At 34.5% G+C, this 71,910-nt stretch overlaps 5 protein-coding genes across 9 annotated transcripts; 1 reads left to right on the top strand and 4 right to left on the bottom strand.

Annotated features, from left to right (window-relative positions):
• The first annotated feature begins 13,848 nt into the window (after positions 1–13,848).
• On the top strand, positions 13,849–16,414 carry LOC112772131 (putative pentatricopeptide repeat-containing protein At3g23330). 2 transcript variants are annotated; one of them, XM_025817012.3, is made up of 2 exons: positions 13,849–14,232; positions 14,724–16,414. In XM_025817012.3, exon 2 carries the CDS (start codon positions 14,747–14,749, stop codon positions 16,262–16,264), a length of 1,518 nt encoding a protein of 505 aa, XP_025672797.1. In that variant the 5' UTR covers positions 13,849–14,232; positions 14,724–14,746; the 3' UTR covers positions 16,265–16,414. The 2 variants fall into 2 exon arrangements, with proteins under 2 accessions (XP_025672797.1, XP_029151086.1); XM_029295253.2 differs by having other exon boundaries at positions 13,911–14,232; positions 14,755–16,414.
• Positions 16,415–16,723: 309 nt separating this feature from the next.
• On the bottom strand, positions 16,724–20,859 carry LOC112772132 (transcription factor bHLH130). Its single transcript, XM_025817013.3, has 7 exons — positions 20,719–20,859; positions 19,574–20,136; positions 18,150–18,469; positions 17,681–17,851; positions 17,417–17,482; positions 17,238–17,306; positions 16,724–17,094 (listed from the first exon to the last, which is right to left on the bottom strand). The coding sequence occupies exons 2-7, from the start codon at positions 20,109–20,111 to the stop codon at positions 17,035–17,037; spliced, it is 1,224 nt and encodes a 407-aa protein (XP_025672798.1). The 5' UTR covers positions 20,112–20,136; positions 20,719–20,859; the 3' UTR covers positions 16,724–17,034.
• A 10,654-nt stretch (positions 20,860–31,513) lies between these two features.
• Positions 31,514–35,194, bottom strand: LOC140181468 (uncharacterized). The gene is made up of 2 exons (XM_072225067.1): positions 33,175–35,194; positions 31,514–32,235 (listed from the first exon to the last, which is right to left on the bottom strand). Exons 1-2 carry the CDS (start codon positions 35,192–35,194, stop codon positions 31,514–31,516), a joined length of 2,742 nt encoding a protein of 913 aa, XP_072081168.1.
• A 10,979-nt stretch (positions 35,195–46,173) lies between these two features.
• LOC112772966 (SURP and G-patch domain-containing protein 1-like protein) lies at positions 46,174–52,016 on the bottom strand. 4 transcript variants are annotated; one of them, XM_072224248.1, is made up of 9 exons: positions 51,751–52,016; positions 49,961–51,055; positions 48,806–48,932; positions 48,608–48,714; positions 48,266–48,436; positions 47,873–48,007; positions 47,578–47,757; positions 46,950–47,128; positions 46,174–46,851 (listed from the first exon to the last, which is right to left on the bottom strand). In XM_072224248.1, exons 2-9 carry the CDS (start codon positions 50,343–50,345, stop codon positions 46,825–46,827), a joined length of 1,311 nt encoding a protein of 436 aa, XP_072080349.1. In that variant the 5' UTR covers positions 50,346–51,055; positions 51,751–52,016; the 3' UTR covers positions 46,174–46,824. The 4 variants fall into 4 exon arrangements, with proteins under 4 accessions (XP_072080349.1, XP_072080350.1, XP_025673781.1 ...); XM_072224249.1 differs by having other exon boundaries at positions 48,266–48,424; XM_025817996.3 differs by having other exon boundaries at positions 49,961–50,378; positions 51,751–51,996.
• A 352-nt stretch (positions 52,017–52,368) lies between these two features.
• Positions 52,369–54,117, bottom strand: LOC140181467 (uncharacterized). Its single transcript, XM_072225066.1, has 4 exons — positions 53,766–54,117; positions 53,593–53,675; positions 52,999–53,439; positions 52,369–52,794 (listed from the first exon to the last, which is right to left on the bottom strand). The coding sequence occupies exons 1-4, from the start codon at positions 54,115–54,117 to the stop codon at positions 52,369–52,371; spliced, it is 1,302 nt and encodes a 433-aa protein (XP_072081167.1).
• Between the last annotated feature and the right edge of the window lie 17,793 nt (positions 54,118–71,910).

Raw genomic sequence — 71,910 nt, 5'->3', positions numbered from 1 at the left:
AGAAAACTAACTGTAAATAGAACCAACCTGGAAAAAAGCAGAAAGCTTCAGAGGAGTCGAGGAAGGAAGATGAAATCCTGAATCACCCTCACACAAGCAAAAGCACCAGGCAATGTCGCAGGAAGAAACGCGAAATTAAAAACTCCAGGCGAAAACAGAAAATGAGAAAGAAAAGGGAAGTTACGGTAACAAGAGAAGAAAAACCATCTTTTCTGTGTGTAAAGATTCAAATTAGAAAGCCAAGGGAAACGGGGCATTAAAAACTAATTAATAAGGGTATTAAAAACCTTCGCCCGTTCCCAAGAACAAAGCGCTAATACAAAAGCGCGCGCTTTTAGAAGAAAATGTTCCGCATTCAAAAACGAAAACTCTACAAGGAAGAAGTCGACCGGTGCCCGAGTTCGGCTTCATCAGAGCAGGATCGAAGTCCTAAATACAAGACTCGATCTCCCAAAAAAGACCAAACTCGAGCAGGGGCACTGTTCATACCCTGGGTCGAGTTGTCCGACCCGGGATGATTGGCGTCAAAGCGACCGACCTCCTCAGGTCAGACTATCCGACCTCTTTTTAAAGAGAGCTCGGCCAAACCGACAGAAAAGCCCAGCAAGGGGCCCAAATAGAGGAACACGACCCAAATCTAAAGGTAGTCCAAGCCTATAGAGATAAGGGCGGTTCCCCTAAAGATAAGCTGACCTCACTCAAAGATAAGATAAGATAAGATAACTAACTTATCTTATCTAAAAAGGTCACTCTACACCATTATAAATACACTGGAGCACCCAGGTATAACTCATACTCTGATTCTACTAAAAACCTGTTTAATACCCATGCTAACTTAGGCATCGGAGTCTCTTGCAGGTACTGTTCCGAGGGTTACCTAAAACTGTAGGTCAATCTCGGATGAGATCTTCTGACTGGTCGGAGATGACGTGTCCGGCTGGCTTGATAGCGGCCGGAGCTATTTTGTCCGACTTGTTGTCCTGGCTGCACTTCTGATCCTTGGTCACCGGAGGGTGGGGGTACCTGCAAGGGACTCCGATGCTTAAGTTAGCACGGGTATTAAGCAGGTTTATTGTAGAATCAGAGTATGAGTTATACCTGGGTGCTCCAGTGTATTTATAATAGTGTGGGTTGACCTTTTTTGATAAGATAAGTTAGTTATCTTATCTTATCTTATCTTATTTTGAGTGAAGTCAGCTTATTTGGGCTTTATCTTATTAAGCCTTTATCTCTATAGGCTTGGATTGCCTTTGGATTTGGGTCGTGTTCCTCTATTTGGGCCCTTTTACTGGGCTTTCCTGTCGATTCGGCCGACCTCTTTGAGAAGAGGTCGGGTAGCCTAATCTGAAGAGGTCGGTCGCTTTGTCGCCAATCATCCCAGGTCGGATAGCTCGACCCAGGGTATGAACAGTGCCCCTGCTTGAGCTCGGTCTTCTGCTTTGAGGTCGAGTTTTTCGAACTTTTTATAGCGAAGCCGAACTCGAGCACTTTTGTCGATTCCTTTCTTTGTAGAGCTTTTTTGAATGTAGAACGTTTTTCCTCTAAAAACGTGCGCTTTTGTGTTAGCGCTTTGTTCTAGGGAACGTGCGATGGTTTAATACCTTCATTAATTGGTATTAATTTCCCCGTTTCTCCTGGCCTTATTTTGAATTTTGCTTCCTCAAAAAAACGGCTTCTCTTCTTCCTTTTTCTTTGCAACTCCTTCGTTTTCTCTGTCTCTGTCTTTTCTTGCGTTGCGGTGCCTTCCAGTGTTCCAACGATTCCTTCCTTTCTACTTCTTCCGGAACTTCTCATTTCTCCAGGTTAGTTCCATTTTGCAATTACTTTCTCTTTTGTTGCTTTGGCTCTGGTTTTGTGGTGAAGTTTTGATTTTGCTTGGAGAAAGTTTGGGTCTTTCTGTTTTTGTTGTGCCTAATTGCTGTTTCTGGGAGTTTCTTCGTCTTTCGTATAAAATTTTTCGCCTTTCCTGTTGCTTGATGCTTTTAGGGCTTTTGCATGTTATCACCGTTTCTGCTTGTGCTTTCGATGATGGTTTTTGTTTAATTCTGGAGAAAAGGCTGTGTCTTTGATGATTCTCTGCTTGGCATGTTTGGTGTTGTCGAAGCTTTTTGTAAAAAGATAGTGGCTTTGATGACTTTTTGTACTTTTTTGTGTTTTGTCTTTCTCCTGTGAAAATTCTTGCTGTTTGAAATCTTCTTTTTGTTTGGAGGATGCCGAGACGTAAGATGTAGATTTTTCCTGAAACCTTGCTTTGCCACTGCCTCCAAAGGATGCCCCGGGACTTTGGTTTGAGTCTTGGGGTTTTCCTTTTCTGTTTGTTCATCTGTATCATATTAGTCGAGTTGCTTTGCCTCTCCTCCGAGATGTTTTTTAGTAATCCAATCTTCTTTTCTTTTTGTAGGATTAGTTGGCCTCATGTCTTCTCGCAATAACGTTGTAGAGGTGTCTTCCAAAGTTCCCGAGGGGATGTCCGATTGGCTGGACTCCCTTGTCCTAATGTGTGTCTCTGTCATGGATGCTGAATTTTGTGTAGAGTTGAGGAAACGTCATAGGATCTGTGGTAACAGTGCTCGGGAGAGGGATTATGAGCTTGTAGCTCCTAAATCTGATGAGAGGGCTTGTTTTCCTACTTTCGTCGAGGGGGAGCGTCCATTCTTCTATGCCTATGAATATTTCTTCAGCCAGTTGGACGTTACTTTTCCTTTTACTGCTTTCGAGACCGACTTGTTGTGGTCGTGTAACATTGCTCCATCCCATCTTCATCCGAATTCCTGGGATTTTATCAAGATATTTCAACTGCTTTGCCAAGAATTAGGCATAACACCTTCTCAAACTCTTTTCCTCTATCTTTTTGTCTCGGCCAAGCCCGGAGGTTCTTCCAAAAAGAAAGCTTCCTGGGTTTCTTTCAGATCGGCCCAGGGTCATAAAATTTTTGCCATGTATGATGAGTCTTTTAAAGATTTTAAGAATTATTTCTTCCGAGTCCGTGCTGTCGAGGGGGTCCACCCCTTTTTTCTTGATGAGAATGACGAGCCTGCTTTTCCTCTAGAGTGGCAAAAGAATGTGAGAGTGCCACGTTATACATGGGAGATGCTTAATGAGGTTGAGCGGACTTTTGTAGTTGTTCTTGAAGATTTGTGGGGGGAACCACCCCATCTGAATACAAAAAGATTCTTGAGTGATCCATCTTTGGTTCGAACTGCTTTGGGTACTGTCTGACTTGTTTTTATGCTTGTTTCTGAGCTTTTCTTCTTCTATGTTGTAACTCGTCATTTATGGTTGATTCTGTATTTTCAGAGATGTCGAAAAACAATGATTCCATGAAGGCCTACAAGAAGGCGAAGAAGGCTGATGCTGCTCAAAACATCTCGGCCAAGGCGGCCGGAGAAGGATCTTCAAGTTCCAGTGAAGCCGCCCGTGCCAAGTTCTCCTGGGCCAAGGAAGGTGATTCCCACTCCTCGAGTTCGTCTGACTGATCTTCCACAGACTTTTGCCATTACTTCTGGTGCTCCTCCCAATAAGAAACAGAAAACAATTGAGGCCTTTAACCTTGACACCCCTGATTTTAATGCAATCGAATTCGTAGATCAGCAAATCGGTCCCTACGGTACCCTCCCCATGGATGATGTGTCAATCCTTCGCCATCTGGATTTTATGACCTGAAACAGTGTTAAAATGGCATATATGGGGGCTGCCATGTACCGAACTGCTCAGAATCTTCCTCTCCATGCCACCAAGGAATTTATGGAGGAGGCTAAACAGGAGTTCGACCAGATGAAGGGCCTGAAGGAAGAGCTTGAGGTAAAGGTAGCCAAGTTGGAGAAGGATCTGAAGAACGAAAAGGTGAGTTCCCTTGCTCTGGCGGCTTTTGTGCGGTTGGCCGAGGACACGACATTGAGGCATAAGGACAGTTATGTGACATCTTATCGGGAAGTGGTGCGCCTGAGGGAGGAGTTGGAGAATGCCCGAGCTGATTACTCCGAGCTCCAAGGTCATCTTGTTGGCAGCGTAACTGCTGCCTATGAGAGCTTGAGGGAGCAGGTTCGGATTATTGCTCTCGAGGCCGGTCTTACTCTTTTCAGCTTGGATAATGTTGTGAGGGATGGTAAGATTGTCCCTGATGACCAGAATGATGATGATGTTGAACCTCCCCCTGTGTCTTCTGCCAAAGTGTCGACCTCTTCAGTTCCTCCAGTTGTGTCTGATCCGGATTGCCAGATTCTGAACCAGGATGATGGAACCGTGGATGCTGTGCCTATTCAGACTCGCCTTCCTTCTCCTCAGACTGATGCTGCCGAGAAGTCTTCTAATCTTAGCTGAATTTTCTTTGGATATTTGCGTAGTTGGCCCGGCTTGTGGGCTTTAAAACTCTTTATTTTGTATAGTTGAATATTTTGCTGACGGCTGGTACTCCTTTTGGTTGCTTGTTTAGCAACTTTTAATTTTTTGAAAAAACAACAAGTAGCTTTCAAGCTTTTGGACTCAACCCTGAAGCTTGTTTATAATACTGTATTTTATATCATGCTTGTTTGCACTTGTCTTGGCACTTTTCTGGGTTTTGAGGATGCTGAAACCTTGCTGCTCGGCCTCTTTTAATTGCTTTTGTGCTTATTGCTCGTAGCTTGGATCCTTTGATGTTGTGGATGTGTGTATCCTACTTGTATTTCAGTTTTCTGGCTCTTACCAGCAACCCATAACCGATTTCTTTTCGTTGGTCCTTTTTCCAGTTATTTTTGTAGTCCTCTTTTTTGGACCTTTTTTAGGTCTCTTTCAGGGACTACTCTATAACTTGTTGGTTGTAGGAGACCGTCTTATTCATGTCGTCCTCTTCTAAGTTATTTTTGTAATCTTCTTTCTTGGACCTTTGTCAGGTCTCTTTCAGGGATTATTTTTATAACTTGTTTGTAGGAGGTCGACTTCTTCATGTCGTCCTCTTCTAAGTTATTTTTGTAATCCTCTTTCTTGGACCTTTGTCATGTCTCTTTCAGGAATTACTTTTATAACTTGTTTGTAGGAGGTCGACTTCTTCATGTCGTCCTCTTCTAAGTTATTTTTGTAATCCTCTTTCTTGGACCTTTGTCAGGTCTCTTTCAGGGATTACTTTTATAACTTGTTTGTAGGAGGTCGACTTCTTCATGTCGTCCTCTTCTAAGTTATTTTTGTAATCCTCTTTCTTGGACCTTTGTCGGTCTCTTTCAGGGATTACTTTTATAACTTGTTTTTGTAGGAGACTGACTTCGTTAGGTCGATCTCTTCTAAGTTATAGCAATTCCTCTTTTATAGGGTTGGCCATACCTCTTTCTAGGGATTTGCTGATAACTTGGGTTGACTTGGTTCGACTTCTCTATGTCGGCCAGTCTTTAAGTTATTATTTAGCAATCCATAAGACCTCGTCAGGTTCTTTTTTTGGATCACTTTCGATAACTTCTTGCATTATTCTGTGCTCATCTTTGCCGATTTGTAGAGGGTGGTTTCTGTCTTTCTTTGGTCAACCTTTAGATGAATCGCGTTTTCATCTTTATTGGTCTTCCATCGTGATCGTGCAGTGAATCTGTTTTTCACTTTCTGCCGATCTGTTGCTTTATAATCGGACAATGAATGCTTCAGATTAATGCGTCTTGAGAATTTGTAGAATATCTAAAATTATATTTTATTCAAAAGCAAGTGCAAATATATACATGCGGGAGTTTTTCATCCCTTTAAGTCGGATAATTTCTGGATCTCAACTTGGTGCCTCATTAAAAAACCTTTTCAGGAAAAAGAGTGCATCCGAGATCTGTTACCTTCTCTAGCTATAATACCTTCTTAGGTTACAGGCGTGCCATGATCTGGGAAGCTCTCGTCCATCGAGTTCAGAGAGTCTGTAATAGCCTTTTCCAAGTACTTCTATGACTCGGTAGGGTCTTTTCCAGTTTGCTGCCAGCTTTCCTTCTCCGGGTCGAGTTGTCCCAATATTGTTTCAGATTAGGATGAGATCATTCTCAGTGAAACCTCTTGGCACTACCCTTTGATTATATCTTGAAGCCATTCGTCGCTTTAGCGCTTCTTCCCTGATCTGGGCAGTTTCTTGGATTTCCGGAAGTAGGTCGAGCTCTTCTTTTTGAAGTTGAGAGTTGGCTTCTTCATTGTAGTGGACTACTCTAGGCGACCCTTCCTTGACCTCTACTGGGATCATTGCCTCCACTCCATATGCTAGTCGAAATGGTGATTCGTTTGTGGTGGAATGTGGCGTTGTTCGATATGCCCATAGGACTTGTGGAAGTTCTTCGGCCCAAGCTCCCTTTGCATCTTGCAGTCTCCGTTTCAACCCAGCCAATATGACTTTGTTGGCAGCTTCGGCCTGTCCATTGGCTTGAGGATGTTCGACGGAGGTGAACTGGTGCTTTATGTTCAAGTCGGCTACTAATCTCCTGAAGCCTGCATCTGTGAATTGAGTGCCATTGTCTGTGGTGATGGAGTATGGAACCCTGAACCTCGTGACAATGTTCCTATATAGGAATTTTCGGCTTCTTTGAGCGATGGCGTTGGCTAGGGGCTCTGCCTCAATCCACTTTGTAAAATAGTCTACTCCTACTATGAGGAATTTGACTTGTCCTGATCCCTGGGGAAAGGGTCCGAAAAGATCAAGTCCCCATTTTGCAAATGGCCAAGGTGAGGTTACGCTGATGAGCTCTTCTGGCGGGGCGATGTGAAAGTTGGCATGTTTCTGGCATGGTGGGCATGTTCTTACAAACTCTGTAGCTTCTTTTTGTAGAGTTGGCCAGTAAAATCCCGCCCGAAGTACCTTTTTGGTGAGAGCTTGTGCCCCGAGATGATTGCCACAAATGCCACTGTATACTTCCTCTAAAACTTCCCTTGTGTTGGAGATCGGCACACATTTTAGTAGTGGTATTGAAATCCCTCTTTTATATAGGGTGTTGTTTATGATGGTGTAGTACTGAGCCTCCCGTTTTAACCTCGTTGCCTCCTTCTCATTTGTGGGGAGTGTTTCTGTTTTGAGGTAATTAATTATGGGGGTCATCCATCCTTGATCCTAACTTGTTATGGCTAGGACTTTTTCCTCTTCCGAGATTGATGGATTCTGCAGTATTTCCTGGATGAGGCTGCTATTGTTGCCCCCTGATTTGGTACTGGCTAGTTTTGAGAGTGCATCAGCTCGGACATTTTGTTCGCGGGGTATGTGGCAGATCTTATATTCTCCGAGTTGTCTGAGCTGTTCCTTGGTTTTATCCAAATACTTTTTCATGGCGGGATCTTTGGCTTGGTAGCTCCCTGTTATTTGTGAGGTGACTATTTGTGAATCGCTAAAGATGTTGAGTTTTTGAGCTCCCACCTCCTTAGCCAGCTTCAAACCAGCTAGTAACGCTTCATATTCTGCTTGGTTGTTTGAGGCCGGGAACCCAAATTTGAGGGAAAGCTCAACTTGGATTCCATGGTTGCTTTCTATTATCACACCTGTGCCGCTTCCAGTTTTATTTGAAGACCCATCCACGTAGAGATTCTATTCTGTGGGGGTTTCCAGGGTATCTGTGAATTCTGCAATGAAGTCGGCCAAGTATTGTGATTTAATGGCTGTTCGAGCTTCATATTGGAGGTCGAACTCGGATAACTCGACTGCCCATTGTAAAATTCTACCTGCTAGATCTGTTTTCTGCAATATCCCCTTTATGGGCTGGTCGGTCCGAACCCTAATGGTGTGGGCCTGGAAGTACGGACGAAGTCGTCGAGATGTTAGTATGAGAGTGTAGGCAAACTTTTCTATTTTTTGGTAATTCAGCTCGGATCCCTGCAGCGCTTTACTGATGAAATATACAGGTTGTTTCCCTTTGTCGTCCTCTCGAACCAGTGCTGAGGCTACTGCCTGACTTCCTACTGCAAGGTATAATACGAGTGGTTCTTCCTCTTGTGGTCGAGTTAGGATAGGTGGTCGTCCCAGAAAATTTTTGAAATCCTGGAAGGCTCGCTCGCATTCCATTGTCCATTCAAACTTCTTTCCTTTCCTTAAAGTGGCATAGAAAGGGAGAGATCTTATAGCTGATCATGCTAAGAATCTGGATAAGGCTGCCAATCTCCTGCTGAGTTGTTGTACCTCTCTGACACAAGTTGGGCTCTTCATATTGAGTATGGCCTGGCATTTGTCTGGATTTGCTTCAATTCCTCTTTGTGTGCGCATGAAGCCTAAGAATTTGCCCGTTTCTACTGCAAAGGTGCATTTTGTGGGATTGAGTCGCATGTTATGCTTCCTTATAGTGTCGAACACTTGGGCCAGGTCGGACAATAATGTCTCTTCGCTTTGTGTCTTTATTAACATGTCGTCCACGTAGACTTCCATGATTTTTCTGATATGATCTGAAAAGACTTTATTCATTAGCCTTTGATAAGTAGCTCCCACATTCTTGAGACCGAAAGGCATCACAATGTAGCAGTAATTTGCTTTTGGCGTCAAAAACGAGGTCTTTTCTTGATCTGGTGGATACATGGGGATTTGGTTGTATCCGGAATATGCATCCATAAACGAGAGGTATCTATATCCGGAGGAAGCATCTACCAGAGCGTCGATACTTGGGAGTGGGTAAGGATCTTTTGGGCAGGCTTTGTTGAGGTCGGTGTAGTCGGTGCACATTTGCCACTTCCCATTTGATTTTTTCACCAAGACGACGTTAGCTAGCCATAGTGGGTACTTGACTTCTCTTATGAATCCTGTCTCCAGTAGTGCTTGTACCTGTTCTTCCACAGCTTGGGATCGTTCTGGCCCAAGTTTTCTTCGTCTCTGCTGTACCGGCCGAGATCCTGGATAAACCGCCAACTTGTGACACATTAGCTTGGGATCTATGCCTGGCATATCTGCGGCTTTCCATGCGAAGAGATCGACATTATCTCGTAAGAACTGTACTAGTATTTCTTTTGTGTTTCCTTTCAGGATCGTGCCAATATTAGTTGTTTTGTCTGAGGTATCTCCGATCTGAACTTTCTCTACTTCACCTTCAGGCTGTGGACGGAGTTCTTCTCGCCTCTGAATTCCACCAAGCTCAATTGTATGGAACTCTTCTCCTCTGCCTCTGAGGTTTAGACTTTCGTTATAACAGCGGCGTGCCATCCTTTGATCTACTTTTATCGTAGCTATCCCTTCTGTAGTTGGGAATTTCATGCATAGATGTGGAGTTGAGACTATTGCGCCGAGTTGATTTAGTGTTGTCCGACCTATTAAGGCATTGTAGGCTGAACTCACGTCGACCACGATGTAGTCTATCTTGAGTGTTCTGAATTGGTTCCCTTTTCTGAAGGTTGTATATAGTGACACGTATCCCAGTGGTTGTACTGGGGTATCGCCCAGTCCGAACAGGCTGTTCGGGTATGCTCTAAGCTCCTTTTCTTCTAAGCCGATCTTGTTGAAGGCAGTTTTGAATAAGATGTCGGCGGAGCTCCCTTGGTCTATTAATATGCAGTGGAGATTGGCGTTCGCCAGTACGATGGTGATGACCATGGGATCGTCGTGTCCTGTGATGACACCTGATGCGTCTTCTTTGGTGAATGTGATTGCAGGGATGTCGGGTGCTTCCTCCTTCCCTTCGACATGATAAAATTCTTTGAGATACCTTTTGCGGGATGACTTGGAGATTCCTCCTCCTGCAAATCCTCCGCGTATCATGTGGACATGTCTTTCTGGCGTACGAGGTGATCGCTCAGCTCGTCCGACATCTTCATCTCTTCGTCTTTTTCTTTGCTCATCATCTCGGGTGGCCAGGTACCGATTTAGTTTTCCTTCTCTTACTAATTTTTCTATGATGTTTTTTAAATCGAAACATTCGTTGGTGGAATGTCCTCGGACCCGATGATATTCACAGTATTCGTTCCGATTTTCTCCTCCTCTTTTGCCTTTGAGTGGTCGAGCTGGGGGTATCTTCTCTGTGTTACAGACTTCTTTGTAAATATCCACCAGGGACACCCGAAGAGGGGTGTAATTATGATACTTTTTTATTTTTTCCCCCGATAGATCTTCCTTCTTCTTGGATTCTTTATCTTTATCTCGGTAGGTGAAACCGGATTTCGAGGCCTCCCCAAGTCGGGAATTTTCTTCCATGTTGATGTACTTCTCTGCCCGCTCTTGCACCTCGTCCAGAAATGTGGGGTATTTCTTTGATATAGATTGGCTGAAAGGTCCCTCTCATAAGCCGTTGATGAGGCCCATGACGGCGGCCTCTGTTGGCAAGCTTTGTATATCCAGGCATGTTTTGTTGAATCTTTCCATGTAGTTGTGAAGACTTTCCCGATCTCCTTGCCTGATTCCTAGTAGACTGGGGGCATGCTTGGCTTTGTCTTTTTGGATGGAGAATCTGGCCAAGAACTTTTTGGCTAGGTCGTCAAAGCTTGAGATGGACTTAGGAGGCAAGTTGTCGAACCATCTAATTGCTGTCTTCGTGAGAGTCGTTGGAAAAGCTTTGCAGCGAACGGCGTCTGAGGCGTCGGTGAGGTACATTCTACTTCTGAAGTTGCTGAGATGATGGTTGGGATCTGTAGTGCCATCGTACAAGGTCATATCCGGGACTTTGAAGTCTTTAGGGATTTTAGTCTTCATGATTTCCCTAGTGAATGGATCTTGATCCTTGCAAGAGTTGTCCTCAGGGGTGGTCCGGGTAGCCTTTGCTTTGAGATCGGTTTCAAGTTGTAGGAGTTTATCTTCCAATTCTCGACGTCGTCTTACTTCTCTTTGTAGATCCTTGCCGACTTCTTGCTGGTACTAGCTTTCTTTTTCGAGTTGCTTTAGGCGATCTTGAAGTGCTTTTATTACTCCCGGATGTGATGAGTTTTTGTCTCCGTTAGATTCCGGAGTGTCTTTTGGTGTGGCACCCGTGTTTTTATGCGGCGTTCTGTCCTCTAAATCTGAGTTGTGGTCGTTATCCTGTTCGTCCGCCATGGTAATGAGATGACTTCCAGGTTCCCCGGCAACGGCGCCAATGTTCCGAGGGTTACCTGAAACTGTAGGTCGATCTCGGATGAGATCTTCTGACTGGTCAGAGATGACGAGTCCGGCTGGCTTGATAGCGGCCGGAGCTGTTGTGTCCGACTTGTTGTCCTGGCTGCACTTCTGATCCTTGGTCACCGGAGGGTGGAGGGTACCTGCAAGGGACTCCGATGCTTAAGTTAGCACGGGTATTAAGCAGGTTTATTGTAGAATCAGAGTATGAGTTATACCTGGGTGCTCCAGTGTATTTATAATAGTGTGGGATAAGTTAGTTATCTTATCTTATCTTATCTTATTTTGAGTGAAGTCAACTTATCTTCAAGGGAACCGCCTTTATCTCTATAGGCTTGGATTGCCTTTGGATTTGGGTCGTGTTCCTCTATTTGGGTCTTTTTACTGGGCTTTCCTGTTGATTCGGCCGACCTCTTTGAGAAGAGGTCGGGTAGCCTGACCTGAAGAGGTCGGTCGCTTTGTCGCCAATCATCCCAGGTCGGATAGCTTGACCCAGGGTATGAACAGGTACCCCCACCCTCCGGTGACGAAGGATCAGCAGTGCAGGTAGTCCCACAAGTCGGACACGACAGCTCCGACCGCCACCCACCAGCCGGACATGTCATCTCCGACTAGTACAGAAGATCTCGTCCGAAATCGACCTACAATTTTAAGTAACCCTCGGAACACTTACCAAACAGGAATTTATTTAAACACGTCTTTATGGATATTTTTTTGGTCTAACAGTTGAAAAATTCACTGTTGAATGTGTTGACAAAAGTGGTGCTGTTTTTTATTCCACGAAGTTAAGGTAACTATTGTTTTTGTTTGCTTTATATTTTGAGATGAGATGAAAACTTATGGTTGTGAGATTTGATTCCATATGTCTTGATTTAGTCTCATTCTAAGTAGAATTCTATTTAATCATTTTCCAAGGCACTTGAATTTATTTAGTATGATTTTGTTGTGACTTAAAACATTAGGCTCAAGTATGGCAAGTTTCCTATCGTTGACTTGGGAACTGTCAAGAAAATCAAGCATGGTTATGTTTGGTGGCTCTGGAAAATATGTCTCTGCATTATAATTATGTTTTAGAGTGTATATTTATAATTTATTTATTATTTTTATTTTATTATAAAACGGTTTTTTCGGTTGAACTACGGTTGGACCAGTAAACCAGTAGTTAGAGCGGTTCGATAACCGGTCCAGTTTTCAGAACCATGTTTACAGCTTCATTCCGAACCTCCATTTGACTTTGTCAACCTCTTTCTCCCCTCTTTTGACCCTTTCTTACCCTATTTTATATTGATACGGTGATAGCGTGCCAGGCGAGGAACGACGAAGACATCAACAGGCTGAACGAGACGTCGCATTACGCCGTAGCGGCCGACTTCGAGGTTAGTTGTGTTCTGTTTGTTTAATCTAAGTATGTGGCCATTGTTAGGGTAATCCTGAAGAGACAGAATGTAGTTAAATGGTTTAGGGATAGATCTCTAGGAGGAATTTAGAACTCTATTTGCTTGTGCAAGGTTGTTATGACATAATTATTAGTTTGGAACTCTGTTTTACTTGTGTTAGGTTGTTAGTATTTATAACGTTCTAGTTAGGGTTTGCTTAGTATGGAATATGTAATTTAGAGACATGTGTAGCCTAGAAACAATGAAACATCGAAGTATGTGCTTAAGTAGAAGTAGCTATAAGTTAGAAAGAAATATTTGCGTAACTTCTAATGTGCTGTGTATCATGTTAAGCTGATCTAACTACTAAATCAAAAAAACCAATATCTGGCTGAATGTTTTTTAAGCATGAATTTTTTTTTATTCTTCAGAGGCCTCGCCTTCTACTGCCTCGGCGAGTGAGTCATACCCTTCCTCTACCCGACGCCATCGTCCCGTATCTGGTTAAGGCCGGATTCGGTGACACGGTGCCCCTCAGGGACTTCACTTTTGACGATTCCCTGATTTCCGGCACTTGTGGAGTAATGGCGTCCAGAGACGCACACGTTTCATCTCCCGTGGGGTGAGATCACTATCACCTTGTAGGATGTGGCGTACCACCTAGACCTACGCGCGCACAGTAACCCCGTTGGGGGTGCCTCCGTGACTTCGATAGGTGGTACGGCACTGAGACGTGGGCGTTGGTGGAGCAGTTGCCAGGCTTCCGATGGCAGGAGAATTTAAATCGGTAAATATTTTTTAAATTATTTATTTTGGTAATTATTATATTCATTTTATTTATTAAAATAAAAAATCATACATATTTTGCAGATATCAAAGGAGAGTGTTGGGTTATTTTTTGTTATTTTAAATTATTTACTATTTATTAGAGAAATTTGTGCATTCGAATTTTCTACTAATTTATTATTATTTATTTTAAACTAGTTTTTATATGTTTTTACTTTACAATAAAACAACATATAAATATTTATTAATGAGTTTAAATATTACTAGATTATTTAATTTGATATTAAATATATATGTTTAGCTTATTAAAAAAATTAAATTAATAAAAATAATTAATAATTATATTAAAATTGATATACTTAATATCAAATTAAACAAATATTTTAAACGTATAATATATTATTTTTTTATTAATTAAATTATTATAATTTAAATTAATTTTAATAAAACAACTTAAAATTATATTGACACGATTTATTGCATTTGTTTAATTCTAAACTTTTTTTTTATTTTGGTCAGAAGGGGCTTTAACTTAAATTCTGCTCTTCAGTATAGTAGCAAGAATCTCGATTTAACTCTTAAAATTTTCTAATATTAGAATTTTAAATGAGTTTATCAATTTTACAAAATTTCTACTAAGTCTGACGATTTTACGATTTAAATCTTATTAAAATTTTACGTTTTATATTTTTAATTTACTTTTTCAATTTTACGTAAAATCTCGATTTTCTCTACCTTGCTCTTCAGGCAGGTGATCTGAAACTTCCTCCTTCGGAACCGTAACAGTAAGCACCCCGTTCTCCATGGAAGCTTTCACCTGCTCCAACTTAGCATTCTCCGGCAGCCTAAACCGTCTCAGGCTTCGCTCAATGCGGTGCCACATGTCACCCTTATCCTCCTTCTCCTTGCTCCTCTCACCGCTAATCTGAAGCACCCTGCCCTCCTTGATCTCTGCAATTGTAACTTTATCAATGTTCATCATAAACCCTGATGAGACCGTCGCAGGAGCTTGATTTATTTTCGTGGACCACGGAACCCTCAACGTTGACCTTGTACCACCCATCCTTCAGCACCGAACTTGTCGCTTGATAAGCGGTATTTTCTTTTTTGAAAATCAACTCATTCCTCTTCCTCCAAACCTAATCCTAATAGTATATAAGTTGTTGACTTCAAATATTCGTTAATATTGATAAAAAAAAGTATTTGCTCTCTAATTTTTCATCTAAACAAATAACAAGCAATTAAGTTTTTACTTTTTTAATTGTTTGGATTTTTTAGCATCAATTATTATTGCGTCATTTCCTTTTATTTTTGAAACTTTTGTGCTCTTTCGTTGTGAGTTATCGTGGAGTTCTTTAATAATTGCTTGTGGACATGTAGGAAAATATTATTATTTATTTATCTTCTATGATAAGTAACATCTAGGTAATTGCACAAGGCTAGTTCTAGAAATGAGATGTTTCTATATGAAAATTTCACAGAAAAGGTTCCAGGCTTCCCTAATCATGATGAAGGATAAACATGAACCTTTTAACACAATTGATCAATCTTTTACGCGGTGATCACTAATTAGTTGTTTGTTATAGGAAGAACCCATGACACGATCAAAATGTGTAGGAACAAAGCTTTGAAGTTGTCGATTCTGCTCCGAAATTGTGTGCGCTGTTCTGCAGTCTTGCAAGTCAAGCAATGCCATGCCCAAACTATTCTCCAAGGATTGCTTCCGCATCTCACTCTTCAGACAGATCTCTTGCTAGCCTACTGTAGATTGTGCCTTCTCCGCCATGCTCGGAAGGTGTTCGGCACAATGCCCATAAGAAACATGCATTCATGGAACATCATGATTGCCTCCTACATTGAGAATTCCTTGTATTCCAATGCTTTAGCTATTTTTCGTGAGTTCAAGAGTTGCAATCTTGTTCCAGATCATTATACGTTGCCTCAACTTTTTAAGGCTTGTGTAGGAGTAGGTGATGCTTGTTTTGGTAAGGTGTGTCACGGTTGGGTGATAAAGCTTGGCTATGAGGGGTATGTTGTTGTGGCTAGTTCTGTGCTCGAGTTTTATGCGAAATTTGGGTTGATAACCGAGGCATACTCGGTGTATTCCATGATGCTTTGTAGGGACTTTGTGGCTTGGAATTTGATGATTTCCGGCTTTTTAAGGGCTGGCTTGTATTTGCGTGTTATCGATTGTTTCAGAGAAATGCTGCTTACAAATGGGGGGAAGATGGATTCCATGTCTGTTCCTAGCATTTTAATTGCTTGTGGGAGGGAAGGAGACTTAATGAAAGGGAAAGAAGTTCATGGGTACGTCTTTAAGAACTGCGAGTTTGATGTGGATACTCCCATTGGTAACACCTTAATTGATATGTATGGGAAGTGTGGATGCTTAAATGATTCAGAGAAGGTTTTCAAGACAATGCGCAGCGTGAACGTGGTTACGTGGACTACCATGATATCATGTTATGGTATGCACGGAAATGGGGAGGAAGCGCTCTTTCTATTTCGAAAGATGGTTAATGGGGGAATTACACCAAATTCTGTCACACTTACAGCAGTGTTAGCCAGTTGTAGCCACTCTGGTCTGATAGACCAAGGAAAGAAAATTTTCAATTCAATTAGTTCCAGTTATGGATTGCAGCCAAGTGCTGAACACTATGCATGTATGGTGGATCTTTTCGGCCGCGCTGGGTATCTTGTTGAAGCACTTGAGTTGTTGAGGAGCATGAAATCGTTAGGAACGGGAAGCGTCTGGGGTGCGCTTCTTGCTGGTTGTGTAATGCACAAGAATGTTGAGATTGCAGAAATTGCAGCTCATCATCTTTTCCAATTAGAACCAAATAATGCTAGTAACTACATAGCCCTATGTGGCATCTATCAGTCTCATGGTATGCTTGATGGAATTGCAACTGTTAGAGAAAGAATGAGAGAACAAGGTTTGATTAAAACCCCTGGTTGTAGCTGGATCAGTATTGGAGGAAGGGCTCATAAATTCTATCAAGGTGATTTGTCTCAACCATTGTCTCATTTGATTGAAAGAATAACACATCAAATTAGCAACACTCAGTTATTGGATGATGATTTTGGTAGTGTGACACATGATGATACCTGCATGATGGCTTTGTAGATCTTTAAAGCTAGTTTATTTACAAACTTATAGCATGTAATTTATACATGATGAATTTTTCAACACGTTTTGTGGAACATAATTATATTCGGCTTACTTTATAGCTAAGAAACATTTACTTTGAATGTAGTTGACATTTAGTTTTACAGAGTTTTCTTTTTCCTCTTCCCTATATTTCTTTCATGACTTTATTATACACTCAACTTCTACCTTCATTCTTTAGCTTCTAATTAGTGTTCATAGCTTTTATGAAGATGAGTAGAGTTAATCCCATCTTCAAAAGGCCCCATGGTATTATTTATTCCATTTTTTCTACTAAAAATGTTGGTATGCTAGCATTGCTCCCTTCGAACAACAATGTCTTTTGGCCATAAATGCAGTGATCTTATTTTGAAGCTTCTCATTATATGTTGTGCAATATCATCAAAAGTCATAATAAGAAAAATAGAGAGTAAAGAATTATCATTGTAAACATGCTAATACATCTAGATTTTCTTTTCTTTGATTTTGGATGAATGTTAATACATTATGATACTTAAACCAAACTCCCCCCACCCCAAAAAAAAAACCCAAAAAAAAGAAGAGAGACAAACAAAACCAAGAGAAAAGAGTGAGGGGAAAGTTATAAAGGGAAGTGACAATATCAGATCTTCACTATTCAGCACTATCTTATATAATAAGTGAAGGGGGGAAAAAATATATAAGGTAAAAACAATTCCCTTCTTCATTTTGTTATCTACAAAGACAAGGAATCATGCAATGGCTCTATATTATTGTTCTTTCTGATTATTACTTGAACAGTTGCACTTTGCCCTTGTATCTGTGAGTATCTGCATTATCACAAAAAAAGTGAGTTAATATATTTTATTGAATGACTATATTTTGTTATTTCACTCTAAAATAAAAGGTCTGAAGGATAGTGGATATGTAAGCTTAAAATTTTTCTTAGGTTCTATGTTAAATTTCTTTGTACCTTGACTTGTTTCTGAAGGCCTTTGATATAATCAACTGCCAAATCCAACATATCTGCAGTACTTGTTTGCTGCCAAATTAAAGGGAAAGAAGCATGATATCATCAATCGAATTGCTTAATGAATTTTCAAATAAAATTAAATCAAGTAAAATAAAAAATCCATGTGCTATTAAGGTTACCTTGTCCGATTTTGGGAAAAGGTCTTGGAGTTTCTTGATTCTGGCACTTATTCTTGTTCTTCTTTCCTAAAAGTTTTAAATCGAATGACACATGAATTTGTTTAAAAAAAATTGTGATATTTAAATGTGATATTTATAGCAAGAATTATACTTAAAATTTATAATGACATAATAAGTGTTGAAACGGACTGCGAGAATTTGAGTATTATGAAAAAAAAAAATTCTAAAACTAAATTGTAATTCAAGTATGTAAGATTAAATTACCCTCTCTGCAATGCTTCTTGGGTGAGTGGCAAATCCTCTTTTGGCTCTAATCTTACATGGAGCAGATCCTTGAATTTGAAAAAGCTTTTCCATGCCACCAATCTTGGTAGAAGAACTAGGTAGACTTAAATGGTGGGTCAAACCAACCTTTTGATATCCAAAATCTACATCCTAATTTCTCATGGAAAAATAAATAAATAAATAAATAAACAATCATCAAAGCATTATTATTGTTATTGTTGTTGTCGTCGTCGTTAAAATACTCTAACTTTCTATTTGAGGAGTACTTCTGTATTATGAGCATTTAAAAGTATTCTTATCAATTGATTAAAAAATGTTATACTTGTCCTATATAAATAATTAAATATTATAATATTGTCACATATCAATTTTGAGGTCTAAATCACTATGTTTAAATAATGGAACTGATGAAATAAGTAAAATTTAACAAAATCTGAGCTATATATACCTGAGCTTCCATGGCATTTGAAGTGGAAAACATGATTTCACCATTGTTAGTGCCTCTTTTGGAGGAATTGAATTCAGAAGCATCCCAAAAGTCACCAGTGAATCTTGGCATATAACACTTAGTACTGCCATTATTATTATTATTATTACTATCATCATTCCTTATTATTAGGTTTCTATTTTCAACACAATTTGATTCCATGCCTTCATTTCCACTCTCAACAATTTTTGGCATGCGGCTTTTGGAGCAAGAGGATGATCTTGATGAGAAGTTCAAAGTGCATTGCAATCCACTACTACTTCTTGATGATGTTGTTGTACCTAAAATGGAAAAATACTAATTATTTATTTTGAACATTACAATGCCAAAAAAAGAAAACATATTTACCAATAGAAAGAATATTACTTTTCGTCTTTCTTTATAATTGGAAATGAAATTTTATTACTTGAAATTAGACCATCTCTTCCTAAATAAGAAGGGGACAAATATATATATTATTTGATCAATGTCATACGTACCATTAAGAGAAAGAACATTATGATAAAATATATAATATTTTTTTTTTGTAAAATAGTTATCAAAGTCATAAAAAGAAGAAAATTCATATAATTAGAAGATTCTCATTTTGATCCAAATTTTAGCACTTTGAAAAGCAAATTCTTCTGCTTTCTTTTTTAGAATTCGTTTCTAAGATTCCCTTTCCACCCCTCTTCTTTTTCTCCAAAAGCCAAAATTTCGAATAAAAATTAATTTCAGCTTGGATCAGAGAAATTTATTAATTTAATATAATTTCTTGATAAGAATTATTATTATTAAGTCAACTCTCTTTGCAAGAAGAATGTGATCTATCTTTGTATTCCAGACATGCAACTCCCAATTGCTTTCAAATTATACTGCTCAAAAAAGGAATCAGATTTGATTTCAATCTTTGGTCAGCTTTTTCTATATTAAATATTAATTCAACAGTTTTACAAATGTAATAAACATATGATACCGCTTCAACTAATAATAATTTAATATCACACAATTTTGATTCAAATTTAGGCCACACCACATTAACAATAACAAACTTTAGAGGAGAATGAGAAATCATAGTAAATTTCTTTTTTTTTTCTCTATCCATTTGTCCAAAAAATAAAGTATTTTTTATAATTTAAAAATTTATAATTGGTTTTTTAATAAGTAATTGACCTAATCTATCTTTGTTACTGGTCTAAGCAATTTCTTATCTATCATCATATCACTGTTTATAAGGACTGTTTAGGTCAATTATTTAGATGATTGAAAATCGACTAAAAATTTTTTAAATTGTAAAAAAATACTTTATCTTTTGGCAAATGGTCAACGACCGAAAAAAAAGTACGCTAATAAAAGTGAAATTATATTAAACAAGACAAGAGAAAAGCATATAATATAATACTTACCATTATTATCAATTGAATAATTGGAGAAAAAACCAGCTGGAGAACTCTTTTGCCTAACGAGATTGGAACCCATTTTATTTTGTGTGCCATTATCATTATTATTCTCTGAATCCATTGAGTTCGTTGCACCAAATAATGTTCCATCAAAACCATTATTACATGATGATGCCATTGCCAACCCTTGATGAATTTGATGGTAGTGCTGGTTGTTTTGGTAAATAACATGATTCTGAGACCCAAAAGAGTAATTACAATTGTTGTTGCCTTCTTCTCTCTTCAAATGCTCTGAAGAATTGTTCACAACACGTTTGTTTTTGTTGTTGGATGAGATCAACTTTTCCAATTCAGTTCTCAAGGCTTCTTCGTCGCCGCCACCGCCGCCGCCGCCGCCACCGCCGCCGCCGCCGTGGTGGATGTTATCCATAAGGCTTGTGAGCATTGAGCTTGGAGCAGACCGGTACCTTAATAATCCAGAATTAGTGTTGTTTGAATCCATTTCTTGAGAGTATTTTAGAGCATGACTATACACAACACTCATCTTTATATCTCTTCTTCACAATTACCTGAAAAAAAAATAGCCCAAAAGAGTAATTAAACAAAAGAACTTTTTTTTTTTGCTTTTCCCTACAATAAAATTTAGTTTTTTTTTTTTTTTATAACTAAAGATAGAATGACTCAAATTCGCGACCTCTTATATGAATATGGAAAAACTATACTACTTGAGCTATAACTCGTTGGCACAATAAAATTTAGGTCGGAAATGTCCAAACATTAGATATAAATTAGTCTCAAAATTTCCCTTTTTTTTTTTTATAGTTCAAAACCTCACAAAATTTCAATTAAAAAGCGTAGAGACTCAAATACAAAAACTATAAAGTCATAATTGACACAAGACAAGATACACTAGAAACTAAAAAGATTAAAAACAAACAAATTGTGTTCAAACTTGTTGCAAGGGAAATGCAAATTCTGGCTTTAAACAACAAAATTCAAAGAACATAAAAACCTGCTAAAAAAAAGTTGTTAAGACATTATCATCATCATGAAAAACATTGTTTCAATTATTTCTGTGTAGCCTTTGTTTGGTACCATAAAAGCTCAAAAGGAACATAGAACTTGAGAGAAGAGACAATAAAGGAGCTTACATGCGTTCATTCAAATTTTGTTATATTCATGTGAGTTTGGAAACTGAAGCATATAGAAAAGAGAGAGCTTTGAAGAACAAATTAAAGTTGAGAATTTCGTGTTGCCATTGGAACATTGCATATTACATGTTTATATAATGTAGTGTGTTGTTCAATATAATAGCCCTTTATAACTTGCCAATATTACCAAAATACCCTTGCTTGCTGACATATGGTGGTCCATCATATAACTTTTTAATCTTCAGATTATCTTTATTTCCCGTTGACCAACCAAAACCAATGAAATGCCCAAACTTCTAAATCCGGCTTAAGGGATCTAAATCTGGCTTAAGGGATCTTAATATGTTTGCTTATCATAATCATAACTAATATAAAATACATTTAGCTAGGCTATTTTTTATGACTTATGCTATACAAATAATTAAGTTAGCTTTGGAATAAATAATTAGAAGAATGGAAAGTACAATAACTAATTTAATAAGATATGCTTGGCATAGAGGTTTTTTTTTTTCTTTGCTCCTACAGTCCCACTATATATTTTTTTATCATTTTATTAATTATTTAAATAATTTATTGTAGTTCATTTTTTTTTGTATATAAATGGTATTATAGTTCATTCTTTATTTGAACTATACCTTGCAGTATATGGGGATTAAATAATTAATAAGGATTTAATGATGGTGTGGGGAATAAAAAAGGCCAAAGTTATGGTTGGTGCTCTTTGGATTTCTGGAAGGGGCAATTTATCTTTTAGCTTTATTAGGTTCTTCCATTATATCCTACTAAATGTTTTCATTGTTTAGTTTAATAAAAATAATTATCATCAATTTTCTAAGCAATTATTAATTAATTATTAACATGGAAAAAAGGCACTTTTTGATAACGATTGTTGTCCTTAAACTTTAGCAATGACTTTTACTTGTTAAGAAGTGGTAATTGGTTGAAAACATGTTTTTTTAATTTTTTTTTGTTAGGAAGAGGTTTTCAGACCTAGGGAAATGGGGAGAGAGAGTACTAATCTCTAGTGATCTAAAACAACTGAGCAAACCCTAGTGATTGGTTGGAAAACATACAATTAATAAGGACCATTTTATATTTAGGGTATGCTAGGGTGGACCGGTGGAATCAGAAGAAAAGAAAAGGAATAAAATGAATTAAAGTTTTTCATAACTGAAATAATTCAGCAGTAATTTTACAATTAAAGATTTTTTTATATTCTTTTGTTAGTTTTTATATTTTTACTAAATTTTTGATTAAATTTGTATTGGCTGCTATTTTTTTAAAAAATAATATAATCTTAAAATATCCTATAGTTTATGCTAAATCAAACATAAAAATGAATCAAATAATATTTTATTTAAAAAAACAATTAATTAAAAAAAATTTATTTAATGCAAAGGCTCAATTATAAAACTTTTAAAATATAATAACTGATCATTGAATAATCAATCTTAAACTTTTGGTATATATATTTTTAAAAATTGCTTAATTAGAATATAGAGATGATTTTTTTTTTTTATTTTGTGTTTATCCCAACTGGACACTATTACATGAGCAGAAGAAAACTTACATGATTTTATATATATATATATATATATATATATATATATATATATATATATTATGACATAGAAATAAATAAATAACCATATGACATTTATAGACAATAAAAAAATCTTAGATCTAAGTCTAGAAAAAATTAAATATTTTTTATGTTAAACTAAAATAAAAAATTAAGCTCAATATTTGATTCTTTAGAATCTTTAATATATAAAAATAGAGATAAATTTTAATCTCTTTTGTTTTTAAAATGACATAAAATTAAAAGTGTTACAATATTATGAGATATTCTTTTTCTTCTCTGAATAAATCTAAAACATTTACTGATCTGTAAATGTTCAATGAACAAAATATTATTTTCGATATATTTTTTCAGATATAAACAGTAATTGCACCACCAATAAAAGAAAAAAAACACTACAAAAAAAAAAACAAAATACACCACAGGATTATTGAAATTAAAAGAATAAGGAAAAAACCATGACCAAACTAGAAATGGATTATCGAAAGTTGGACTAGAGAGAAATAAAAATGATAGTTGTATAAAAAAAATTAGTCACTAATATATTTGTATATAAAAATATGTTTCGTTCAATTTATTTTTAATATGTATTTATATTTTAACATATATTTTATACTATTAGCTGATTTCGATAGCTGATTTTAGTATATATTTAACATGGTTGAAAAAAAAATATAATTTCAAAATAATGAAGAATATGTATGTTAGAAATTTTGAAATTTTAGACTTTAGGCGAAATTTAATTTATAGAGAGTAAAGGTATGATTTATTTAGAAATTCATAATTTTTTTTAGTTAAGTTCGATTTTGATCCCTAACGTAGAGACCGAAAATTTGTTTCGTCCCCAAGTTTTTTTTCAAACAAAATCGTCCCCGAAGTTCATACTTTTATTAAAATGGACCTTTTGCACCAAAAATAAAATTTAATGACAATTTTGCCCTTGCAATTTGTGTCCCTTAATTTTCACTCCCGCGAAGTGTACTCCTGCTCATCAAGAAACTCCTAATGTTCCTTAAAACACTTGAAAGTTGAAACGTTGGTGTGAAACCCTCATACGTAGGTGCGAAGAGAGTGTACTGAAAGGGTTGTCGCCATTTGGGGGTTTAAGCTTCAGAATTGGTGTGCTGTGACATTGGTGACTGATCTTCATCGCTGCAACAACAGATTGTCCAGGTACGATTACTTTCCATCCCTCTATCAATCATGTCAACTATTTACAACATCTTGGGGTTTGCCGTTCATCACCATGTTGCTCTTTTTGAGCATTTGGGGTTGAATGCAAGTTTTCGAGTCTGCTGCTATAGCTAGGGTTTTTATATATGTGTTTTAGTAATGTATTCTGTTGTATAACAGGGTTGAATGCGCAGAAGATGGTGTACATGAACATGAGGGTGCATCATGGGGTGCATTCGGATATGAAGAGGGGGTATTTAAGTACTTGAATGGTCAAAGTACAATTATCGAGGATATTGACGGCGATCGTTGGTCTGTGTTTGAGGCCTATGAAGAGCTAAGGCAGTTAGGGTACTTGCAGGCCAACATTGAAGCGTTGTGGTATAAAGATCCAAGCTTGGATGATTTGGAGACAAGCTTGAAGATGCTGAAGGGTGACGAAGACGCAATCAAAATGTGCAACATTGCTGGGTTAAGGGGCTTGGTAGAGTTGTATGTGGTCCACGATGTGGGCAATGCGGAGCCGTTTCCGAAAGTGGGTTACGTTGACGTTGGGGAGTTGCTGAAGAGGGGACAGATGATGGGCTTGTCTTGGTTGTTTTCAAAGGGCACGGGACTGAGGCAACAGAGGCAAGTGGGGAACCTAATAAGGGAACCGAGGGTGGAGATGAGGGGGATGAGTTTCGAGTAGATGGAAGTGGAACAAGTGATGAAGACAGTGAGGACCCCGAATATGTGCCATCTATGAGAAGGGGGCAGTGCAGGAGACGTTCACTTCACTAATAGTGAGGAGGAGTATGAGGGTGATAGTGGATTTGACAAGAATAATTCTAAGCCTAAGGAAGCTATTGCTGGAAAGGGAAAAGGGACTGGGATAAGTTAGTTTAGTGATGAGGATGGAGCAGATAGTGATGAGTTGGAGATAGACCATATGATTGGTGGAGATGAGGGGGATGATGATGATGCCGAGGATGATGCTGATGATGTATCAGATCGTGGGGGGTCAAAGATTTCCAATTCATAAACCTTTGAAGGATATGAGTAGCTATAGATGGGAGGTAGAAACACTTTATGCATCCAGACAAGAATTTAAAGAGACTGTGTTGGTTTATGTAGTTCATACGGCTAGGAGCATCAAATTTAAGAAGTGTGATTTGGTGAGGGTTAGAGCTGTTTGTCAAAAGGATTGCCCATTCTGGCTCTATGCACATAGGGTTGGGGATGAATCGACGTGGTAGTTAAGAAGCATGAACCTGCAACACACCTGCGTGCAAACACACAAGGTTGGCATACTGCACACTAAGTGGCTTGGAGCACAGTTTAAGAAGAAGGTAGAGTCTAATCCTAGAATTAAAATAAAGGAGTTACAAGCAAAGGCACACAAGAAATGGAATGTAACGATGACCAAGTCCATGGTAGCCAAATCAAAGCAAGAGGCACTAAGTCAAATTCAGGGTGCATTTAGGAAGCAGTATAAAAGGATTAATGATTACTGTGCTGAGCTTCTAAGGACAAATCCAGATTCATCGGTCAGCCTGAAAGTGATTAGGAGCCCAGATTTTGCCCCGGAGGTCCAGAACCCAGAATTGATGAATAATTGTGTATTCCAGAGATTGTATGTCTGCTTCGATGCATGCAAAAAGAGCTTCCAACATTGTAGACCCTTTATTATGCCAACAATTAAGAAGAAGTTAGAGAAAAAGGCAAAGTATGCTAGGGATTGGAGGCCATTTTGGTCAGCTGCTAGTAAGTATGAGGTGATGTGTGGGTTAGACAAATTTGTTGTGGATCTATCTGCTGGTAAGTGTTCTTGCAGGAGGTGGCAGATGAGCGGGCTACCCTGTCCTCATGCCATTAGCAGCATAACCTTCAAGGGGTTGGACTTGGAGCTTTTTGTGGATGACCATTACAAAAAGAATGCTTACCTAAGGTGCTACTAGGAAGTGATACATCCTCTGAACGGGCCAGATCTGTGGGAGAGATCCAAGTATGATGATATCATGCCACCACCATATAGGAGGCCAAGTCACCGGCCAGTTAAGAAGAGGAAGCGAGGACCTGGGGATGAGGATAATAGAAGCCAAACTCACCTCTCCCGTAGGGGTCAGACACAGAAATGCTCTAATTATGGTGCTTTAGGGCACAAGAAGTCAGGTTGCACAAAGCCTAAGAAGAAGGTATGTGGTTCACTGTTATAGGGTTCAGTTTGGTATATATTAAATTGTTCTAAAAATGTTACTAATGTTTTATTTTCCTCACAGGTCCAATATGCAACTCAACAAGCTGGCAAGGGTCCTAAGAGAGGTATTAAGGTTGCAAGCTCACAACCCCTTGGCCAAACAGTACAAAGAGGAAAACTTAGCAGAACTTCATGCTCTCAACCCAACTCTGCAACAACTCAGCCCAACCCAGCAACAACTCAGCCTAAGAAACCAGTAACCAGGCCCAGAAAATTAACAGCTAAGCCCATTGATCACTCAACTCAGCCCAAGAACTAGGCTAAAAAACCAGGGCCTGCACCACCTCAGTCCAACCCTAAAGCTCCTTTATCTCAACCATTGCCTAAGAAGAGTAGTGCAGCAGCATCCTCTACTAGCAACAAGGAGTCAGACAGTCAACCAACTGACAGAAAGAGGCATTTTTCTGTTATCCAGACTGGTGCACCTCATATCCCACTGCAGAAGCTGAAGCTAATGGCAAAATTGCCTCCTAGTGCATGGGACAATCTTTAGAAATCATTAGTTATGAACACTGTTGGTCTGTGTTTTTTTGTTATGGCTGTTTCACTAGGCCTCAAACAATGTTATCTTGTTATTTTGTTTTATGTGGTTAACTGGTTTCAACTTTGTTTATGAACACTATTGGTCTGTGTTTTTTTGTTTAAGTGACATCTTTAGTTCTGTAATTGGCCTTCTTGACTTATGGATTGTGTTATGAATGACTTAAATTGTCAATTTTTTAAGGTTCATTGGTCTGTGTTTTATGTCATTACCAAGTGCACATATATCTACTTTAGAGTATTGTAACACATATCTTCTGCTTTATGCTTGGAAATCAGCACAACACTTTCATTCATACATTCAAACATGTTCACAAAGGATACAGCACAAAAGATCATTGTAACATTAACAGTAACCCTATCAAATAACCAAAAGAACACAACAAAATCCTAAAATTCATGTTCTAATCATCTGAAATTTAAGTGCATTCTATATGGTTGCCTTAATTTGTGTGGATTATGCAGCAACAAATACAAAAACTCAATCCACCCGACTACCCCTAAAGTAGCTACAATCCTCAGCTTCCATTCGACATCCTTCAACCTTGTCTTCAAGGATGTAATTTTCTTCCTGCTTCTTGCAATTTCAGAATCCTGCTGCGCTCCTCCAGCTTCTGGGTCTGTCCACCTAAAGAAATCACAGGCATCCTGAACCTATCACAACCCAAGATTCCTAAGATGAAGGAAACCCAGATGGAGAAACTCAATCTCACAAAATAGAGCCCAACAAAATACCTCATAGTAGACGTAACCCCAAAATCGATAGTCTAGGTTGTCCTTCGTCGTTGAGGTTCGCAGAATTGGCCTCTCTCCATGCCCACATACCAACTCCTTCGCAGGTGATCGAATTCGACCTGATCTGGAACTCTAGGAAGCCATTGAAGCGGCGTTTCCATCCCTTACCTCCACTTCGTCGAACCCTAACGCAGCTTCCTTCCTCTGAGCCTTGGCAACAATACGATCCTCTCCTCTCTCTTCTACAACATTCCCTATTATTATTATTATTATTATTATTATTATTATTATTATTATTATTATTATTCGATTAACAAACAATAACAGATAATAACGAATTTAGGGGCATAATTGTCCACAGGACCATTTTAAAATAAGTATGAGCTTCGGAGACGATTTTGTTTGAAAAAAACTTGGGGACGAAACAAATTTTCGACCTCTACGCTAAGAACCAAAATTGAACTTAACCCTTTTTTTTCTATCTGAAAGTTAAAAGAGTCATGTAGAACTTTGAAAACTTCTACTCCCCTCCCTTCGAGTATGTGCTTCAATGAAAAACTGTGTTATGAATAAACTATTTCACACCATGACGTGGCAAGTTATAATCTATACGTGACAATTTTGAATACTATCAAAAATGGGAGCCTATATAATACAATATACATTAAAAATAGATAATTCACCTGGATAAAATAAATAAAATTTAAAAGTACGTAGATATCTTAAATTAGAATTTGTTATATATCTTATTTGGGTTATGCTATGTGTACACTAAAATTAGTCACCAAAATCAGTAATCAGTATAAAATACATATTGAAATATAAATACACATTAGAAATAAATTAAACCACATATGTATTTATACACAAATATATTGGTGGCTGATTTTGGTATATAAATAGCATTTTTCATCTTGTTTTGACTATTTCTATATAAATTGATTCGATTTATGCGAATCAAATTAACTTAATTTGATTTATATCGAAGATTTACTACTGATACAACATATACATAATAAATTGAATCAAATTAATTCGATTTACACATAAATAGTATAAATCGAGATAATTTGATTTGATATATATAAAAATATTTAGGACAGAAATATAACCAATTCTGATTTAACATATTTGCGTAATTTTAAACTCTATTTATTTTATCTAGGTGAATCACCCTTAAAAAATGATAGGCTCGATGCTTAGAATAAAATGAAAAGAAAATACAAAAAGTAATTATTTTATTCAAAAGATTATAAGTAATATGACTAAATTATTATTTTGGTCAAAAAAATCATTTTTCTATATAAACTGTATTTAAAAGAAAAAATGATATGTTAGCTCTAAAAATTGTTTTATTTGAAAAAATGTTTTACTTTTTTATAAATACTAAACAAACTATGCATTTATTTTTTCGCTTAGAAGATTTGAATAATTATTTAAAAATGTATAAAAAGACTAAGAAAAAAATAATCTCTATAAATTCATTTTTTCATTTTTTTTTAATTTTAGCTATATATTTGTATAAATAGAATTAGAATAAAATCCATTCACTGTAAAATCATGTAAGATAGAAAGATTTTTCTTTTAAGCAAAATTATTAAAAAAAAAAAACTTACGTTTAAATATAATATCTAAAATCTTTTACATATTTCATACATTCGTCGCACAAAAATAATCTTTAAAGGATCAAGACATTAGGTCGCCCTTATAAATTGTCAAAAACTAAATATTGTGGGAGATAAAGTAGTAATTTATCCTATATAATGTAATTATTTAGGTTTTTTCTTTAATTTCAAGATAACTTATAAATAAAAGTATTTTTAAAGAGATATCAAGAGGCGAGTTTCATTATTTGATGTTAAGAGACGGTAAAAAAAAATTAGATGTCCAAATTTAAAGAGAAAATAGCATTAACATAGAATTTTTACACTACAAAAAATATACTTAATACTGTTAGATTTATTGTTGGATTTAGTAGTGAATGTTATTGGTAGATTTAGGGGTGGATTTTTTTTTTTACGATTACGAGTAAAAATTCGTCCCGAGAGTAACTTATTGTCGGATGATCAAAATTTCATAAGCAAATCCGAAGGTAAATAAGTGCATGATAATTAATTTTATTATTAGTGTCAAATTTAGTGTCGGATTTTTCGTTGAAAATTTCTAATTGTAACACGAATTAGTGAAAACGCGATGCTTATGCAACGACCAACACCTTACGGTATGATATTTCTATCGGTAAATCTGACGGTAAATTTAGGATAAAATTCAAATGTAAAACCCCTCTCTTTACTTATGCAAATGCTCTCTCTCTTCCCTTTTTCTCTCTCGTCTCTCTCCCTCTCCTCCATTGAAGGTTATTGTGCCACCACCAGAGCTGCCGTTACTGCCACTTAGCCATGTCGTCATCAGAGATCAGTATGTTGTCCTCACTGCTAGTGGAGTTCTGTCCGTGAAAAGTTTTCGTCGTCATTGTTGGCGTTCCTTGCCATCGGAGGTCGTCACCGCATTGCCGTCACTACATACCACTGAGGTCTACTATGCCAAACGTAAGTTGTCCATTTTTTCTTTTGGTTGTTAGTTATATTAAACCTAGGATTTACTAAACTCTAACTCCACCATCATAAATTTCATTGTCGTCTCATATCACCACCACGCTTTCACCATCCTGCAGTCACCATCAGAGATAATTTTTCTATATTTTTTAAGAATTTTTTTTCGTTTATTTAAGATTTTATTAAGTATTTTATTAAATTTTGTTAATGAAATATGTGATTAGGATTTGTTACGTTAATTTAATTAGTGTATTAGAATTTAAATTAGATTAGGTAGGGTGTAATTTTGTAAGGTATCAGATTTTTTAGGAAGAATGAGAAGAGATAAGAGTTTTGAGAGCTCATAGAAGGAAGATGAGAGAAGAGTGTAGAAGAGAGTGGGAGAGAACAATAATGTTGTTCATTACTGATTGTGAAAAATTGATCATAAAGAAGGTACAGTGAAGATATTTATAAGGTATGATTACAGATTATTGAGGTTGGGAGTAACTAACTAAGGGTGAGTGTAACTGATTGAGTGTAACTAACTGCTGAGCTGTCATTAACAACTTCTAACTACTTAACAGTTTGTAACTACTTTTGCTTCTGCATTCTGTGTATGGAGTTATTTGGCTATATACACTTACATGCCCTTGAAACCAAGGGCCACCTCAGCTGCTCCAGACATTAGGGTGCTACTTCAAACACTCTTAATGAATTCCTAAACCTCAAGAAAGCAGCTACTGGGAGAGGCTTTGTTAGAGTATCTGCTAGTTGATCCTGAGCTGGAATATGTTGCACAAAGATTTTTTGTGACAAAATCTCTGACAAAAGAGTGACTTAGTGCAAAATGTTTGGATTTGTTGTGTAGAATTGGATTTGCTGACAATAGAACAGCGCTCTGATTGTCACAGTAGACTACAGGCTTGGTAGAACAAGAGAGTTTTATTTCTCCTAGCAAGTTTTGTAACCAAATGATCTCACTTACAGCATCTGAGATGCCCCTAAATTCTGCTTCAGTGCTACTTTTGGATACTGCAATTTGTTTTCTGCTTGTCCATGACACCAGGTTTGATCCCAAGTAAATTGCATAACCATTTGTTGACTTTCGATCATCAATGTCACTAGCCCAGTCTGAGTCACAGAATCCATATATTCTGAGGTTGGTGAATTTGCTAAATCTCAGCCCGTGTTGTATGGTTCCTGCTAGATATCTGAGAATACGCTTGACAGCCTTCCAATGGGATTCAAGGGGATTATGAAGAAACTGTACTACTTTGTTTACTGAGAAGGAGATTTCTGATCTGGTTACTGTGGCATATTGTAGGCCACCAACAATTGACTTGTACAATGTGGGGTTGGTAAAAGTAGTGTCACCAAAGGCAGAGAGTTTCAGGGAGGAGGTCATAGGGGTTGGGACAAATTTTGCATTGCTCATATCAGCTTTCTTTAGTAGGTCTCTAATGTATTTGGTTTGTTTTAGTGTGACTGTGCCTGTGGAGCTTTTGTGGACTTCAATTCTAAGAAAGTAGTGCATTTCTCGAAGGCTTTTTAGTGAGAAGGTGTTGTGCAACTGTGCCATGAGGGTGGTAATCTCACTTTCAGAGGTGCCAGTGACTAGTATATCATCAACATAGACAAGAATGTAGACCGCAGAGGTGGCTGTCAGTTTGGTGAAGAGGGATACATCAGATTTGGTGCTTGTGAAGCCAAATTGGTTGAGAGCAGCACCTAATTTTATGAACCATGCCCTTGGAGCTTGCTTGAGCCCGTCGATCTTTGGAGCTTGCAAACTTGCTGTTTGTTGGAGGAGACAAACCCCTCAGGCTGTTGCATGAATACATCTTCATAGAGATCACCATTTAAGAATGCATTGTTGAAATTAAACTGGTGAATTTTCCATCCTTTGGCTAGCGCTATGCTTAACATGATTCTAACAGTCGCAGGTCTCACTACTGGACTGAAGATCTGATCATAGTCCACTCCTTGCTTCTAATGAAACCCCTTTTCCACAAGTCTGGCCTTGTACTTCTGGATGCTGCCGTCTGGATTCTTTTTGACTCGGAACACCCATTTGCAGCCTATGGGAGCTGAGTGAGCTGGAGGATCGACAAGCCGCCAGGTAAGGTTGTTTTGTAAGGCTGAGAATTCTTCTTCCATGGCTTCTCTCCAGTATGGGGTACTAAGAGCTTGTTCTATTGACTTTGGCAGGTTCTGATATGCACATTCCTCCGTAGCTGAGGCTAAGGTAGTTGTGAACACTCGTGGCTTAAAGATGCCATTTTTGCTTCTAGTCACCATTGCATGCGTGTTCTGGGCGGCGGGTGCTGGAGGCATTGATTCTATGGCTGCCTGCAACAGAGAGTTAGAGGAATCTATAGTGGTAACAGAGTCAGTGGCTGCATTGTTCTCAGTGACTGCAATAAATGCATCAGGTAATGAATTAGATACAGCATTGATATTAGTAGAAGGTATATCATGAATGTCTATGTATGTAGGTGAGGAAGAGGGACTAGGGGAGGACTGGGGTTGAGGGATTTGGCGAAATGTGAAGTTCGAGGGTGGGGAGAGGACCGGGTTGGTTGGTTTAGGTGGTGGGGTTTTGAATAGAGTTTGGTAAGGGAATTCATGCTCCCAGAAAATTACGTTTCTTGATATATAGACTCTGCCAGATGAGGATAGGCACTTGTAGCCTTTGTGGTCTGAACTGTACCCTATGAAGATGCATTTATGAGATTTGTGATCAAATTTGTGTTTGTTGTATGGTTTTAACAAGGGGTAACATGTGCATCCGAAAGATCTTAGGTGCTGATAGTCAGGTTTGGTGTGGAAGAGGGTTTCATGAGGAGTTTTAAAGTTGAGGACTTGGGTGGGTAAGCGATTTATCAGGAAGGTTGCAGTTAGGATGGCTTCATCCCAAAAGGAGAGAGGTAGAGAGACTTGAGAGAGTAGGGTGAGGCAGGTTTCGGTTAGATGTCTGTGTTTTTGCTCAACACACCCATTTTGCTGGTGTGTGTGAGAACAAGTGAGTTGGTGTTGAATTCCTTGGTTTGCAAGATGTTGGGTGAAGGATTTTGAAAGATATTCGCCACCATTGTCTGTTTGAAGAGTTTTGATTTTGTGGCCAGTTTTGGTTTCAATCATGGTTTGAAATTGACAGAAAGCTGAGAAGGTTTGGGACTTGGTTTGTAATAGATAGGTACATGTGTATCTGATAAATGTATCTATGAAACATGCATAGTATCAGTAACCGAACTTACTGGGCATTGGGGCAGGCCCCCAAAGGTCAGAGTAGATAAGTTCTAAGGGTGTGGTGTATTGTGTTTGGGAGGGAGGGAATGGGAGTTGGTGTATTTTATTGGTGCAGCAAGGTTCACAGGTTGTAGTAATGGGAGTGTTGTCCTGAGGTGAGTGAATATTGAGGCTGGCTAAAACGATTTTGGTGACTTTGGTGGAGGGATGACTAAGTCATTTGTGCCAAAGGTCTAGGGAGTTGTTGGTATTGATGCTTGTGATTTGGTTGAGTGGGGTTATGGTTGTTGTTGTGGTAGTGGCAGTGGTGTGTGTGATTTGATTAGGTGAGGTTTTGGCTGGGTAAGTGTTATGGTAAGGGAAATTGGCTGGATGATTGCTACAGGTATGTGGTACATTACTTGAGTTTGTTGTTATTGCACAAGAATTCAATGCAGCATCAGTTGGAGGTTTGCCATAGCAGTCATTGTTCATTGTAGTATTGGAATCAGATGCACAACGATTTAAAAATGCAGCAGTACAGTTAAGAGTATTGGAAAAGATATTTGTATTGAATTGGGAAGATATTGTATCAAAGTTTGTATTTGTATTTGTATTTGAATCTTTGTAGAGATTCTTATTGACACTACTTTGAACACTGTCAAAGTTTGCATTTACATTTGAGTCTTCATGGACATTCTTATTGACACTACTTTGGACACTAGAGCTGGTTGCACTATTGGCACTTTCTATTGGCTTGCTACAACTTGTTTTTTGTTTTTCTTCATTTTTCTTTTCTTTCGACTCATGACAGCAGACCACATGTTTTCCTTTTTTTTCACTTGGTATAAGTTTGACACTGACATTTGCACAAATGCTCTTTTCATCATTGGCTGCTTTTTCTTTTTCAACTTTGCAACTTGGTCTTTGAACCTGAATGTCATCAAATCTATACAATCCATTTCTAAGTCTGCCTTGTAGCAGAACCTTCTTGCATTCCTGACATTTTACAGCACAGAGGTAAGGCCAAAATTCAAAGAATACTCCATTATCTAATGCAAACTTTGATACACTGATTAGATTTTTTGAAATTGTAGGAACATGAAGCAAATTCTGAAGTTTGAAGATTTTGTTTGACATAGATGCATGAATGATAGACCTTCCAATATTAGCAATGCTCATACCTTTTCCATTGCCTCCAAATACCTGTTCAGGCTGATATTCTGAGCTGTTGATTAGGTTCAATTGGTCGAATGTGATGTGGTGAGAGGTTCCTGAATCTGGATACCATCCTGGATCTGAGCTGGTGCCTAGAGTGGTGAGCAGTGCTTGAGAATTTTGGTTTATTTGCAGAGGTTGTTGAGGTGGCTGGCTGTATGGCTGAGCATGTGGGCTTTGGGGTTGGTAGTAGGGCTGGGTTGGTTGGTTGGGTTGGTAATAGGGCTGGACCAGTTGATTTTGTTGGTGAAATCCATCATTTGGTGGTGGAGGTCCAGTATTGGGGTGTTGGAGCTGTGGATTCTGGTAATCCAGATTGAATCTATGATAGCACTGCCACACAGTGTGACCTGTCCTCCCACACAGTTGGCACTGGGGTCTGTTGTTCTGCCACCATGATCTGCCTGATCTGAAGGAATTTCTTCCTCTGCCTCTTCGACCTGATTGACCTCTGCCATAGTCTCTTGGGTAACTCTCATACGGTGCTTCAGTTTGATACTCCATTGCTTCCTTGCTTGAATCAAGTTTCCATTGTACTAGATTTGCATGCACCATATTCAGATTTGCTTTGCGAAATCTCTCATTCACTTCTTCCTGCGCTAGCAGTTGTGATTCTAACTCATTGATGGACATATGATCGGATCTTCCATTAACCATGGTGATAAAGGCACTGAATTCTTCATCTAATCCTCCGAGTGTGCATTCAAAATATTCTTCTTTTGTTAATGGAGCTCTAAGGGTAGAGAGAGAGTTTGCTACCTTATTAATCTTTGTGACGAACTCTGCAGCGGATGAATCGTGCTTCTTGATTGATTTCAGCTGAGCTTTTAGTAACTTGATCTTTGATTTTATTCTGGCTGCAAAGTGTTCTTCAAGAACTTCCCATATTTCATGAGCATATTGATGTTCAACTATTTTGTTTACAAAGAATTCGTCCATTGTAGACAGCATCCACGCTACAAGACATTCATCTCTTTGCTCCCATTCTTCAAATTCTGGAGACACCTGTTCAGCTTCTTGATCTTCCACTGAGTTGTATTTTTTTGGCATTGAGCAAGCTGAGATATGGTTTTGTAATCGATTTGCTTTGATGCAGGCCAGAGCTTGTCTATTCCAAGCTTTGAAATTGTCTTCATCTAACTTGATTATTGTAGGAAAGTTTGCAATTGCAGCCATGGGTGAAGTTGAACGAGCTTGCGTTGCGAAAGAGTTAGGAAGAGCCATGGATCAGAATCGAAGCTCTGATACCATGTAAGGTATCAGATTCTTGAGGAAGAAGGAGAAGAGATAAGAGCTTTGAGAGCTCATAGAAGGAAGATGAGAGAAGAGTGTAGAAGAGAGTGGGAGCGAACAATAATGTTGTTCATTACTGATGATTGTGAAAAACTAATCCTAAAGAAGGTACAGTGAAGATATTTATAAGGTATGATTACAGATTGTTGAGGTTGGGAGTAACTAACTAAGGGTGAGTGTAACTGATTGAGTGTAACTAACTGCTGAGCTGTCATTAACAACTTCTAACTGCTTAACAGTTTGTAACTACTTTTGCTTCTGCATTCTGTGTATGGAGTTATCTGGCTATATACACTTACAAATTTATGGTAATTAGTTGGATAAATTAATTTAGGGTTTATTTTAGAGTTGAAGCTATAGTAATTTAAAGTTGAATTTTTTATTTGTTTATAATTTTATTAATTTTTTATTAAATTCTATATTAAATTTTTTAATGAAATGTATGATTAGAATTTGTTACATAAATTTAGTGTAATTTGAAATTAAATAATATTAAGTTAAATAGGGTGTAATTTAGGATAATTAGTTAGATAAATTAGTTTAGGGTTTAGTTTAGAGTTAAAGTTAGAGTAATTTAGAGTTGAATTTAGGTAAATTAAGTAAATTTAGAATTAATTAAGATTTTCGGATTAGTTTATAATAAGTGTTTTTACAAATGTTATTAATTTTTGTTATTAATTTTTATATTTTAGTAAGTTTATTTCTATTTTAGAATTTTTTTTGTTTGAACGTCGTGTAGCATTACTCGTGAGTTATTCGTGCTGATAATATACTTGAGTTGTTTGTGCATTATCAAGATTGATTTTTTATCTTTAAACATGTTAAATTGTTAAAACTTTATGTTAAACTTATTTTTTTATGATAGAATTTTAGGATAAAGGTAGGAGAAAGTTGCCTAGTGGCCTGGTGCTTTTTCAAAATCCTTATTTATTGAAAAATTACAGAGTAATAAGGGAATGCGCACTAGAACGACTAGGATTTGATATTTGTTTGAATGTGTATTTGTTTTAATTTATGTTTGCAATTATCTTCTATGTATAAATTGATAACTTTTTTTGTGGAGACCTCTAAATTAAAAAAAAAAATTCTATCGAATTTTCATTAAAATTGTTTAATGATATATTTGATTTGTGAATAAATAAAAATTATATTTGGTTGCCAATACTGTTAAAGAAAATTCTCGTCCTCTCTATAGGCGCTAATAGAAAATGAATCCTCTCAAATTTTTTAACACCACCGTCTACATTATTGACTCAGCAAGATCAAAAAAGACTAATTCTTTAATTATATTTCTAATTTTTGAATAAGGTTCTAAATTTGAATAATATAAGTATTCAAATTCAAAGAAATACAAATGTGAATGGAAAAGGACCTGTTCATGCAAGCCATCATTATTCACCTAAGAGTATAGTAGCCCAGAAAAGACTAATAATAAAGAGGGAGAAAAGAAAAAATATTGAAGTCTTACAAATTTGCTGACTCAGATACAGTAGCTTCTTTCACTTTCCTATCTTTATTATGTTACAGTCAAAATATTTTGCCTTCACACTGTAGCAAGTAGATTGGTGGCCAATATTTATTTATATATCTTTTTAATTAAGAATGTTTTTTCTAATTTAAATAAGGCAAGTCCATCATCATGTGTGGAAAGTTTTATTTGTTGACCATGAAAATGAAAACAAGCTAAGGCAAGACCATCAGATTTCCAAAATCGTTTCAAAGAAGTGATAAGAAGAGAAATAATCAAGTAGTATGTATACCTTAACGGCACGTTGTACGTATATATGTTCGGATGTACGTATTATATGAGATTAATTAAATATTTATATGTTTTATAATAAAAATAATAAAATAGTAGAAACTCAAACGTAGTCGACTTCACTTGAAAACTGTTAGATAAAAATTTAGTTAAATTATCTAACGACTTTCAATTATCAACTTCACTTGAAGTCGACTGCACCGAGTTTTCACCTAATAAAATATATAAATTTTCAACGTAAGATTTTAATGGTTTGGTTATTTTATAAGCTAATAAATATTAAATAAATTTTTTAATCATAAAATAAAATAAAGTTCTTAACATCTGCTAAATAAAAAAATATATTTTATAAAATAATTTAAACCTTTAGTATAAATATTTAAATATTATAAATAATGGAAAATAAAAAAAAAACTATTATAGAGAAAGTTTTAATTTATTTTGATAGTGGATCAACTTTAACTTGAACCCATTAATTTATTCCTCCGAATATCATTAAGATATATATTACATTACCGAATGTTAATGCGTTTTTTAAAATGTAAGAACTACAGTGTTTTTGAATTTTAGAGCCTAATAAGTAATAATAACATTAAATCAAACCCTAAATTCTAAATCTTGTTATAAATTTTAAATTTTAAAAACCTAAGTGAACATATCATGGGGGAAAAAATGTGTTAGCCTCCAGCAGCAGTATCACAGAAAGTTTGTTCTTTTCTAAAATTAAAATAAATAAAAGAAAAGAAAGAAAAGTCTTACAGACGGAAGAAGGTCTTTGCCTCTTTGGAATTAGTGAATTACCATCCATATTGGAAAGTCCACATACAAAGCTATATATAACTAAACATAAAAAATAAAAAAAATGATTATTATATGTTTATTAATTAGTAGATGATCGATTATTGTACATGTTTATCTCGTGATGCTTTCTTTGCACCGTCAATTATTTAACTTTTTACGCAAATTAAATTCAAGGTCAACTCTTGTTGTTGAATGGGCAAGGCATGCATAGATCATAGTTTCCCTCTAAGAGTTGCAAAGTTAAAGTTGAAAATAAAAGTCTACTCCCAAAAAAATATTCATTATTACTATCGCAGCAAGCAATGCAGTGCCACAATAATTCATGCAAGTTTCATGGAGCTACTTGCATTTTCAAAACTATAGGATCAGAGTATGTGATAAATAATTTAGGAAAAATTTTAAGGGTACTAGAAATATCAGTGTTTCAATTATTTTAACCGTTAATTTTAATTAATATATTATATATATTTTTTATAATTCAGATTAACGGTTAAAATAACTGGAATACCGATGTTTCTGATACACTTAAAACTCTTTCATTAATTTATACTAAACTATAGGAGTACGGACGGTGATAATAAGTCAGTAGCAATTTACCTATTTATGTCTCCAGGTACAAAAATACTGTAATGTGGTTGGATCTAGGGTGACAAACAGGTTGAACTTGAAAATTGAATTTGTCCTCCAAAAAAAATTATTTGTCAAAATTGTATCTTGTGGGTTTTGGTGGAGTAGAATAAGTTAGTAGATGTCTACTAATTTTTTTTTATATAAAAGTATACTTTTAAATTATTTTTTTCTATACTTGTAAATTTTATTTAAGTATTTTTATAATTAATTAGTTAATAAGTTATGAATTTTATTTTTTAATTCAGTTGATAATAATATTATTTTTTATTTTTTTAAATTAAAAAAATTATGGTGGATTAACATAGCCAAAAAAATAAGTGAGAGAGAAATTCTCATTGTCTGTCTTGACAAGACAAACCAAAATTTATTAGCGGGATAAATTAGTCTATCTATCATCTTTAATTAGATCAAATTAATATTAGTTTGATGTGATTTTTCTCTTTCAATTTAAAAAAAAAAACCATTAAAATATAAATTTGTTTACTTTAGCTTTTGAAATTCACTAGCATAACAAAACCTTGGTATTAAACAACAAACTAATTAATGATGATAGATTGAATATACAAGTTAGAGCATTACATTAAAAATAATATGGTTATACATTTAAGTCTTTTTGTTAATTAAATTTAATTATTAATAAAAATTAATTATATCTAACATTATTCTAAGTTCTATTATTTAATTTGATTGGATTTAGTTCATAAAAAAATTTAAATATGTAGTATTACTCAATAAAATGAACAATAATATTCATATTTATCTCGAATCACTTATTTAAAGACATTACTGTACTAACTCTCTTATCTCTAGAATATAATTCTTAATGCTGAAAGATCAAATTACAATATTTCTACATGACTATACAATATTTCTACAATAATATAATAGAGAGGAGAGTGGATTTTTTTTTCTTTTTGTCCTAAATAAAATGTGCAACCTACTAACTTGTTGAGAAGGTTAACCACATTTATCTTTTACTCTATAGGGAGCAGCCATAACACTTTTCTCGTTAAGATAAGGTTAGGTATGCTGATGAAAAGTGGAGCTTCTGTTATTGGATCCATCTTGAAAGCTATCGGTTATATTACATAATCATATATTTTTATTTAAATTCAAAATAGTCCACGAATGAATAATATATTTATCATTTATGAGTTATCTTGGTCATTTTTGTGAATTAGATAAAAACACATGACATCAATTATTTTTTAACTATATTATTATCTAACTGAAAATACAATTCGATTTATTATTATATCTCATAAGAAATTAAATGAGCTTAATTTATCTCAAAAATTAGTTCATAAAATAACTATTGTTTCAATTTATTTTAAAAGATAATTCAAGAAATAAGAGTTGTCTCATTTATAAAAAGATTAGACAAAGACTTAGAGCGTAAGTTTATGGGTTAATATTCAAATTCGACTTTGAAAGATCACGCAATCTTCATTTTCGTTTTTGAATGATTTTATTAATTAAATTAGTCCCTGAAAGATAAAATGTAAGTCAAATTAGTCATTCCGTCAGTTGGATGATGATGTGTCACGTTAAGTGACATGTGGCACGTCACGTGGCAGGTCAGTGACACGTGGATGCCACGTGTCACTTGACATGTAAAAAAATTTTTTATAGTCAAAATAGTCCTTGAAAGTCCAGACGTAAGTCATTTTCATCCCTCAAATTTTAAAAATTAGTCAAATTAGTCCTTATATAATTTTTTTTTTATTTTTTCTTCATAATATTAAATTTGAAATATTTTTTGATACTACTAATTTTAATAGAAATGTAATTGACAAACAAAACATTAGTAATTATATCTTTTCTTTTTAAAAATTTTTTCAATAAAATTATCTTTCTCCTTTAATTCTTCTCAAAATCTCTCTTATTCTTTTCTATTCTAAAATTTTTTTCTTACATTATTACATTTTGCTGGAATATATATATATACTCAAAATTGAAATGTATGTATTTATTAACCTAAACAAAGTTATATGCTCAAAATCAAAATTTATGTATGTTAACCTAAACAAAGTTATACTGCTATTTTTTTTCTACTACATCTTTTTTTTTCCATTACGGTATTACTTACATATAGGATGTAATGGTAGTGATACTTAGAGTCAAAATTCAAGAAGATCCACAAATTTTGCTTAATTATTATTATAAACGAATTGCTTTTTCAGCGTAATACGTACAAAGATCATAATAAATTTGTGTGTTTCATATGTTTGAGATAGATTATATAATTTTTCTTTTAATTTCACAAATCAATGAGATAAAATAAAATAGAAAATATTATACCTATGTATAATACAGGCTATTCCGCACTAGTACATTATATAAATAGATATGCTTCGTATTAAGATAAAATTTCTTTTGTTTTAAATGAAATATTTAAAAAATTATATTAGAATATTAAGATTCAAAAAGTGATTTCATAAATCAGTTTTTCAATTATTGAGTTTTACTATATAAATTAAACAATAATAAAAATTATAATTTTAAAAAATTTAAAAGATTTAAAATTTAAAATAATTACTATATTATTTAGTAAAATTTAAAATATTAAATTTTTAAATATATAATCAACAATAATTTGATAAACTCATTTAAATAAAAAAATTCACATAAAAAATTACAATTTAAAAATGTAAAATTTTAAAATACAAATGACAAAACAACTTTATAAAAATTTAATTATTTTTATTATTTTATGTAAAGAGAATTTTGTTTATTAAGGTTTAAAAAATAATATTAAAATTAGTAGTATAAAAAAATATTAAAAATTTAATATTATAAAAAAATTATATAAGGACTAGTTTGACTAATTTTTAAAATTTGAGGGATGAAAATGACTTACGTCTAGACTTTCAAGGACTATTTTGACTATAAAAAACTTGTTTACATGTCAAGTGCCACGTGTCACTGACCTGCCACGTGTCACTTAACGTGATACGTCATCATCTAACTGACGGAATGACTAATTTGACTTATTACCTTTTATCTTTCAGAGACTAATTTGATTAAAAAAATCATTTGGAGACGAAAATGAAGATCATCTAATTTTTTAGGGATGAATTTAAGTATTAATCCGTAAATTTATTGTGACCTGAGGATGTTTCGGGTCCAGTAACAATTTCTTAAAAATGTTATGATACTATATAAGAAATTAAATATGCTTACTTTACTCCAAAAATTAAGAGTTGCTTCACATTTATAAAGATCATCATACTTTTTATTTTAGACAATATAAAACTTAATATATCTTTTAAAAACTAATTCAAAACATTTAATTTTTTTCCTAAAATATTTTAAAAGTCTATTTTGATATAAACCGGTAATCCAACTTGCATGGGAAGGAAACATTAAAGAAACGAAGTAACAATCATTCTTTACAGCATAGCATTTGCATTTTGTGAGAAATCATTTTTGTTCTTAACAGTTAGACCCTTTCCATCGCCACAAAAAGTGGTTCTCTTTGTTTTATTAAATAACATTTCTCGTTTCATAAGTTATCACTGTTTTCACAATTTTTAATACAATGATCAATCAATCGATAATTAAGCTTACGAATCGAGTCGTACAAATTAAAGAATTTAAGTAAACTCTCAAATTTAATTGCCTTAGTTATTATTTAAAGAATTTCATTATTAGCTCCATTTTTATTTTCAGAGAGGACATGTTCCCAGTGAATGCAGGCTCAGCAAGATTTGGATCTTTTATTATGTACGGCATAAACTTTCCATTATTGATGGCGATACCATTCTCAATTTCAATTTTAAAATTTGGGCATATGTTATTTTGATTTGATCTGATATGATTTAATTTGAAACATCATCATGTTAATGGGTTTGCTATGGCCATTGATTAAGACATTTCATAACCTTTTTTTTCCCTCACGTATTTTTCAATCCAACTCTCAAAGACTAATTTACTGCAGATCTGAGACTTTATTTAAAAATTTGTCATTAATCAATAAACTGTTATATATATATTATAAGACGAAATTTAAATTTCTAATACTTACTTAAATGGACTAATAAACTAACCACACGGTTAACCTAAGTTTCAGTGACATGACGTTACGAAGCATCTTATTTTGGATGCAGGATGTTCCATTAGTGGAATTAGGAATAAGAATTGGGAAGTGATAGGTAAAGTGGAACAATTGCACTTAGGGAGAAAAAACAAAAAAGAAGATGCTTTAATTTCCACTCAAGTTAAGAAACAATTTTTGTTTAATGTTTATTAGTTATCACCAAGTTTAAAGCGTAATAAGAGACTTATTATTACATAGTTAACATTGCAAGTGGGCTAATGGCATATCTTAGATATATTATATTATTACTTATTATTCTTTTTTTTTTTTTTGGCCTACCAAACAAAACATTAAGTAATCTTTATTATTGGTGTATAACTGTCTCCCAATACTGAAACTTAAACCAGTCCAAAGAAAATCAGAAAAGTTTGGAACTTTTTGGTATTATGTTAGAAAGAACTACGTTAGCACCTCTATAATTGGTCGTTTTCAGCTACTTGGATAAATATATTGTGTTTAATTTTCTTTGTTTTGTTCTTAGCAGAACTCATCTACTTATAGATATGTAATTTCTTTTCTGAATCTGTTTTCTTGGTAGGATTTGCTTTGTGGCTAGCCAATAGACACAATAGTAAGTAGTTTCCTTTCATTTTATGTGTCCCCCAATAAGCTTTTTAGTTTTGGCACCACATATTGTATTTTTACTTTTGAAAAATATCTAGCTAACATTTTTTATTAATATTAGCAAATATTTAGGTAGTTTTTGTTTTCGGAGACAGGATACGGAAATATGCACAGCACATCTTTAAAAAGTGTTTGAAAGCAAAGACATGGACACTGAACATCTTGTCTTCGAAATAATTTTTTATACCTTTGTGTCTACTCTTTTACGAAGGAGAATGATGGATATGGGATTTGGAAGAGGGACGCAGACTTTTTTATGATTTTTTTTTTCCATAGATATTTTTTATTATTCCACTATTATCCCTTCTTATTTTTCCTAATTTACGGTTTTCCTAATTACTTTCTTCTCCATACTCTTTCTCTATCTCTATTCTCTACGTTCTCCTTCTTTCTCTTTTTTTAAGTGCTCTTTCCTTTTTGTAAAAATTTTTATTGAGCTGGATAATTTCTTTTTTCTTATCGTTTTTACTTCAATATCATTTTAACCTTGTATTGTATTATTTGATTTGTAATAAAAATAATAACAAAAATAATTAGTCTTCAGACTTTTGAAAGATAAACATTATAAAGATTAAATTGATCTTTTAAAATACTAAAAAATAATTTATAAGTTGTTAATGATTTTATATAATTTAAAGAAAAATTAATTTTTTGAAAGGAAAAATCAGTTTTTAGATTAAAAAAAATTTGATTTTCTAAATAAAAATAGATTTTTACGTGCAAAAACTAATTTTTTTCATGTAAAACAGATTCTTTTTTAAAACTGATTTTATATTTAAAATTAATTTAGCTTATTATCCTAAACGAAATTTTTTATTAATCAAACTCAGATTTATTTTTTTGTTAATATTAACCATATGTATTCCTACATATTAATAATAAATTTAAAAATAAAATAATTATATTTATAAATTTATTTTAATATAAATACTATTATATAACTTTTTATTAAAATTTTTTGCCCTTTCAAACATTTTTTTCAAATTCCCATTGTCTGTACTTCTACGTACTCTCATTCTCTATTAAATTAATTTGTACCAGAAAATTTGAAATCACATGGTTATTTTAGTCATTTCATATAATATTTTAGTCTTGTCCATGTGTATCCAAACATAATACTGCACATTACATTATTGTCTTGTACATCGTATCCAAACACAATACACAAAAAATAACTTTTAATGTCTCTGTGCTATTATCTCTGTCTCAGTGTCATGTTCTGTCCTATCTCTAAAAATAAACACTACCTTAGAATTAATACTTTTTTTTTATATTATTAGAATTTAAAGTTTAAAATTTAGGAGATAAAATTTAATATTTTATTAGTCATGTAATATTAGTCTATATTTTTTATCTTCACAAATTATGAAAATAAAAGTATAATAAAAATGAACACAAAAACATAAATTCAAACCATAGATGAACACACCAAACATAAATTCAAACCACACATGTCTAGATAGTGTTTGCCTACTCCCTTGTGATACAAGATACAAAGATATTGGCCATAAAAACATATTTGAAAAAGAAAATAGGGATAAATAATTTAAAATTAGAGTAATATTTTACATTAAACAAGATAGTATAAATGGTAGGTATTTCGTAAATATATTTGGGAATTTCTCTCATTTCTGATTAGAAAAGTGGGGAAGAATACTCATTGCATTTTTCAGTTTATTTTTAACTCTTTTTCTTTGACTAAATTATTTTGATTCTTATATTTTTAGATAAATATTTTCTTTTTTTTTTCTGGTATTTTATAAGTGATATTCTTTAATTTGATATTCTAAGTTAGAATTGAAAGACTTGTATCCTGATTTTATGACTAAAAATACTGTTTTAAATGTGGAAGAATATGTAAAATGAGTTTGTTATTTCATACACTTAGATAACAATCAAGCCAATTAATTGGCTTTGTTTTTATTTTCTTTTCTTTTCTTTTCTTTATAGGTAGACACAAAAAAAAAAAAAAAAAAAAAAACACACTAAACTCTACAAAAGAAAGGTTAGCGCTATATTTATTTCAAAATATATAAATCATCAAATATTATATAATTTAAATGTCAAATCAGCTAACGTATAATTTAATTTTACAAACAGAGAAATTTCTAATATTATATAAACTATTTAGAGAGGAGATAAGTGGAATCGGAATTGACCTTTTTTCCCCACTTAGGTGCTTATTTTCTCACCTTTATGTTGTCATATCCGCATCATACCCTTCTAATATATTCGTATGGGGTAAGGCTTTTTTATTTTGTTGTACTTGGGGGGTAAGGCCTTAAATTGACACTTACAACTATTTACGCTTACCACATAAAGTTTTAGTATGAGAGACCAATATCACATAAGAGTATAGCTCTTTTCAGAGAAAAAAATACCCTTAGCAGAATAGATAGCGGGCCAAGTATTTGGCAGCCCTTTGAAACAACTATGATTTCCAAGATCCAAAAGAAAAACTCTGATTTAAATTTATTCAAGGTGTGTATTATTGTATGTTTGGTTTGCATTTTTATTTTTAGTATTTTTTGTTTTTTAAATTTTATGAAAAATAATAAAAAATAACAAAATCTTGCTTTTTATTTCACTTCCTGTTTTTTCATTTTTTTTTCACAAAATTTTGAAAACAAAAAAAAAAAAAAATACAAACCAATCGCACCAGCGTGTCTCCCTCCACATCACCAACTACAGCATCACTTCCTTCAGCTTCAATTTGAACATCACCAGTGACAGCAACATTACGCAGCAGAAATGTCATCAAACATAAGTAAATTTCGATGATTCCAGCTACAAACTAGACATCTTGTACTGGAACCACTATGCATTGCTGTCGTAGTTGAAGATTGTATTGCCAAGAAAGTTGCCAATGAGGGTGGAAAAGGGTTTTCTTTTGGGTGGTTGACGAACGTGGTCAAGTGGCTGCTGCAGCAGCTGCTGATGGGTTTCCTAATGAAGCTTAAGTTTAAAAAAATATGTTTTTATGGAAATTTTAAATTAACACAATCCAGACAACTTTTTCATTAGGATCAATGCTCTTCGGCATCTTGTTCAATTACATAATCCAGAGGGACAGAAACAATATTCTTAGTGTAACTTATATCCATTGCTTTTTTGTCTTTATGCCTTTGGATTTCTTTTGAGCCCACTCAGCAATTATAAATTTAACCTACCTCTTCTTAGCAATGTAGCATCCTTGGACCAAGCTACAAAGAGATCAGATCGGTGGGGGACAAGCTTGGGTTAAAAAAAAGTGTCTAAATTCAAGAGAACTTCTTGTAGTTTCGGGTTTTTTAAATTTAGACTTTAGATCATAATTATATTCGAAATATTCGAACACATGCTTGACCAAGATAGCAAGCACCTTATCAACAAATTTTCATGTGCTACAGGCCTACAGCGATAGAGTAAAATACCATGCTCCAAAAAGCTAAAAAAACATGCATTATTCTTTGTTTACTGCGATTGCTATAGAAACAAACACTAACCAAAACACATTTTTTACTCACGGAAAAAATAAAAAGAAAACAAACAAAAGCTTAGAGTAAAATTTTCATACAATCCTATGACCACAGCATTACTTCATTAACTTGTAAGGATGCAATTTCCCATAACAGACCTGACATGAGGTTCCCTCCGTCTCCGCAATGATCAATAATAAGCCTTCCGAGGATTGTTCTGCAAAAACAAACAAAATTAGGATGCAGATACAGACTACATTAACTTGAGATGATTGCACTCCAAGATCTTTAACAACCAAAACAGGTGTTGTTTACCAGAGGATTGGGTCTATGGCGGTAGCCAAGCATCATCCGCTTTTTGTACTGCTCATATATGTCATCGTCCGGAGTCACCTCCCCAGGTTGGATAGCACCTACTCCCAAGTTATCTTTCTTAACATTGCCTGCCATTATAGGATCTGCAATACCCTTCCTGGAACCACCTAGACCCTCACCTGGAAATTACATGATTGAGAATGTTAGCATAAGAAAGGATTGACAATAACAATTGCACCTTGTCTCGCTAGATGAAGTCATCTATATAAATAGATCTACCGACACCTAAGTTACCTATAATAAATTATGTGTTTAAAAAATTTATAATCTTTAACAATTTCTTCAAAGGTTTTCTGAGGTTTCCCTTGACCTCTAGTTATAGGGCTACCATCCGTTTGATCCACTTCAAACTGAATCCTATAAAAGGATTGACAATTAGGGCACAAGATATGAGAGATAAGAAATTATCTATTTAGATCACTCAGCTTATTCTAGGGTAAGGACTTGTTGGTTACACTTCACGTCAATAGATACTAGCTAGAGCTTTGCTTGAGCCAATTTTAGCAACTTGTACAAGGAAGTTTATTCAGCCACTTGTAAAGTGAAAAGAGTGTAAAGTATAAAGCACCTTCTTTCCAACCCATTTTTGATAAAAGCTTGTGGCCCACATTATCAGCCTGGATTTTTGCCCTCTCTGCAGCCTCCTTTGCAGCTTTCTGTGCAGCTGCATCATTACAGCTAGCCAAGAACTTCTCAAGCTCTTCTTGCGGAATGTAATCACCCATATGATGGCCTTTTTTATTAGAAGCTGTGCCCCAAAAGGAAGCAGTTAGAAGATTATTCCCATTAGAGGAAAGAGTACACAAACAGTGTGACTAAAATACTAAAATTTATACAAGATCAACAAACACCCAATTATGAACCTTGAAGAGAAGCAGGAGGGGGCATCTCATCCTTTGACTGCTTAGGTTGTCGCAACTTCTCTTCATGTGCAGCTTTCTTCATGTAGAACTCCATTAGTGCTAAAGAATCAGCATTTGATGATCCACTAGGCTCATCTGCAACAGAAATACAATTGCATGCACTGATAACAAGTTTCTCACCAAAACAATGATGAGATTTGGGAAATTAAGAGTCCTTTTATATCTTATGGAGAGAATAAATGCAATGTAATTAAACAAAATAATTCAGGAAATTGGAAATTCCATATGTTTAATGGAGGGAATAAATGCAATGCAACTTTGAATTAATCAAAGTAACAGCTAGAGAAAAAATAGTAAACATTCAAAACTACAATCTAAACTGATATCCCTTACCAGTGCTTCCTGCTGAATATGCCTGAGTCGAAGATCCAGAAGCCCTTGATATTTCAGCACTTTCATATAAAGCAGAAGCAGGGATTTGGTAGGTTGAATGCTGCTGAGATGATCTCTGAGAGCCATTTGTTGGTCTAGACGATGAACTGCCTGTACCTCCTGAGGATATAACTGTTCAATATAACATGCCAAATTAATATAAATAATGTGAACCGTGAAAAGATAAAGATATCCCAAGCATTACATAAGAAAAGCTTTTTGGACCATCTGTCCATCTCTCAAAAGGAAATTGCATAACATCTTAACATGGTTTGGATAATTTATTTATATTCAAAAACTCACCATTATGATTTGCTTGTGGTTCCCTGGACTGTGCAAGGGCCTTTTCCTCTTGAGCAAGTTGATATTCATAATATTTATAGTCAGAACATCTTGGATCAAATAAAAATCTGCACATTAATATAAAACATCAGAGTCAGAAGTTAGAAATCATAAACAAAATATCAATGAAATAGGGTCATGATCACACTCCAAACTTACTTGAAAGGGGTATCCCCAGGATTCTTTTGGCGTGTAACGTCCTCAAATTGTCTTCCATTTTTAGCCACAAAACTTGCTAATTTGTCAGCAACTTTCTTCACCATTGGATCACTTGGGGTTGGGGGTGCTGCATATCACTTATAAAACTGATTAATACCAAGAGCATGAACAATGGAATGAAAATTACTCTTGTAGCTGGCGTGCCAATACACGATTCTTGATAGGTAGTTGAAGCATAAGCTGCATTAATGACACAAAAGTATTTAAGACATTTTCTCCTCTTTGCTGATTGGAAATGCTCACTTCATTGAGCAAAGAAGGAATGTACTGAGGTTACCTCTTCGACAATGAAATGATTTAACTTAAAAGGAAGACTCTATTTTCAAGCAAGGGAAAAGGAAAACAGAGAATACTGTGGATGCAACTGTATGCCTACTGGCTGAGGCAACAACATTGACCTTCCTGTAACCAAATACCTTCAGAGGAAGTCTAGAACATGCTTCAGAAAGACATTCCAAGTCAACACCCAAACTTCTCTTCCTCTACTCTTTGTATGAAGGATAAAGTGAATGAAATGAAAAGTTTCATTCTGCAATATTTATCTCATCCTTTTTCTATCATCACGTGAAAATATATGGTATTCAAAGATGTAATTTGCAAAGGAAATTCTTCATTCAGATATTTTAAAAGATGTAAAACAACTAGAAACCCATACTTATCCAACATCCATGGCAACCAGCAAAAATTAGCACAAATAAATGGAGATTGAAAACAGAATGACAAAGAAAGAAAATAACAAATATTCTGAAGACAAATACAAAAACCATTGGAACAAACAATAATTTGAAACCGATAAAAAAGTGAGAAAGGTAGTTCATAGCACACATTAACATCTAAACAATTAAAGCCTTGTCCTGCTCAGTAAAGTTGACTATACCAATGCAATATTGTTGTTTTAATGTAAATCATATTCATCTATTAAGAAATAAATCAATAAATTGCAACAATTATAAAGAATAATTAGGAAGACAAAAATCCTCTTTATACAATCACAATTAGACAGTGGAAGTAAATAATGCTGTCAAAATCCAGCATTAAGCTGGAATATCAAACACAAACCAACTACCTGCACAAAGATTATGTGAAAGTAATTACCAACATCAAATTGCCTTGATGGCTGTGCAGTGCCATCCTCCTGATCAACTTTTTGGCGTTTTGCCTGTACAGCATTTGAAAAATCCCCAGCATCTGTTTCTTCTTCTTCATCATCAGCTAACTTAACAGGCGGTGGAACCAGCTTTGACTTTTGTTTTAGACTGAAAGCAAGTTTGCCACTGGAACCAGCCTGAGAAGTTTTCCGTGTATCATTAACCCTACTAATGGAGGTTTTAGGAGCCAAAGATCCTGAAACAACTTTAATTGGTTTAGGCTCGGATAGTTTGTTATTCTTCTCCTTCTCCTGCTCTTGCTGGAGTTGCTTGAACTTCTCCATGAATGAACCATCATTAACAAAGAGGGCAGGTGGTGGTCCCTTGTCCATTTGCTAAACAGTCAAGGAGCTTACAGCAACTCACTGTTTCAAAAGCAAGCTTCAAGGTATTTAGATAGTGCAACTACATTAAAAGTTAACTTTTGTTTTGTTTGAATATATCTTTTATTCAACTTATGAAATAAAATTGTTTTGCATATTACTGTATTATTTGATGTATTTAGCTAGTTATAGGTCAAAAAGTAGAACTATAAATTGAAAACCAAGGGAGATACAATCAACAATAAATCCCACCATAAGTCAGTTATATGTTACAAAAGTTAGAACGAGAAAGAACAGCCAGTGAACCATGAATTTTGTAACATTAATGGGGGAAAAAAAAGTAATCCAAAGCACTAAACAGTTGACAAAATATTCTATTGAATGAGAAATTATATTACGGATTCTTACATAAGAGCAGCCTTCCTACACAAAACTATCACTGAAATGAGGCTAGACATTTATGGAAACAGAAATATTGGCAAAAGTAGAAAATTTAAAATTGTCACTTTGTTTCATAATGAAATTCTTCTACCATGTCTATACAGGTCAATGATAGACATTTCATGCTTATACCATGTCCAGACACTGAAATGAAACATCCAAAATGGAATTAAAGCATGGATTGAGGTACAATGTAATATTTTAAAAAGAGGACAGTGTAGAAGAATATTCTAAGAACAATCCCTTCCTACTGCTCTCCTACATTTGGAGTTTCATACCTGCCAAATAGCAACAGAACCCTGCTTAGATTCCAAACCCATATGAACATTTACATATGCAAATTTTCAAAATGTCAATTCTCAAATTTCTCAAAAACCAATTTATCAGCCTATCACTGGTCACTGATCAATGGTAGTAACAAAATAAAAGCAAAACCACCACTTCCCACTAAAGTATCATCCATAACCATCACACAAATTTAAAACTAACAAAGAAGAGCTTATATGCTAGCTACATCACTGTGCATATATGATGGTATCTAACGAAATAGTATCATCATGCCATAATCTAAGTTTCAGATAACAACGACAGAACAAATATAACTAACTATTTTATATAGTCAACAATATTCCAATCCCCTTTTGATTCCAATGCATGAATATCAGCCTAAAACCAATCAAACCCAGATCTCGAATCGCACTAGCAAAATCTACCAACCCAAAAATCAAAGACAATAATACCACCAGAACAACAACACAGCCATAATATCAATTCACCGAATCCTGATCCCAAGATACAAACCCTAGAAAGGTCTAATCCCACAATCTCTGAGTCTCCTCCAATACAATTATATCAACCAAGAAGAAACAAACCGAAGCATAAAAAAAGGATTAAAGAAAAAATGCTCCAATAAATAAATAAATAAAAGGAACAAGGTTAGTTGTAAGAGAAGAGCGAGAAGCGAGAAACAAACCTAATTAACGTTTAGGGTCTGTTGAAATTGATTGAATGGAAGGAAGGAAGGTTCGTGGTTGATTAGAAAACGACGTCGCAGCGAAAGCAAAAGGTGTAAGGATGAATGACGCCCAACCGCTCACCGTTTGGAGGAAGGATGAGAGGGAGATGGCCAAAAAGCAAACGACGACCTGACAACCTTCTTGCCCTGAAATTGTGTTTACATATAATCATGCCTAATTTCACTTTGCACCCAAACTTCTTTTATAATTACATTTTATCTCCACTTTTTATTATTCTTCGGCTTTAGTTAATAAAAGGAATAGGACCTATATTACACTTATAAATTTTGAATTAAATTTTAAAGTGGTTTTTCAAATTATTCGTATACGCTAAAATAATTTTATTGTATTAATTATGTTTTTTTTTTTAATAAAAGAGCTTAACACATTAAGGTGGAGCAAACAGGAAAAGATATTTCAAAACAAACCAATAACTCTAGAATGTAACACAAAATAAATAACTCTCCATGCCTTCTTCGACATAGCCATCAACAACTTGAAGAACGTGCACTCTTCCACTCGTCGCAGTTAAACATGGACAAGTTGATGATTTCCTCAACACCTCTGCTTGTATTTTAAAATATCCTCTTATTCCCTTTCATCCAAATGTTCCAAATGATCGCACAAAAGCACCTTAGCCGCTGCTTTCGGTCCTCCTTCCTGCGCAGTTCTTCTGTCCAACTTAAAAAATGGTCCTTCATAGATCCCGGAAGAGACCATAGCCGGCCAAACACAGATATCCAAGCATTCCACACCTGCCAAGTAAAATCACATCCAAGAAACAAGTGGTGGACCTGCTCAACATCCTTGTTACATAGCACACAACTCTTGTCATCCTGATTGAGTATCCCAAGCCGAGTTAACCTCTCCTTGGTATTCACCCTGCCTGTCAAGACAAACCAAGCAAACAGCTCCACTCTTGGTGGAACTAAACCTTTCCAAATGGACTTAGTGAAGTTGTAACTGGTGATATCCTCTGGTAGCACTCCTTCTTGTATCACCTGCACAAAAGAGTTAGTCGAAAAAATACCAAGTCTATCATATTTCCACATCACTCTATCCTCTCTATTTGATACCAGCCTCACAGGTCTCAAAGACTCATGTAACTGACTCAACAGATCCAACTCCCACGGAAACAGCTCCCGCCTCCATAGAAAATTCCAAACCCACTCTAACCCATCCCAAAACCCACAATCCCCAATAACCGAATCACACTGGCTTGAAACAGAGAAGAGTCTGGAGAACCGATCTTTGAGAGATCCACAATGTAACCACATATCCTCCCAAAATCTAGTCCGATGACCGTCACCAATCTCCATGGACATACCTGTAATCATCTTATCTCTTATATTTTGGTCCTTTATCTGTATCTGGCATATATCCTTCCAAGGTCCTCCTTTAGTAGGTAACACTTGAGTGGACAGTAATTCATTTGGCTTCAGCTTATTACACGAATAGACCATTTTTTTCCACAGTGGGCACTCTTCCTGCGCAAATCGCCACCACCACTTGAACAAAAGGACGGTGTTACGAAGCATAGCGTCTCCAACTCCCAACCTACCTAGCTTCTCTGGGGCCTGCACCAAATCCCATCTTACCAGAGCCATCCCATTCTTCCCATCCTCCTTGCTCCATAGAAATCTTCTCTGCAAGGAAATCAACTTCTCAGCAACAGTTTTCGGCATCTTATACAAGCTCAGATAATACACCGGGAGGCTATTTAACACTGATTTGATGAGCACCAACTTTCCAGTTTTGTTCAGCACCTTAGATTTCTAAAGACTTAGTTTCTCCTATACCTTGTCGATTACAGGCTTCCAAGTCTTTAGCAGTCTTGGGTTTGCTCCTAAGGGGACCCGAAGGTATCTCATTGGGAGAGTACCTGACTTACAACCCCACAAGCTACACATACGTTGAACTAATTGCTCATCACAATTGATTGGAATTAGACTGGACTTATCAAAATTAATACTGAGCCCGAACATCAACTCAAACCACCGTAGTAGCCGCTTGTAGTTCTTCATGGTCTCATCTTCCGACGGGCAAAACAGAATGGTGTCATCAATAAACTGAAGGTGCGAAAGCTCCACCCTGTCTCTACCAACCATCAATGAAAAAATACGCATGTTCCTGATTGTCTCCCCAACCATCCTATGCAGGACATCCACAACCAGCACAAACAAGAAAGGAGAGAGGAGGTCTCCTTGTCTCAAACCCTTTCCCATTTTGAATGGTTTAGACGGCGAGTCATTTATCAAGAACGACATAGAAGCTGTGGTTACACACTCCATAACCCATGACCTCCACCTGCTTCCAAACCCCATCTTCTCCAACACAATATCCACAAAACTCCACTTGACTCAGTCGTAAGCTTTTTGGAAATCTAACTTGATTATGGCTGTCTCTTTGTTCCTCCTTTTAAGCCAATGAACCGTTTCGTATGCTATCATGCCCATCATGAATTTTCCTATCCTTTACAAAAGCACTCTGCGTCTCCCCTACTAACCTCGACATTACTGATCTCATCCTCCTAACTAACACCTTGGAGATAATCTTATACAGACACCCAACTATACTAATGGGTCTCAGGTCTCTAATCTCCTTCGCCCCAACAAATTTAGGTGCCAATGCCACCCAAGTTATATTAAACTCCGCCAGTAATCTGGACGTCTGAAAAAATTTCATCACTGCTGCCATGAAGTCAAACCCAATCTCATCCCAATATCTCTTAATGAAGTTCATGTTGTATCCATCACAACCTGGCGCCTTAGATGACTCACAATCCCATACTGTCGCTCTAATCTCTTCGGTTATGTTTTTAAAATTAATAAAAAAAATACTATGTTAATTTTTTACTTATATTATGTTAACAATTGATATGTCTTGATGACATGAATAGTGAATGATGCATTATAGATTGGTCACATATAATTAGGAAAGTTATTAGGTATATCGGAAATATTGGTGTTCCAATTGTTTTAACCGTTGATTTTAATTAATATATATTATATATATTTTTTATAATTCAGATCAACGGTTAAAACAACTGAAACACTGATATTCTCGGTATACCTGAAACTCTTCCAATAATATAATTATATATTAATAAGTGAAACATGGTATATTAATGTAGAAAATTATATTATCTATCACAATATTATTCGTTCACATATTAATAATTTATTATTGTAAATGTATTAAATTAATCTTTAAAATTAAATGTCATGAATCAGATCAGTCTATACACTAATTCTTTCTATATTTTTATAAATTTAAAATTCTTCATATCATTTAAATACATTAATTTCTCTTATTTTTCACTATGATGTATACAATTATTTTTATAAACATTTTTTAATTTTTAGTTATATATTCATATCATTTTTTTGCAATAACGTAATATTAATAAATTATATATATATTTTATTCTATTTTTAAGAAAATTAAAAAAGTTAGTTACTAGTATAGTGTATAATTATAACCAATTTAAGTTATTCAAATGATTAGTATATTTGCATTGTTTATTTAAATAAATGTCAGAAACTTAAAGTTCATATTAAATATGTAATAATTTATTAGCTAATAACAAATTTTTAAGTAGAGTTAAAATCTGCAATAAATTAATTCTTATTTTGTCGAACCAAAAAATACTGCATAAAACTAAAATAAAAAAAGTTGTAATGTATAATTATATATAGAGACATAAAATTATCATACTTTTTCTAAATAAATATTGGAAAGCTAGCTAAGTGAGCTAATTTTATTGAAATTATTAAAATATTAGATGAGTTAGCTAATGTTATGAAATACACGGGTTTTTTTTAGACTAAAGTAAAAAAGAAAAATTGTTTTTAAATTAGTCATATACTTAAATAATATATAGAACTATATATAACAAAATTTATTAATATTAAATTATAAAAAAAAATCAAATGATTAAAACTAAAAAACTAAAAATATTTATAAAAATACTTGTATTAAATAATATTGCAAAAAATAGAAAAAAATTAGTGTGTTCAAAAGATATTAAAAATTTTTAATTTATAAAAAAATAAGAAAAAATTGGTACAGAAACTGATTTGGTTCATAACATTCAATTTTATTGACTAAAATAAATTATTTAGTGCAAAATTAGAGACCATTTTGGTGTTCCTACAATGATTAATGATAGATTGACAAATTATATTATAATACATGACACCAAACTAATAAAACAATGCTGCCACGTATTAGTACAATATACACATATCACGTGTCACAAATCGACCCGTCATCACATTCCATGTGACCGAATCACACTATATTTTTCCTAATATTTTCAATAAATTTAAATTTTATCATGCTCTTTAAATTGTTTGGTCAATATATAATAAATATTTTTTTTTTTGTATTTATCCTCCAAAAACTATTCATCATCATCACATTTTCAAACTATTTTCTTATCTCTTCCAAACACTCCAATTTCCAAACCCATACTTATCACCACCGTCATCATCATCGTCTCTTCCTCACACATCAATATTGTTGGTGCTATTTGGTGAATGTCGCTAATTATAGTCGAAACTCTGCCGAAATTTTTAAAGAATTTAAAAAGATGTATTAGTTGTTTGTTTTAATATATGTTTGCAATTGTTTAAACTATGAAAACTGAGAATTTTCTTTGTGGAGATCTCTAATTTAAAAGAAAATTCTGCCAAATTTTCGTTAAAATTGTTTAAGGACATGTTTCGTATGTAAACTCTATCGAAGAAGATGATGAACAAGGGGTTGATGGGAAAGAAGAAAAAGAGGAATCTGAATGAGTGTAAATTTATGTTCAATTGTGTTATGTTATATGTTCGATTAAGTTCAAATATTGTATTACATGTTATATGTTAGACTTATATCCATAGTAATCATTCTCTATATTATAATTACATTTGGATTAAACTCTTTTTAACTATTTTAATTATTTGTTTTAGGTAGACATGACCAATAGAGGTAGTGTTGGGAGTTACTCTCGTGGTCGGAATACAAGGCGGGTGACTCACACCCGACAACTACTCAATCACCCTCTACATCCGCTAAGCCTACGACTTCACAGGTGTAGGCTCCAGGGGACTAGCCTTTCATCATGGTCTCAAACCCAAATTATTGGGGCCCTACAACTCTTGCTCCACCGTCTCCACCTCTTTAGTAGACCCAAACATCTACGCCACCTCTTGTGGCTGACCCCACAGCAGTGCTAGCTTCCTCCCATGGATCTCAGCCAAATCCTGTAGCACTGCAAGTCACTAAGATGCTGATTTGGTCTGATGGCATAACTGGGTAAACATTAAACTTCTTTAATTTGTATACTCTATGATGTGCAGATAAGGAGGAACCACCTAATGTAGTGGCTCTGACCTGACATTAAAAAGGCTTTGCATGTGTACTGGGAGACGGATGAGGGTTTTAGACATCGTAAAGCCACGAATAGGGCCAACAGGGCGTTGGCCAAGACATTGAGGTACACAAGGGTTCAGCCACGATTATGAAGACAAAGGTGAAGATCGTATAATGTCTTTACATATGCTTAGCTTGTTTCATTTTTGTTTCTTTAATTAATTGTCATTTTTGTAATATGCTTTTCGAATATGTCCAGACAAAGTTCCTATAGCGTATTGTTTCGATGCCGGAGGTCTTCAAACAACCCACACACTCAAGAAGAGCAGGGAGAGGTTTGCTGATCAGCGGTCTGCGAACTTTTATGTAGGTTATTGACTTTTTATAGAATTTATAACACACTATCATATCACCTCTTATATTGACATTCACATTAAATGTGTTAGGATTTATACACCCAGAACTTGGAAGTCGCGACACAGCAATCTCAGTAAACAGCATCCGAGCGCATCCGTGGTGGATGCTGATGTTGTGTGGCGCCAAACCGCATCCGAGCCACATCTTTGAAGTCTGGTTGTTTTACGCCAGCAACCTACGCATGTCCACCTTCAGGGCTTTCTCGACCTCGACCACCAGCCATGCAGGTCCGTAGCCGGACCTAGAACCTACTAGATTAGGCTCAGCAAATCCATTTGGTTGAGATGATATACGAAGATCTCCTTGCACGCATGGCAGTGAGGAATGCTCGAGATGTAGAGACAGAGTCCCTAAGACAGGAGCTCAGACAGGGGCTAAAGCACATACAATGCATGTGGCAGCAAATGGCTGTCTACTAGGAACAGATGCGAGCAAGGGACAACGGTGGTAGAGGCAGCGCTTCCTTATTTGCACTTGCACCAACGACCAACCCAGACACTAGCACCCACAACGTCACCGCACCAAGAGCAATAATGAGACCATCAGGAAGAGGAGGACCACGATAATTACGAGGACCCGTAGGGTCGTCTAGAGTTTTATTTTGTATTGTTTCACATTACTATCCATTCGAATTATATTATAGTGTATTTAGTTTTCAGTAATTTTTAATTTGAATGTTAATTATCATAATTTTGAAAATCATTGTTAAAAAAAATTAAATAAAAAATTAATATTTTATTAAAATATTAATTAAATATTACTGTCGAATTTTGTATTGCATAAATCTAACAGTATAATTATTTATTTTTATATTATTTTTTTACATAATATTACTGTCAAAATTTTCAGAAGAAATTTTAGACAATAATAACAAATAAAAATGGGCACTCTAGAAGTAATTACTGTCGAAATATTATGACGGTGGTTATTGTCGAATCCTTAAAATCAGCTAATAAATATTTAATGGCGATGTTTATACCGTCAGATTTTATTCGACGGTCTCTTCGATTTTTTAAAGAATTTTTTAGTAAATCTAACAATTTTCAACATTTTGTGTAGTGTAAAATACTACTTTATCCAAGTTAATATTATCAATTAAAAAAATTAGAAAAGAATGAATAGTTTCTTAATGCATTTATTGTGTATTTATTAACATAAAAAATTTTAAAATTTTATTATTCGTAATTTTAACATCAGTCATACTACACATACAAGTCTTTTTGGCTTACAAGTCCTATAAGTTGGGCCAAGCCCAACAAAAATTACTCTCACCCAACTCAAGCATGTTAAACACGCGCGTCACTCAACCATTTCCAAAGTGCGCTACTCACCATTATGAACGACTCTTCTTCTTCTTCCTCAATCAAAACCACAACCGTCGAGATTTAAGGCACATTCGAAAACTCTGAAGAAACTTTCAAACTCCTCGCTAACAGTCGACGAAATCAACAAGCAAACATCCAAATCTCCATAAAAAAACACCAAAAAGAAAGAAGAAACATTATTCAAGGTACTGTTTCACTAATCTTCTAGGTTTTTCAGATTTCTCTTTCCGATTTTGAAAACGAAGCATTATATCGTCGTATTTCTCTTTTATTAAGTAGATTCATTATATGTTCTTGGTTTAAAGTAGATATTAAGGTTCTGGTGAAACTGCTCAAGTCGCTTATACTGTTTTACATACTTTTAGTGAATGATTTAACGTGATTTTTCATCTATTTTTGTGCATGTTTGGAAGTAATTTTGTATACATATAAATTTTGTACTGTATTTCAAGTAAACTCATATTTTGGTGTATATGGCCAAGTTTTGGGTGTATATCATCGAATTCGAATGTGACTGGTGCTTCTAGTGAAATTTTGACCTTAAATATCATTTTGAACTCATATAATGTTATGTAATTAAAAAAAATACAGGTGTATATCTCTAGTATATATATCAAGAGTATTCAAGTGTAACTGGTGCTGTTGTACTTGTGCTTTAGCTTGTAGTGTCATTATATGTATGTTTGTTGACTTGAATATTATTTTGAACTCATATAATGTTGTGTAATCGAAAAAATAATAAATGTGTATATGACTGGACTTGGGTGTATGGGGCTAGTATTTGGGTGTATCTAGCAGTTATTTGGGTGTCTGTTGCTGGTATTTGGGTGTATGCGGCTCGTATTTGAGTGTATATGATTGTTATTTGGCTAGTATTGACAGTATTTTTTATTCCTTACAGTAAAAATGACAAGCAAGAGCCAAGATGGAAAAAATACAATGTAAAGCACACACACATCTTAGAACAAGTCAATTTTTCCTAGTATAAATATAGGTTATTTAAATGATTCTCATTTTGCTTTGTTTACAGCAAACCAATGATTTGAAATGTGCCACGCAACTATTGAGTGAAAAGTTTGAAAAGATGAGTGAGGCAAAGAAGGCCATCATTCGCGGATTAGGATTTGGTGGTCTCATACACATCCCGCCGATGAATGTGCCACACAAACTGTTGAAGGAGTTGGCTAATTCCTTTAATTTGGACAAAAACAAATTGGACACAAGGCACGGTTCGTTGAAAATTAAACCAAAAAAAATAGAAGCTGCCCTTGGCCTCAATGCATCAGGTAACTGATTACAGAAAACCTTTATACTTGCATTTTCTAATCTATTCTTTGTAATATCTTATTCTGATCTCATGTAAACAAGAAATAAATTTAGGTGTATATGGCTGGTACTGGGTGTATTTTAAGTGATTTGGAGTATAATTTGTTTTTTTTTTTATAGGAGACCTATTTTCCGATAAACTGAGTTTTATGGAACTTTCTGAAGAGAACAAAGAGATTTTTAGAAGGTTCCAGGGAAAAACATTAAAGAATCTAACCAATCAGATGATGGATATCGGTATTGACAACGATCAAGATTGCCTAATGTTTAAGAGGATTTTCATCTTCTATATTCAAATGGCGTTCTTGTTGCCAACTACGATAAACAAAGTATCCCCTGTCCATCTAGCTCCAATTTTTCGGATGAACATAACGGAGTACAATTGGGGCAGCCATGTCCTCAATTTCATCATCAAAGGCATAATCAATTACCGTTTGAAAAAGAAAAAAAATTGATTGATGGCTGCCTCTATGGCTTGATGATAGTCTATTTTCATCTAACAAAACACGCAGACAAGAAAGGAGAAGGAATCTCTGGACTGCCCTGGGTTAGCCATTGGAATAGAGAGCTACTAGTAGCGAGGATCAGAGCAGAAATTGATGGTAATATGGTAACTAAACAGAATACATTCTCTAATTTGGGTGTATTTTATTTATGTAGATGGTGTAAACTAACATTTCTACTGTTTCAGGGCATCGTCAAGAAGGCGGAAGTGAAAAAGAAATTGAAGGAAATGAAAGAGAAAGAAAAGAAAGAAAAAAAAAAGAAAAAGACAAAAAAAAATAAGTAAGTTCATCCGAGAGTGGTTCATTGGAGAGTGAACTTGCTTTTTCCTCTGAGTTTGAGTCTGAAGAAGACTCAGAGGAAGCAACAAAAAGAAGAAAACAACCCACCAAGACAACTAAAAAGTAAGTAATATTTTTTGGTGTATTTGTCATTTTTAGGGTATTTTTTGCTAATGATTGTTTGCTCTCCAGAATGGTATCCAGAAAAAGGAAACAGATTTTGGAGGATTCCACTTCAGAAAGTGAAAGTGAATCCGATGATGAGTAAGATTCTGAAATTGTCATTGCATTGCTTTCTTTTCTATTTATTATCAAAATTTGATGTATTAATAGAGTGTTTGTCATTTAATTTTAGAAGCGAAGAATCGTCACCAATAATAAAATAAAAATCAAAGAAAAAAATTCAGGCTCCACCCAAAAAGTATGCACTGCTTTCAAGAGTATTTTATCATCAATTTTGTTGTGTTTGTCTGATTCATACTTTTTTTATTTTCAGGATGCAATCCAAAAAAATAAAGCACATTGTTGAGGATTCGTCTTCTGAAGAACAAATTGAATCCTATGATGTGTAAGATACTTTGTAAAGCTATCTTACCCTTTATCATCAAAATTATATTTGTTAAGATGTTCTTTTGTATGTACTGTCAGAACTGATGTAAGAACTGAAAAAATAGAAAAATTCTTCAGAGAATCAAAAAAGAAAAAAAAACCAATGGAAAAGCTGCACAGGGGTATGTTGAATTTGGGTGTATATTGCCGATTTTAAGGTATTGTTGTTGTTGATAATTGTTTTTGCTTTCCCAGGATGAAGGAAGCTGGGCTCCCATCAACGGAAGGTCACTATGACTCATCCGAAATGTAAGATCCTTTATTTGATAGAATTTTGAGATCCTAATTTAATTAAATAGTATTTTTACTGAATAATATTTATTCTGTGCTTAGAATGACGGAGGTGAACTTAGGAAGCAAAAATGATCCTGTGTTTCAAACACAAACGGATCAAAGAAGCATAAACAAACCCACAAATAGCATGTAATTTTTGTTTCTAATACCGTTTGCTTAATTCTTTTGTTACTATCTGCTTCTAATTTTGTATATATTTTTTTTAGAAAAAAAAGCCCTTTAATGTTTTATTCAAGAAAAAAAGACAGGAAAAAAAAGAAAAATCTGTAACTATGTAAGTTCTCAAAAAACAAAGCCTATGTTTCTTTTCAATGCTTCAGGTGTATTTTGACATTATTTGGGTGGATTTCAGGTTGGGTCTGGAAGAAGAATCGGTCAGTGACCTAGCTCAATAGAAGATGATCATTGTTCGGATGGAGACACATTCACAATCTGAACCGCTTGATATGTGAGTTTTACAACTAAATTTCAACCTTCTATGTGAGTTTTACAACTAAATTTCAACCTTCTAATAATCTATTTTAAGGGAGTTTTTTAACTTTTTATTTTTGTCTTGTTTAGAATTCCGATTCAAGTATGCATGCCTCTGTCGCAAACAACAGCAACAACCCCTATTCAAATTGAACCATCCCCTCCCCCCCCCCCCAAGTCTATGAGCAAGAAAATTAGTGAATAAGCAATTAAGGGAGGGTATGGAATAAATATTCAGGTGTATTTGGTTATTATTTGGGTGTATTTTTTTCTTGGGTGTATTTTTTTCTTGGGTGTATCTCATCTGAATTGAGCTGTAATTAGTTTTTTTATAATTTAAATCTTTTTCTATAACACTGCAGTACTCCACAACCCCAGCAACCTGCTGAAAGCACACCCACAGTTCCACCAACTCCATCTAAAATGTAAGTTCTACACAATATAGCTCTCTTTCGATATCATTAGTCTATTCTTATTTTTATAGTATCTTATATGTCAAAACACAGTAATCCACACTTGAAGCCACTGCTACACTGATGATGATCGCCAACACAGCATCCTATGTACCTAAACAATTTCTGGCGCCATCATTCAGTCTCAGCTTCACTGATTCGAGTAAAGAAGAAACGCTAACTCAAGAGGGGCAACCAGGATCTGAGAAGGGAAAAAGTCCTAAGACACCAATACTAATTGAAGAATTAGAAGAGCTGGTGGAGAAAATTGCAAACACTGAAGTTAAGGCAGCATTGAATTTTGCAAAGGATAAAGTCCCCCGATCGAAAAGCAGCCTGCCGACTAAATTTTTGAAAAGTTTGAAACTCCTGCAAGGAGGAAGGAATTGTTGGTCGACATGAAAGAAAAGTGTTACCTTTGGGCCACACATGTAAAGACCTACGGGGATGGAGGTACTAAAGAGTATGAGCCAGTGTGCATCCTCAATGCTCAACAACCATTGCAATTGTCAAAAATCCACTTCGCATCTCTAAAAGCTAGTTCATAAATCAAAGTTGAGGTAATATTATAATAAGAGTAATGATTTTATAATGAGATGTGACTGCAATGTTGATTGATGTAATTAATTTGGATTTTTTATTTTTCTAGATTGTCACTGCTATGTGTCTGATTCTGAACCAACAAAATATTAGAAGATTTGAAGAAGTTTACTGTCTCCCTTTACTATTGTGGTAAGGTGTATTGAACTCAATTTTGGGTGTATTTGTATAATATTTTTGGTGTATTAAATATTTTTTTCGCTGTTTCACAAATGCTGTAGAACATGGCTATTGGGAATCATAAGGGCGGCGAGTTCTTACAGCCAAAAACAAAAAAGTCGTTTAAGATTGAAGACTACAAAATGTTCATACCTTTTTTGGACCTAAAAAAATTGGCATCCCATCCATATGTAAGTTTTCATTTCTAAAACTTCTTATCACAATTCTTTGGTTATGTGCCAATTAAACTAAAACACTATTCAATGTGGCCATACTTCAGATATTTGCACCTGTTTGTTACGCGGAGCATTGGTGGATATGGGTGGCTGATGTTAGAAAGAAAAAATTTTGTATCCTTGACCCGTATCACAAGACGTGTCCCTCCGAACACAGAATGAATCTTAATAAATTTGTTGTAAGTTAATTCTGTTGCTTGTATTTTAGGATTTGGGTGTAGTTCTGTTGAAAATAAGGTGTAGTATGGGATCCTTTGGGTGTAATCAGGTATTAAATTTATTCTTTCTTATATTTTGCTTTGTTTTTGTTTTTAGGGGTATGTGATTTCCATAATAAGGGTATATGCCGGGAGGAACCTCTCAAGAAAGACGATCCTGAAATTCAACCACCATACATAAACATTTCAGGCCAAAAAACAGAGTATAAATCTTTCTCTCTGAAAATTATATTTTTTCTTGCTGTCGTATTTTAATTTGCTAATTTATTTTTGGTTTTCAGCTATGATTGTGCTATTTATGTAATGAAATGGCTTGAAATAATCGAGCCTCAAAACATTAAAAAGGGAAAGTTTAACTGGGACAATTGGACATAAGTAATTGTGTTTAAAATTATATAACTATCTATTACTTTACTAAATTAACGGAGTTAATTAAAAGAATATTCTGTTAAACTGTAGGCGGAGGTGGACCACTTTAGAGTTGAATATGCTTTGCAGATTCTATTTCATGAGATGAATCGAGATAGAGATACAACCATTAGGGAAAGCGAAGCAATAAGATTGTCCAAGCCATCTGCAATGTCGTTAAGTCCATATTGTCAAATAAATTCAGATGATATTGACAGTGATTAGTTTGAATGGTGTGTAGTCTTGGAATAGTTTGAACAGTTTTTGTAAAGTTTGTGAATATTTAATCCAATCTTATTATAAATTATTTTTGCATAAATAAACTGTCTGTGTTGTATTCAAAAGCTGTCAATTACAGGTTGAAAAAAAATCAAGGAAAACAACATCAAACCTACTAGTACACCGAATTACTTAAATAATACACCCAAATATAACCGGTATACACCCAAATTGAGTAATCACATATTTCCATGGAAAAACCATCCAAGAGTTATGAAAATTCAGAAATTTGAATTGTTAACCTCTTTAGGATTTGATTGTATATGATTGTAAATTTAAAATGAACAAATATAAACAAGACACTAATTTCCAACACAAAGAGCAGCATCTGAAAAATATAAAAAAAAAATATCAAAAACAAAAGAATGCAGAAATACACCAAAAAAGTTGATCGTTATACCAAAATATTGTCATTATACACCCAAAAACCTATCCCCTGCTGCTGGATCTCTGAACTGATAATTCATAACATGTCCATGATATTGGCTGGAATTTGGTTGCACCACTGATGCGCCATTAAAAAGGTTCAACTGGAAAAAATAAACTCACATATTAGCAAAAATATTAACAGAAAATAAACTCAATTACCCCCTGTTTAGAAAACATCACTTTTACCTCGCTTAGAGTTTTCGTTTTCTTTTTCTTTAAGGCATTTGCAATTTGTTTGTCTAACTTTGAACCTAGTCTATTTTTGGGACGTCCTCTTGTTCTCACCCTTGGAGGGCTTTGAAGCTCGTTAACAGATTCTAAGTTAGCATCTTCATGAGATAACAAACATGTCCCTTTCCTTTTGGCTTTCAGTTCTTGCATCTCAACCACGATGTTATCATAGGCGCGGTGTAGAATGGCAGTGAGCTCCTCGGATTCTGATATAAATTCGCATATATTTTGCAAACGAAACACCAATTCGTCAAACCTCTTGCTTCTTGGGTCCAACAGTGGCTCGTCGTGGCTGCTCTTGATGTGTGTGTGTCTCCTCTTTACGTTCTTGCTCCATCGTTCTAATATGTATCTCGGTGACACTTTGTTTACTCGTTCAAAACTTAACATGCTTAGGGCGTGACAGCATAATATCCCTCTTGACTCGAATAATAAGCACTAGCATTTCACTTGGCCTGCTACCGAGTCGTATGTAACCGCAAACTTATTCAATGTTGAGTTGGAAACTTGTTCTACAACTTTGTATACCGAATAATCTAGAGCGGAGTTCGTTGATCTTGTGATGCAATTCACCTTCCCTCTGAATTGTGTTTGGACTTTCCTGAACTTTTGATGAGTGTACACCTGTTGAAACTGGGCTTCTATTGAGAATTTTGTTGCACACGGTATGACGGTGTGAAAATCTGCAGCATCTGATTCTCTCTCTCTTTGCTCCCTACTTTCGAGGCAATTATCGTATTATTTGACGAATTGGATAAGTGAGTTGTTCCGCGTAATGAACTTGTTAAAAAAGGCATGCATGCTCTCGCTCCTTTGTGTGCTTATCATCCCGACCCAGAAGTGGTGATCAAGGTAAATTGGAATCTATATATGACGGTCTTCGTAAAGCTCTGCAAAAAATACCTAAATCATACTATAATACACCAAAAAATATGCGATTTACACCTCTGCTGCATATTTTAAAAGACATTACCTGAAAGCCACTTGTTGTCAACAAGACCATACTTCATCAGAAAATCATTCCAATTCCTATCAAATGATTCTTTGGTATGAGAGTTCCAAACAACATGGCTCATTTCTTGTTCGATATCTATATGTCCCTTGTAGCCATTTAATTTGCTTGGAATCTTCTTCATGATGTGCCAAATACACCAACAGTGAATTGTTGTGGGCATACAAGCCTCGATAGCCCTTTGCATCGATGCGCATTGATCGGTGAGAATCCCTTTTGGAGTATTTTGTCTCATGCAACGAAGCCAACATTCAAATAACTATTTGAATGATTGAATATCTTCATTTTTTTTATCAAAGCGCATCCCAGAGGTGTTGACTGACCGTGGTGATTCACCTCGACAAAAGAACTAAAACCATATTATACCTGAAATAGATTACGACAAAACAGGATTAAAATCGTTAAATACACCCAAATAATGACCTTCTACATCCAAAAATATCCAATATACACCTCTGCAGCAGATTTATAAAACAACATTAATTCAGCATCATAAACCAGAACAGCATATTACCTGTTTGTATTTTAGGTGGTGTCGAATGAAATAACATCTCCAAAATACTCACAGGCAGCCCTGCTCCTTGCGTCGGCCCAAAAAGCAAGTTTAATCGACTGATCGTCCTCGAGTTCAAGCTCGAAAAAGAAATTCTGATTCTTCTCTTTCATTCTTAATAAGTATTTCCTGAATTCTTTTGCATCGTCTAGTTCCGAAACATTCCGCACTTCTCTCGTGATGTAATTTCTCACGTCTTTTTCGATAAAATTTAACTCCCGGTGACTCCCAGCTGTTGCCACAAATAATTGGTAAGTTTTGCTTGGTCTGATACCAGCTTCCTCGTTATTCTCTATTGTACGACGCACGAAAATGCTTAGTTTCCTATGCTGTTTAAGCATCTCTGCTTGATTTGCACAGCAAGGATGTGAATGATGCAACACAACCTTGGAAATGATCCAAACACCGATATCCTTCAATATGTGTATATAAATTCTTGCAGGACAATTTAATCCTGCTGAGGGGTTTGTCTTCTTCGTCGGAGATATTTTCGGTTTTCATTTCCCATCTCTACTACATGTAATCAATTGATTCTTAATTTTGTTTCCCTTCTTATTTGTTCTCTGAACTCTTGTAGAAAAACCTGCAGCTTTTGAATAATCCTTGTAGAATTTTGCAGCATCTTCAAGGATGTTAAAAGTCATCCCAACCTTGAGAACAAACTGCTCATCAACATCACAGAGCGGCTGCAAAATACACCCAAAAAGTCCAAATACACCATATCAAAACAAGCATAAACTATAGAATGTAAATACAACTATAATACCATCATCAAAAATGACAAAAATCAGATTCATGAATCATCATCAAACAAAAACTAAAACAATTCAACTAATTCAACTAAAAGAATAAGACAATTCACCCTCGGTCAGATAAAAAGTCATAAACTGTAAATACACCCAAATATTTCTGATTTACAAGCCTAAAGTCTGATATAAAATGCAGAAAATTCATCAGAACTAGTCCATTACATTTAATTTAAACAACGAACAATGAATAGCAAATTTTACAGGCAAGGTTTAAAACATTATTCAGCCCCACAATCATAAACTACTAACAAAAATATTAACTGAATTAAACCATATTTCAGGAACTTCATTGGATTCAAATTCAAAATCCACTTCGCTTTGATTTAGCTGACAATCTGAAGTTGAATCATCTATTATCTTCAAAATGATTTCAGAGCTTGATTTCAAAAACAATGGAAATCGAAAAAAACGAAAAAAGAGAACAGAGAGAGAAACACACGTAAACGGCGAAGGAAAATGCAGAGAGAAACACACAAAAGAGATCGAAGAGAAAATGTAAGAAAACGCAGAAGAAATTTGAAAAAGGAAACAAAATCCTTTCGAAAGAAGAAGTTAGATATTCACGCGTTGATTGATTGAAAATTTGTTAAGGAAGTGCGTGAACTAGACGTGCCAGAAGAGATGCATTTTAGAGGTAAAAAATTTTCAGGACTTATAAGACTTGTATAACAAAAAAAACTTATACGTGGAGATTAATTGTTTTAATATAGGTTTTCAGGACATATATGATAGCTAAACCCTCCTTATTATTACACATATTAAATATTAGAAAACTAATGGATTGATGTTAATCATTATGGGGGAGAATCTGTAATGGTTTTACCTTTCTACCGGAAAAGATAAGCTCAATGATGACCCTAATCTATAGCAAATATCTTATTCTTCATAATTTGGGTACAGTGACATAGGGGTGAGAATTTTCTTTCATCATCATATTGGCTATGAAGACTTCAATACTAGCACTTATTAATGTAGTTATTAATTTATTAAAAAAATAATTTTGATGTATTTTAAATAAAATGTTTTATATATTTCTTTAATTTTATCTTTTATTTTAAATGATTATTTATAAAATAAACATAAAAATTAGATGTTTTTATTTTTATGACCTTGCGAAATTGGACTTTGTATAAATTTTGTTACACTAACTATGCCTAAAAATTAAATCCTGTTATAATTATATTATAGAAATCCTAATAAATTCAAAATTTATTTATAAAGTTTATACTTTCAACTCTTAATAATAATGTTTACATCTTCCTAGAATATATATATATATATTACCCATAAATGTTTACAACTATTATTCTCATATTTTTATATAAATAAAATTAAATGACTGATCACTATAAGTTTTCTTGAAATTTTTATTAAATATAGTCTAAAAATATACAAATATTTATCTTAATCTTTTACTCATTAGCACACACATATAAGAGGAATATTTCTTAATCTGTGAGACGCGGTTAATGATGATTATTTCTTTCAAAAGTTAAACAAAAAACATTAATATGTATAGAAGTACATTTTAAAGTGGAAATAAACCTTTTCATTTATTTAAAAAAAAAAATCTCCTTGACCTTTTTAAAATGTATACTTTATGTTTTATCATTGGTACAAATATGTGAATCCCACTAATTACTAATCTAAGTTCCACAACAAAATTAAATTCTAAATTTAAATTAACTTAATGATAAAAGTTTTCTACTATCATAATATCAATTGTGTGTGTCTATATATATAAATCCAAAAAATAGTAAATAAATTTCAATCATTACATATTTGTATATATTTATATATTATTTTCTATTTTCTATTTGTTTTCTATAAAATAATCATCCATTAAAATAATTAAATATTTTATCCCTGAATAATTAAATCAGTTATGATAAAATAATAAAAAACGGCGACATAATCAAACTTTATCATAAACAATTGTACATCAAATATACGGTCGTGGTTTTTTTTTTTTTTTTTACATTCAACATAACCATATTACATAGACAACAAAAATTAATTAAGAGAATCCACTGTTCTTATAAAGCAGTAATAATAGGTTCATGATCCCAAATTGATTCGCGGGAAAAGCTCTATCTGTAGTCCTAAAATTTAGGAAATCAAGTTTCAAGCATTACAATCATCAACAGAATACAGGACAAGAAGCAAATTATAGACACCGAAAAGTCGAACACTAAAGTTTGGTATCAATATTGCATATATTTTTTTTAGATTTTGATCAAAGTTTGGTGCAATACTTAATTATTAGATTTTATGGCGGGGTATATTATCTTCTTCTAAAATTTTAAAAAATACCATAAAATTTAATAGTTGAATGTTACACAAAAAATTAGTCAATATTTAAAAAATGGTGGAAGCTCAGTCGATTTCACGTGAAGTTGATACTTGATTGATTTGACTAAATTTTCATCTAATGTCTCTCAGATATCAACTTCACGTGAAGTCAACTTCACCTGAATTTTTACCTTAAAAAATTAGCCTTGATGTTACACTTCTTTCTCCTTTTTTTTCCTTAAAAAAATGAACTACACAATTATGAATAAAGCCAATGGCCAACTATCAAGAAAACTATACAAAAATTGAAAGATTTAACCGTGAAATATAAAAATATCTTAAAAATTTAAAAAGTGGCAGAAATAATTAATATTTTTTAAATAAACAATAAATAAAATTTGTAAAGATACATGCAAAAAAAAGGGAAAAATTGGATTTCTTAATTTTTTTTCATTTAAAAATAAATCAACCATTAAAAAAATCGAAATTGAGAGAGTTTTTTTTTTTTTTGAACAAAATAGCTCAACACAATAAGTGGAGCAAAAATAACAAGCAAATAGAAAAGTTTAAAAAAAATTGCAAAAAAACTTATCAACTATTTTTTGTGCTCCTCCTTCTTATGGTGTACTCTTGATTTTTGTACTCGTGAAAACATCTTCAACCACTCTAATCTTATTAAAACTCTGTCAATCCAATTGTAAGATCGCTAAGCGAATGTCTACCAGTCTGTTAATCTGACAGCATTCTTTCTCCCTTCCACCTGTACAATCTCGTTGAAGTCTCTCATAAAGGCTGACTTAACTATGCAATATAACTCAATTTTTCCCGCACAACAAATTTCTCTTCTCTTGTATGAATTCCATACATCATATAATTGAAATTATTTTTAGTAAGCCCTTCAACACACAACCAAAACACCCCTTTATGACAACGACTCATTTTAAACATTATTTCATCCCAAATTAACACTAAACCACTTGAAGCACCTTCCGACTCAACATATTCTCATCCCCCAGCATCATTTTCCCAATTTTTATTATATCAAATTTTGTCACTACCCGCTCCTTAATCCCAAACAAACTAACATATTCAACTTAAATTTTTTCTTGAGATTTTTGACCATGTTCAATTTTCTATCACTTATTAACCGCCTACCAAAAATTGAGAGAGTTATAATTAATCAAATTAAACAAGGAATTTTCATATGAATTAATTAAAAAATTTATCATATCAAAAATATAAAAGAAAAATGTATCTAAATTCCTTCGTAATAAAGAGGTTTTTTTTCCTCTTTTTATTTGTGTGGTTCGTTTAAGAGCTTTTCCATTACATTTTTTGAATAACCCTTATTAGATGTTAGATATGTACAAGACATATTAACTAGGAGTAATTGCCGAAATCATATCCAACTTTTGAAAACGATGACAAAAATAATTCTCATTTTTTTATAAAGGCAGTCGACAAAAATAGTTTCAAAATATTATAGAACACGACATAAATAACCAAAATTAATATTTTTTTATAAATCATAAATAATTTTTATATTTAACAAACCTCATATAAAATTTATACAAAATTTTGAATTTATTATTTCTCATGTGTCGGTGTTTTATTACCTATTGTTGATTGAAAATAACATAAGAAAGGTTTTTAGCACACACATATAGCTAGGATAGATTGATTTTTTTTTACTGGTTTAAAATCGAAAATTGAACCAAACCAATTCACTCTAATTCATCATTTTGGTTTCGTTAGCTGCATGCAAAAAAAACAAAATGGATGGAACATTATGCAAATCGATGAGATCAGATCGAATGACTTTTTCTATTAAAAGTGAACCAATTCGTA

This window comes from Arachis hypogaea, chromosome 18 (assembly GCF_003086295.3).
Source record: "Arachis hypogaea cultivar Tifrunner chromosome 18, arahy.Tifrunner.gnm2.J5K5, whole genome shotgun sequence".
In the NCBI taxonomy this organism is placed as follows: domain Eukaryota; kingdom Viridiplantae; phylum Streptophyta; class Magnoliopsida; order Fabales; family Fabaceae; genus Arachis; species Arachis hypogaea.
The sequence above is the reverse complement of the archived record's forward strand: the minus strand, read 5'-3'. Positions and strand labels throughout refer to the sequence as shown.

Excerpts from the sequence above, each read along its gene's own strand:
- LOC140181468 (XM_072225067.1), bottom strand. The coding sequence starts at position 35,194 with ATGGCTCTTCCTAACTCTTTCGCAACGCAAGCTCGTTCAACTTCACCC. Across the intron at positions 32,236-33,174 it reads TGCAATAACAACAAACTCAA|GGTACAGTTCAGACCACAAA; the intron begins GTAATGTACCAC and ends GCATCTTCATAG.
- LOC140181467 (XM_072225066.1), bottom strand. The coding sequence starts at position 54,117 with ATGGGGTTTGGAAGCAGGTGGAGGTCATGGGTTATGGAGTGTGTAACC. Across the intron at positions 53,676-53,765 it reads TGAGTTGATGTTCGGGCTCA|GTACTCTCCCAATGAGATAC; the intron begins GTATTAATTTTG and ends GTTGTAAGTCAG. Across the intron at positions 53,440-53,592 it reads GGAAGCCTGTAATCGACAAG|AGAAGATTTCTATGGAGCAA; the intron begins GTATAGGAGAAA and ends ATTTCCTTGCAG.
- LOC112772966 (XM_072224248.1), bottom strand. The coding sequence starts at position 50,345 with ATGGACAAGGGACCACCACCTGCCCTCTTTGTTAATGATGGTTCATTC. Across the intron at positions 48,715-48,805 it reads CCTGGGGATACCCCTTTCAA|ATTTTTATTTGATCCAAGAT; the intron begins GTAAGTTTGGAG and ends ATTAATGTGCAG. Across the intron at positions 48,437-48,607 it reads ACCACAAGCAAATCATAATG|TTATATCCTCAGGAGGTACA; the intron begins GTGAGTTTTTGA and ends TATATTGAACAG.
- LOC112772132 (XM_025817013.3), bottom strand. The coding sequence starts at position 20,111 with ATGAGTGTTGTGTATAGTCATGCTCTAAAATACTCTCAAGAAATGGAT. Across the intron at positions 17,852-18,149 it reads CAAATGCCATGGAAGCTCAG|GATGTAGATTTTGGATATCA; the intron begins GTATATATAGCT and ends ATGAGAAATTAG. Across the intron at positions 17,307-17,416 it reads TTTTCCCAAAATCGGACAAG|CAAACAAGTACTGCAGATAT; the intron begins GTAACCTTAATA and ends TTAATTTGGCAG.
- LOC112772131 (XM_025817012.3), top strand. The coding sequence starts at position 14,747 with ATGTGTAGGAACAAAGCTTTGAAGTTGTCGATTCTGCTCCGAAATTGT.